Raw genomic sequence first — 72,089 nt, 5'->3', positions numbered from 1 at the left:
TGCCCAGTTCACTGGTCTAGAAGATTATTTCTGGAATTATGAGCTGTTTTGGTGAAATCATGCATCAACAGCGTCACAAAATCATTAAAAATTGATGACTGCTACGAGAGTTCTTAGAAAGACAGTCCATTTCCAGATGCTCTGCAGGAATACATGAGAGAGAGAGACAGAAAGAGATTGAAGGAGACCACATGTACACTTGTTATTATAATGTGATCAGTATCTGGATGCCTTCTCTGGGTAAGCAAAATGTCATGTTAATGCAAGGTGTAAATGTACACAGCACACATTGTGATGGGACTGTGATGAATCTGATGTGATGAGTCAGCCAGGTGGAAACGCAATCAATACAGTATGTTTGTATTAAAGTGAAAGTATACGCCCGCAGGGTAGAAGCGTTGCTGTGGATAGAAACATCACTGTGGGTAGAAAGTCATTGTCAGGGGTAGAAACGTCATTACTATTGGTAGAAACGCCACTGATGCGGGTAGAAATGTCATCACCACGGGTAGAAGCATCATCACTGCGGGTAGAAACATAATCGCCATGGGTAGAAAAGTTATCGCCATGGTTAGAAATGCAATCACCACTGTTAGAAACATTATCACCATGGAAATGGCATCACCACAGGTAGAAACGTCATTGCTGCAGGTAGAAACGTCATTACCGCAGGTAGAAACGTCATCACAGCAGGTAGAAACCTCATTGCTGCAGGTGGAAACGTCATCGCTGCAGGTAGAAACGTCATCACCGCAGGTAGAGACCTCATTGCTGCAGGTGGAAATGTCATTGCTGCAGGTAGAAACATCATCACCACAGGTAGAGACCTCATTTCTGCAGGTGGAAATGTCATTGCTGCAGGTAGACACATCATCCCCGCAGGTAGAAACGTCATCGCCGCAGGTGGAAATGTCATTGCTGCAGGTAGTAATGTCATCACCATGGGGTAGAAACGTTATCGCCATGGGGTAGAAAAGTAATCACAGGGGATGGAAACGTCATCGCTGCAGGTATTTAAACATCATTGCTACAGGTAGAAACCGCATCACTGCAGGTAGAAACCGCATCACTGCAGGTAGAAACCACATCACCGTGGGTCATCACAGCGGGTGGAAACATTGTCGCTGCAGGTAGAAACGTTGTTGCTGAAGGTAGAATTGTCATTGCTACAGATAGAAATGTCATTGTTGCAGGTAGAAACGTCATCACTGTGCTGTAGAAATGTTATCGTCATGAGGTAGAAATGTTATCGTCATGAGGTAGAAATGTAATCACTGTAGGTAGAAACGTCATCGTTGCAGGTAGGAACGGCATCACTGCGGGTAAAGACGTCATCACAATGGGTGGAAACATTGTAGCTACAGGTAGAAAAGTCATTGCTGCAGGTAGAAACGGCATCACCGTGGGTAGAAACGGCATCACAGCAGGTAGAAACGTCAAAAAGTGTCAACAGATCTGATCACAATGTGGACAGAATACAGACAATGAGAAGACTCATAAATACAGGTATAAATGCAAAGGCGTGATGGGATTGTTCATTATGTGGATAGCATATCCAGATACAGATTCATTGTAATACATGTTGTAAATGAGGTCAGAGAGACCAGAGACATCAGAGAGTGAGAGGGTAGGCTTGTGTTTTACTCCTGCTCCTAGTCAATTATGTCTTTCACCTACCTGGTATAGTATCTGCATAACAGCTATGAAAACAGTGACAGACTGTACATGGACAAATTTGACTTCATTTGATCACAAACATAAAATCCCAAACTGGTTTAATTACAATCTTATAAATGTACTTACAAATGATCTTCCTGATGATTGGCTCTCTCCGCCTCCCAGGGAAGCCCTGATTGGTCCAGAGTGGTGAGCAGGAAGTGTTGACCTCTGACCTCCAGCTGTGGAGGTGTGCCATGTGTTTCTCCTCCAGACCGGCACCATGGGATCGTCCACACTGGGAAAGGCGGCGCCTCTTGATGTTCTCTTAGATGAATGCATCCATGCCTTTGGTGAGTGGTCAGTCAGAAACACACAGTTGAAAATGGTCTTGGATTATGTCAAATAAAGGGTCTGTACTGGACCAGACTTTTCTTTAATCAATGGCAATTAGAAATTAGTCTGACCAAGGTTATAATGTCACACCCAACAAAGTATTATAAGTGCTAATAGTGATATTAAATAAACCATGCAGCATCATGAGTTAGCATGGTATGCTCTACGTAAAGTGGCATGGCTTCTAATATGTAAACAATGAATAGATAAATAACAATGAAGAATCACGTTATCAGGTACAGCAATGACGTTGAGTGATAGATCTTAAAACAGACAGCAAATTGTCTGATAACCTCTGATAGATAACTAGTCATAAACATTCAGACACTTGTATTTATAATTCATTTATAAATTCTATGACCTGAAAGGTTCCTTCAATGGGGACTTTGCATAGTAGGAAATATATATGAACTAATCCCACAAATATTTAACACAAAGATGCTAGTACAGCATGTTGACTCACTATGGTGTTATATCAATCAGTGATAGAGAATAGCAAAATGCATATTTATTTATATGAAAAGGTTGTAGGTTATAACTTAAACATATTGTTCAGATGTACAATTACATGTTGGTGATGTGTTGCTTCTCTCCATAGATGACAATGGGGAGCTGCATGTCACCCTGCTTCCTCGCAGCCTGCTGCTGATGCACCGCTGGTACGTGACGTCCACTGAACTGGCTGGGAAGCTACTGATGATATATCCTACCTGGCAGAAACCCTGCCGAGCCTACAGCTGATACACAACAACACTGTGGCTTATCAACATGTTGAATACTGCAGGCTGCGCAGTCTTCAAGAGTTTAAAGAAGTCCTACACATTTTGCTGCTTTTGGTTTAAAATGCCATATCTCCTAAGAATCAGAATTAAAGGTATTGAAGGTGCTATATGTGCAACATTTTAACATCAATAAATCATTACCACATTAATTGAGATATTAGTATAATTATCATATACATGAGCCAAGGCTATGAGCAGAAATATGTCACTAGAAACTGAAACTGAATTATTTATATTTGAATTTGAATTGCTCAACTTGAATAATTGCATTAAAAAACTGAATTTGAATCACATAATTTGAATTTGTATTGTTTATCTTGAATAATTGTATTGAAAAACTGAATCTGAATAGCATAATTTGAAACTGAATTTATTAATTGAAATTGAATTCATTTGCTCTGAATCTGTATTCAGTTCTCACAATTTAAATTCAGTTCTGGTAATTCAAATTCAGTCCTTGCAATTCAATTTCAGTTTACTGAGACATACATCCTGGTTGTTGAGGAAGAGCAGATTCACAGAACTCCTTTTCAGCCAATCAGCACCTACTGTATGTTTTTGACCATTTCATTCACTCCCATTGATCCATGGACTTGATACACGTTGAAGAATGTTTCTTTCAATCATGGATGAGGCTGGGACTGATGACGTTCAGCTCGGAGTATCATGTCCAGAGAACTGAAGGGATCTGGAATTTTCGGGCCAAAAACATGAAAAGGAGTTCTGTGAATCTGCACTCGATTGCTCTTCCTCATTATGTGATTATGTGATTCAAATTCAGTTTTTTAATGCAATTATTCAAGTTGAGCAATTCAAATTCAAATATAAATAATTCAATTTCAGTTTCTAGTGACACATATTTCTGCCCATACAAGGCTCGTGAATATAATACACAATCAACTGAATATAGTTTTAGGACGTTTAATGACATCAAAGATGATTACGATGTTAAAGTTGCAATATCCTGACGGAGTGTGATTACATCTGAACGGTATTGACTGTGGTTTGGGGAAGGTGCGAAGGATCTGCTGTAGCTCCCGGGCACAACGGACCCCCAAAATCTTCCTACAGACACAGATTTGCTTAAGCAGTGCACAGATCTTGCAGATCTGAATGAATGTAAAGATGCTAGGTTGGAATGGTTGGGATGATCAAGTTCAAGTTCAAGTTCGTTTATTTATATAGCCCTTTATCACAAGCATGTCTCAGAGGACTTTACAGAGAATGTGTGTAGCTAGATCTAACTAAACACAATCAATGGTGAACAAAATTATATAGGACAAGCATAGCGAAAAACACAAAGTAGGCAAGAGCAGATTTTAGCAAGACAAACAATCTACCTATTCTACATAGCCTAACCTACCCAGCACCCCCAGCCTTAGACCCTAATGCACACAAGGAAAAACTCCGAAGAGAAACCTTAGTAGGAAAACTTGGAAGAAAGACCAACAACCCATGAGTTAGATTAGGTGCTTGGGACTGCACAGCAGGACGCTGTCTTGGCAGCTCCAATACAAAAGGAGTGGGCAGATTCTGGATTTGATGAGAACCGAACGAAAGTGGTAGGAGAACCAGAAGCGGGTAGCAACGTAGCTAGTTTCTGAGATGTAGAGTAGATCAGATGGAGTGGCATGCTGTGATTATCTGAAAAAGATGAAGTTTGTCAAGGGCTCAAAGGAAACTTAAATTAGGTAAGTCAGAAATAGAATACGGGGTTTGGTTTGTGAGTCTGGTTGGTCTTGCTGCATTTAAGGTAGAAAACCAAATTCCGAGCATCACAGAAAACCACAAAGAGCGCTGATGCACCAGGAAATGAGATCAGCAGTGAGAAGGGATGGATTCTTGACGTTGAAGGCCTTTGACGAGTAGAGACATTGAAGATGGGTAGTTGAAGGATATGGATTGAGCCGGTCAGTAATTTGGAGAACTTGATTCCAGTGATGTACACTTTGACGGTTGGTGGTTCTAACAGACAGTGAAGATATGAAGCAGTGAATCAAATGCCCAAAATGGACAAACTGGAATGGGATTGTCCTCTGCATATGGAGGCAAGTCTCTGAATTTAAAGTAAGATGGCACATGAAGGGCATGATCTCAGCAGATGATATCAGTGGATGGTAGTGAGGAAGCAACAGGGTTTATGGGAAATGTGGTCTTAATTTGGAGAAACAGTAGCACCAACAATACCACTAAAGGCTACCAATCGTCTCAACCATGGTCTCATTTGTTTGCAGTGATTATTACTATTAATTGATATATTGCTGATATATTTGAGAATCATATACTGATGTTTAAAAATACTACACATAGCACTTTAAAAATGACTATTATTTCAACAATGACAACATGTATTGTGTATGTATATGTATTGTTGAAATTATACAGTGGACTTTTAATGGACCTCATGGTCAGCAGTTACCCTTCACCATACAGGGAATTCAACCATCTAAAGGTATTATTTGGCTAATGGTATTCTAATCGATCAGTATTAGTGAGCTGAAGGCATTCTGCATTTCCACCTCCGGTATGATTTATTTCTGCATGTTAATCTGACCTGAGGAGGATTGATCCCATCCTAGATTGATTTTCTTGGAGCTGGCAATAAGTGGACTGTTGTGTTGCGCATCAGACGTCAGACAGCCATTCAACAGGGTAGGGCAACATCCTTACACAATTCTTTACTTCCTGGAAATACATCATCAGTCATCTCCTGCAGATATTACACTGCTTTGCCGGCTTCATCATACCCGTGTGTGTGTGTGTGTGTGTGCGCGCGCATACTAATATGTGCATATGCGCAAAACCAGTGCAGACCAAGAACATTTGTTTCTTACACAATGACACCATAAAAGTTTATATTATGGTTTTCATGGCAGTCAAGTGCCAAATAACCCCCACGTTTTGATGAAAAATTTTGACGAGAGGGAAATTGATTAAGGGTTTGCAGTAACTGCTTATTCTGCCACAACAACCTTGTATCCTGGTGCTACACACTAATGACTGACAGTGACATAGACAGTGCTGTATGAGGGGTGGAAGTAACAAAAATTAAATGGTAAAAAATAAATGTGATGAAAATGCTTGTGAATTGAAACTTTTAGTGATAAAATGTCAAGTGATTTGATAAATTTCATTAAAACAGTGGTGATTTGATAAAAACAGCCCCATTTTCATCATTTATCCCACTTTCTATCATTCATTATTTATAATTTTTAAAAAAAAGGTGACCTAGCACATAGAAGGGTGGAAGTAATATAAAATTAACTGATAAAAGTTGAGGTGATGAAAATTAATGTGAATTGAAAAACATTGCTTAAACTACGTATGAACTTAAGGCAGTGATAAGTTGTTAATTGACTTGATAAATTCAAAGGTGATTTGATTAAATAGCTGGTGGTCAAATTTTCCTTTCTTTCATCACTCGCTCTACAAGTTTGCCATTAAGGTTGTTTATCATTTAGCATGAGCAATTTTTTATCATTTCATGTGAGTCATTTTTGTTACTGCTACCCCTTTATCATTTAATGTGAGTCATTTCTGATACTTCCGCCTCTTTATGATTTAATGCAAGTCATTTTTGCTACTTACTCTCATACCTAAATGGTTTGGCAGTAGGCGTGACTTTTGATTGGCATTTAGGTATGAGAGCAGCAAGTAGAAAAACGGCCATTTATTTATATGACAATGTAGTGAATTATTACTTTAATTTGCTGTCTACTTTTTGAAATCAGGTTGTCTACAAAAATGAGAGCATGATTTATATTACATATAGTTTGTCATACTCAGAATCTATTAAAATGTCCTTAACCCAACCCCTACGTACCGTGACTGCCAAGGTGACAACTGCCAGAGAACCAGGCTGAAGATTTGTTATTTAATGAGGTAAGGTGCTACATTCACATTCATCCATCCCAACACATCAAGGAGGTGTTTAATACATTTCTTATCATCAACAAATCCTATGAAAATAACAAAATCAACAATGCGTTTGCTCTAAGTCCATTACTTTATGACTTCCCATGTTCCCTTTTTTAGCCTTCAAACCGGAAGTCATTGGCTCCAATTAGTAGTAGTAAGCTAAAAACCTTGAAATACAGCTCACAAAGATATAGTTTACATTTTAAAAATCGCTAACTGTTACCATGAAAAGTCAGGCTATTGTAGTTATTACCAAATCAAATTCAAATGGGAACAAATTCTTCATTACACCGGGGACTATTTTCAGTGCTACGGAACTACTTTCCTGAGATGGAAAACGTGTTTGCGGTCGGCTTATTAAGTTGTTTGAGGAATAAGTCGGCCGGCCCGGTGCATCTTGATGATGAAATATGTTGTCCAGAGCAGCAGCATGGCTCTTTGACGTGTTTTTAATCGTTTTTTTAATACAATGGAGTTCTATGGCTGCATTGGGCACCGGCTACATGGACGAGACTTGTTAGCAAAACAAATTCATTGCTGATTTTGTTATTTTCATAGGATTTGTCGACGGTAAGAAATGCATTAAAAAACACCAGCCTTATCCTTTAAATCTGCAATAAGCGATATCAGACCTTATAATCAATCCTGAAACTAATGTGTGCTATTTGGAGATTTCACTGAGACATAATGATATAAACCAATATCCACACAGGCGGGCCAGCTGTGTTGCTGTTTTCACTTATTTTTTAAAGCTTGTTGGCAAATTCCGCACCGGAACGAAGCTCCTTCCGGTCCATTCAATCGCTTTTCTCCTCCCTCGCTGTTTAAAAGTGGCGCTCTCCCCCTCCCATTCCTGAAATAAATTCTTGGAATGGCGGAATCAAAGAAGCAAGCGAGTAAACTTATTTAACTAGTAAACTTGCTACCTACCTCTTCACTTGTCATTGTGGGACATGTAACCTTCAGCGGGAGACAATTCTGGCAAAGCAAGACTAGTAACCGACGACACTTCTCCGTAGGTATGTTTAGCTTAGCTATTAGCCTTTATGCATGGTCGCTAGGTTTGCCCTTTGGGGCCTCCATAGTCCAGCAGTGTTGCGGTTTCTGTCGCCCTCTAGTGGTCGGAAAATCACTTATTGCAGCTTTAAAGGGCAAAATGGTCTGATAGTGCTGGTGTGTTTAGTTCTCTTTCATCTGGCCACTGTGAGTGGCTAGCTGCTACAACAGAGGCCCAAGGTAGTATTCATGTGACAGTCAGTTTCTGTGTCCTCATAGGACATGGGACCCCCACCAAGCCTTCAGAGGGTGGATATTCTTTAGGGCAGTGGTTCTAAACGTGGGGTCCGGGGACCACCAGAGGTCCTTGAGGGGGTTCCAGGGGGTCCCCAGCAAATGGATGAATTGTTAAACTTCACCATTATTTCATTTATAAGAAGTTAACACAATTAGAGAATGTAGAAGAATGACTGTTATGATCATAGTTTCTCTGTTATCTCTCTACCTACAATACAGATAGTCTTGGAATTCTGGACAAAATCATATGTAACAATACAAATATTCTCAAATCTTATCAAATGGGGTCCGTGGTTCTAATGTGGACTAAATTAGGGGTCCTTGATATGAAAAAGGTTGAGAATCACTGCCTTAGGGTCGGCTGGGAGAAAAGTAATGGTAAGTAATGTTGAGTGATCCAGTTACTGTGCTTCATTATTTAACACAGAGACGATCCTGGGCTATATGGAGACTGTTACATCCCATATTCTAGTGATCTTGTTGTACACCAACAGTTTGTCCTCCAAATTCCTTGATAAAGCACATGTGTCCTTTATGTTTAGGACAACATTAGTGCGATGTTCATAAGAAGTCCTTGAAGCATGTTTCTTGGCTTCACATTTAGCAGTCTTTGACTAAAAAGCCATTTCACTTTTTTTTTTTTGTTCCATTAGAAGCAGTTGCATCCAGGAAATTAACCCTATAATGCAAATTTTATTAACTGCAATAACCATGTTCTCAGGCCAAAATTATGCCATAGTCACAGTAATAGCATGCTCCATTTGAACCAGCAACCTTCTTCAGCAAGCATTTAACAGATGGCGATGCACAGGGGGAGTCCAAGCCGAATCCCTTAGTTTTACATGATGTGCAGGTTCAACATCAACCCAAACTAGCAGTAAATCTTTCACAATATGATATTATGACACAGTAAAAATGTATATTTAAAACAACTTTGGAAACTGAGGTCAGAAAGATATTTAGGTCCTGATTTCACAAAATGATGCAGGCAGCAGCTATGGAGGATCGTCTCAATTTTCATTTCGGCACTATGTCTACACAGGTCTTCAACGTCACGGGCAGTCAGATCAACATCTATTCAATGTCAAAATATTTGCTGGGTGCCGTTGAAATGCCACAAATGTCAATATCTGTGTGTCTAGGTACTGGATAGTAACATTCCCCGCGGAGTTCAATCTGGACTTGGGTCTGATCCGGATGACTGAGGAGTTCAGAGACGTGGCTGCTCAGCTCGGCTGTGAGGAGCATTTCAAGCTCATCGACATCTCTACCATGTAAGAGACTAGAAAACGCACACAAACACAGCATATACTGGTATGCATTATAGACCAGCGAGCGCATGCAGATATATTTGCAGGTATGAAAGGTATGAAACGACCTTGTTAAGAAAGTAAATGTGCAAGAATACATGCACAATGTATTGTTCATGCACAGGATATGTTATATAGCACACGCAGATACATACCCTTACATATATACACAAACACACGCTTGTGTGTATATATATATATATGTGTGTGTGTGTATATACTGTATATCGCAATATTTGACGGGACAGTATTGCCATATCAAATTTTGGATATCGCCCAAGCCTAATCCTACGGAAGCGTAATGTATTCACTTGAGAAAAAAAAATGTGCCCTGTAATTCTGAATTAATGAGATAATTATCTCAGAATTCTGAGAAAAGTTTTCATGGAAAAAAAATTCTGCTCTGTTTTTCTGAATTAACAAGATAATTATTTCAGAATTCTGAGAAAAGTTTTCATGAAAAAAAAAAATTCTGCTCTGTTTTTCTGAATCAACGAGATAATTATCTCAGAATTCTGAGAAAAGTTTTCATGGGAAAAAAAATTCTGCTCTGTTTTTCTGATTTAACGAAGTAATTATCTCAGAATTCTGAGAAAAGTTTTCATGGAATAGTACGAACAACCGCAAAGTCCTGAGGTGCCGGCGCAAAGTCGACAAACTAATAACAATACCATCTATATTACTTAAAGACACAAGTATCTCCCAATGTTTCAAACCAAAAGCAAAATATAACTGGATTAAACTAAACAGGCGGGACATGTTTGCTTCCATGAAATCGAGCTCTCAAGTAGGAATGAGAGCTTCTCTTGGGATTTTGAGATATCTTATTAATTCAGAAAAACAGAGTAGAATGTTTTTTTTTCCATGAAAACTTTTCTCAGAATTCTGAGATAATTATCTCATTAATTCAGAAAAACAGGCGCTTCTGTATAATCCTAACTCTAAGAATAACCCAAAAAAATCCTACTCCTTAACTAACCCTTAATCTTTACCTTAACCTAGCCTAATCCTAATTATAAATTTAACCCTAAACCCATGTCCTAATCCTAAACTAACCCATTGAAGATGTGAGGACCGACCAAAATGACCTCACTTTGTGAAAACGTCATCACTCATCAAACTCAAATATTCTCGCAAGGATAGAAGTACAAAAACACACAAATTTCCCCATTGAACAGTGACATGATGAACTGCTCTCCCTGTAGTCCATCGTATGACTGGATGCGCAAGTTGACCCAGAGGAAGAAACAGGCTAAGAAAGGCAAGGCTTCGCTGCTCTTTGACCACCTGGAGCCCATGGAGTTGGCTGAGCATCTCACCTTCCTGGAGTTCAAGTCCATCAGGAGGATATCAGTATGTACAGAAAATTCTCTGCAGTTGTGTCTTTCATTTACCAAACCATTAACTGTGAAGCTCTGTTTCTATCCAACTGTCTTTGAAATGTCCCAAAAATAAAATGAGAAATATAGGGAGTCCAAGCACAATTTGATAAGACAGACAGATAGACAAAACAAAGCAGAAGGTAGAAAGACACACAAAAACTGACATGTTGTGAAGATCAGACACATAGTCTAACACCGGCTTTTGTGTTGGCCCGTGACTTCTGTCAAGTTAATCTTTTCATTGCAATCACATTGCTGGACTTGTTCACCACTTCTATTATTTGCCCTTGATGACTAATGACTTTGGAAAGGATGAGTCTGGATTTGATCCCATAACCTTCCACATGAAAGGCTAATGCTTTACCTACTGAGCCAAAGGCCTGTTATAGGTTTAGTGAGGAGAAACTAACTAAAGGGAGACATAGTGTGATACTGCAACCTATGATTGACAGACTGACAGTGCTAATCACTTTATTAGAACATTGTAGTGCCCCATTAACAAATAAAACAATAGTAAGTCACATGGGCCAGAAAACTGCTGCTGCACTGATCTCTGTGGGTTGAGAGGTCTGGCCACACCCCAATCAATGATGCCAATGATTGTACAAACGGGTCATGACTTATGACCAATTGTGTGCAAACGGACTAACTTTCTCAAGTTTGATGGTTTACAGCGGCCATGCCGTTTATCCGATCTGGCCAGGTTTTGGACTGTTTGTGTATCCCAAGCTCCTTATGCTGTCTGACACCTTTGATGTTGATAGAACAACAACTGAAAAAGCCTTAGGGAAAAAACTGTTTTGCATAAAACGCAAAATGGCAGCAATTCAGTATGGCAGACATGGGTGGTCCCAGTGGCAAAGTTGTAGAGCACGTTCAGCTGCATATGTGTATTAAGTTTTGTGTCAGTTGGACCTAAGGTGTGGGAGTTATGGCCTTTTTAGTGTGACTTCTTGTTATAGCGCCACCATCTGGTCGACATGGGTGAATGGCCTTGCCTGAGTAGTGGGGGGCCATAGGAACCCACCTGCCAAATGTGGTTGCTCTGGGACTTACGGTTTCTGAGCTGCACATACTTTTAGCGGAGAAAAATAAGAATAAGAAGAATCCTTACAAATACAGTAGGGTTCCAGCACCTTCGGTGCTTGGACCCCTAATTAGCAACTCCATCAGCTGGGGAATCAATAGGCTTCCTAAATGTCAATAAAAACACATCCAGCAGAAAAATGGAAGTAGTATTTCAAGAATTGATTAGTACTGATTAGTATTGGGCAAGTTGTCGGTGTTCTTTAGTGTCAGCTAATGTTGGCCATATTTCATGCTGTCATCCAAAGATGAAAACAAATGGTCACACAACCACGCCAGAGACTTACAAATGTTGGAAACAACACGTATGATATTCTAACGTTCCAACTAATGGTCATTCAAACCACAATGGAGACTTACACAAAGGAGATATAACATGTATGACATTTCTGGAGGTGATGGTGGACATACATAAAGATATTTTACAGACAACATTTCAGAACATCCAAAGGCACTTTTGAACTGTTAGGAATTCACATTGAACCAGTCATCCCATCATGCCAAGCCTTAGTTATTATTTATTCGACAAATTCATTTCCATTGCTATTGATGACATGTTTTTTTTATCGACAAAAAAAATCAGCTTTGAGCAAGCATGAAAGTTTTTTTGCAATGTTTGCAAATTTTGACATCATAATTTGCCAAAGCATACTACAATGGAAATCCAACTAATGTCTAATCACTGACAAGGACCCGCTTATGTATTTTAGTCTAGACGACCAAATCCTAATAAGGCTTTCATTGATGAATTTGCTGAACTTCTATCCATTATCATGCCCATTTATGACAGAATTGTCATTTTAGGTGACTTCTAGGTGATATCCATGTATGCTGTCCATCCCTTAATCTTCATCATGATTTGATTAATCTTGTTGAATTCGCAGATCTGGTACAATCTGTAACTGGTCCCACTCGTGATAGTTTTGATTTGGTTCTAGATATATGTGTATCTGATCATGAAGTTATTGTTTTTAACTTCTGAATTTCGTCCCCCATTTCCAAACCTTCCACACATCCGTTATCGCATCATTGACTCAGCTTCTGTCAGTAAATTCTTAGTTCAAGGTCTCATTGCTGCTACCCATAGTAGTCCTGATGAGCCACCTCTACCTCCCACAGGGGAACTAGTCAATGATTATAATAGTTTAGGGTTTAATGAATTGATGCCCCTGGACAGAGGGATGACTGAGGCCATCTCTTCACACATTGTCAATGATTTCTATGGATCAATCTGGTGACCAGTTCAGTGCTTCTGTTTGGATAAAATTTCTCCATGATCTGTTCTCCTCAGTTCTCTAGTCTGTATGCCAGTTGTCACTTTTACTTGCCTGATATCAGACAGAATTGTCAACTCGTTACACTCTATTTCCATCTTCAGTCTGACATTGCCTCCACTCTAACCGATTTCCGTGGGGGAGGGGGATTCAATTTTCCCTAACCAATCACTAGAGACCAACGTATCCGCCTGAATCTAACATCATTTTAAGTCGACACTGGTGCGTAGCCATGACAACACCAGAGATGGTTCAGAAAGTATAGAGCATCTTTGACAACACGGAGCGAAATAACAACAAAGTACGACGACTTTTAATCTATTTAGAACAGCCTCAATAGCAGCGTCTATCTTGTCTATAGCGGTCACCATTGTTGTTATTACTCCTCCTTGGTTCTGGCGCACAGCTTGACAACGGTGTTAGTCCCATCCGTGGAGCTGATTGGCTAAACGTTAGTCCCCTCCCGGCGCTCATTGGACCGATCATTTTTCAACCGAGAAACCGCTGTTTCATGTCACGATGCCAGACCAGAATCAGTAAACTCGGTGGAGTGGGCGGATTCAAAGGTCTGGACCCAGGCAACATTTTTACGGTCTTGACAAAGAAAACACTCCTTGAGGAGAGGTTGGAGGAGAGGAGTATTGTTTGAGTCAGCTGTCAATTGTTGAGTGGAAAGCAGGGCTAGGATTGATTGAATTGACGCAAATTTAAAAGGTCTATACAAATGAATTTGCTCATGATAGATGATGCACCCTCAATTATTTCTTAATAGGTTTTCAGGACAATTCTTTTCAGTAGATTAATGCTGATGAAAATGCACTTCCTGAGTTGATGGAACTGAATGCAACGGTGGTGAAAACAGTCGTATAGAGGGGTCTTGGGAAGCCGTACACCTGCTGGAGAGCTTTGATGTGAAGCTGGCTGGCCTCTGGGTGAACTGCCTTGTTTCCACTGACCAGACGGTCGATGGTCAGGACGCAGATGTCAGCGAGGAGATCAAAGTATATTTTCAGGGTGTTTCTTGGACTGGGTGATAAGAATGTGAACAGATATGTGTCTGTGTGTGTGCATGCATGAGGTTTTGTCTTTGTACAAGTACAAACCTGCTGTTTCAATTGCAGTAACTTAACTGACATTTTTCCACACTTGGCCAAAGCGTGAGGTCAAAAGATAGTGTTCAAATTACCAGTTTATGTCTGCATGTCCCTGTTTATGTGCATATTTACCAGTGGGGTAGTTAATGTACACATTTCTCACAGAGTAAATCTGGTAAATCTGTACATTTCTGTAAATCACTACAGAGTATGATACACTAATTTAATGCCTCTCGAGAGAAAAAAATCAAATTTCCTTGCCAGCTACCAGCATTGTATTGTTGTCCCATGCACTTTTTCTTCCCTAGCTTGCTTCGGGGGTTGTGGGATTCACAGTTACTGATTTGATTTACTTCACAAATAGCACAAAATTACAGAAAAACATTGATCGGTGATCATTGAGGGTGACAGGGTTGTTGATCAATACCAATTGCTCAACAAGATTGAGATTTCTGGTTTTCAAAACTCACTTTCTTGCCTGTACTCTGTTGGAAGAAATCCCCCCCTCCCCCCACCTGGCATTTTCAACTGATCAACGATAGAGGACGGACGGTGCAACGAGCGAGTGACATCGCAACACATCTCAGCCACAAAGCTATCTGAAATGTCTTGCACCTTTGGCTCTCATTCCAGTATTTAGCATGCCGATATATTACTTCTTCACTAGACGTTTCTATTGGATCTCCGTCTCTTTTGGGAAAATGTGGTTTGTTTGTCTCAATTACATAGACTGTAAGTCAAGGGGATTACTTAAAGGATAAGTTAGGCAATTTTGGACCTATATATAATGTAATGTCTCTTACATTCCTGTAGTACTTCGACCCACAGAGAATATTTACTCCTAGTCAGCTGTCGGTTGAAACAGCGAGCTTCTGGTGCTAGCCTGTTGCTGCTAACAATGAGTCCAAATGGGGTTTGTCAAAATATCTCCAAAAAAGCCAGTCTGCCAAAGCGATATTATGAGGAACCGACATATTTAAATCCACTGCTCAGAAAGCAGCAGCACTGCCCATTTCCACTCAGTGGATAGTCTGACCAAAGATACCAAACTCTACCCTGCTCCATGTGCAACTGTTTACAATCTGACCTGACCGTCTGCAAAACTAGATCATGCAGCCAGTAATGCACTTTCACCCCACAGCAGAGAAAAATAGTTCTGTGAGTTACTGATTAGTGAAAGTGTGCGTAATGGCGGAATTGTGTCTTGTTTACTCTCACCTCCACTACAAATGGCTTTTTTGGAGATATTTTGACAAACCCCATTTGGACTCATTGATAGCAGCAAGAGGCCTAGCAACGGAGCTCACCATTTCAACCCGACAGCTGACTCAGGAGTCAATATTCTCTGTGGGTCCAAGTATTACAGGTATGTAAGAGACAAATTATATATAGGTCCAAAATCGCTGGACTTATCCTTTAATGCCCCTTTCATTCCCGGTGGATTGGACTGAAGAGTGTTAGCTAAATGGCTGACTTGACATTGCATTTTGTCCCCAGTTCACTGACTACCAGAGCTATGTGATCCACGGCTGCCTGGTGGACAACCCTACACTGGAGCGCTCCATTGCCCTGTTCAACGGAGTTTCCCAGTGGGTCCAGCTCATGGTGCTCAGCAAGCTGACGCCTCAGCACCGTGCAGAGGTCATCACCAAATATATCAACGTGGCCCAGGTAAGACAGGAGTATACCCACCTCTTTCTCTTGGTCATTTAGAGTGTACCCATCTTTCAACCTAATTACCATTAAGTCTGCACTAGGCAAGATTTTAATGTAAGAATACACCTGTTTTATCAGCCTAAATCACAAAGTGGGGCTGCAACAGAGAAGAGCGTCCCATCCCCACTAATTCAGAAGCCATAGATTCACCCTATTTGCTCTAAGTTCTGGTGTCAGGCATGGTTGCTGGCGGGGTATTTTCTCCCCACAGGAAGTAACGAAGTCCTGGGTTCGAATCTGGCTTGGGACCTTTGTCACATGTCCTTCCCAATTTCCTATATATCTCTACTGTCAACTATTGAATGAAGGCAAAAATGTCCAAATATAATCTCACAAAAAGGAGTGAAATCCAGAAGTGTCTCCTGAACTGTAGTGAGTCCTGTCCCCATGACAAATATGAGATTTGTTTATTTTGCTATTAACATATTCAAATTAGCTAATATTTCATAAAAATATGCAAATTTAGGTATCAGTTAGGAAAATTCACTTTGAGGACTTTGGGACTTGTAATTCTTTTTTGATTAATTATTTACAAAATATGATGTATATGCCAAACATCTCAGAAACAAGAAGCAGTGTTTTGCATAAGGGGATGTCATTTTTTTTTTGCTTATTTTCTGCTTGTTGTACTTGACACAGCTGGTATAAAAATTCATCAAAATCAACAATTTATAGTTGTTTTTGATGATTGTTTTTTTTTATATTTTATGAAACTACGGTAGTACGGGCAAAACATTATATTATCCTAAAGACATACTGATCAGGATTCCCCCCCCCCTGAAATAGCATAACAATCATGACTTACGGCCCATTGGTAGTGTGTGTGTGTGTGTGTCTGCAGACACCATGCCTTCTGCCTGGATTTTCTTATTTCTGAATGTTTGGGATGTTTCTGGGCGTCAACCTTTTGGCAGCAGGTGTGTGCGGCTGCAACCAAAACCACTGCTAAATCGTTTTATATCTAAAAGCCATGCTGGCTGTGGTAGCGGTCTCGAACTCTAAAACAGAGCAACTGGTCAGAACTAGTGTGTATCGTGAGCTGGAAGCTAGCTGCCATTAGCGCAGCTTCGTTGTAGTAGAAAGGCTGATAGCTTAACTAGCCAGCACCTACCTTTCCAACAGAAAACAGGCCAACTCTGTGTCGTCCTCTCCTTAAATATTCTCCAACGGGTGAAAGCAAATCTCAGATTCACTCTCATTTTGGAACAAGCCTTTTCTGCTTGGCGTTTTGCCTCACTGTACTTTTTTTTTAGGAGGGGTCAACTTCGAAAGTTGTGTTTACAAGCCACAAGTAGCAAAATCCTACTCAGTATGCCTTTAAAATTGACCACTCCGATTGCCATTTTCACCTGTGGTGCCTTGCCTTGTATCTTGAAGATGGGAATACATCTAGAAATGAGAGAAAGGAGTAGGTGAAGAAGAGCGGAACATCCACTAATGCAGTGGTTCTCAACGTGGGGTCCGGGGACCACCAGGGGTCCTTGAGGGGGTTCCAGGGGGTCCCCAGCAAATTGCAAAATTTTTAAAATGTATTATTACATTATCTCATTTACAAGAAGTTAACACAATTAGAGAATTTAGAAGAATGGCTGTTTTGATCATAGTTTCACTACCTACAATACAGATCTCATCAAATGGGGGTCCGTGGCCCGAATGTGGACTAAATTAGGGTCCTTGATATGAAAACGTTTGAGAATCACTGCACTAATGTACATGTACAGATGTGCTTGAAGTATTCCTCCAACAGTAAAGCTGTCTCATCACTATTCACGTTGTACTGGGTTTGTAATTATGTGTGTCTGTTCATGTGTTTGTATGTGCACGTGTATGCATAGGGGGATGGAAATACATTGTATCTTACCTAGCGCACATTAGACAATTGTATTAGGCATTTCTTTCTTATTAGAGGGCCAAAGAGCTTCTCCATTACTCGTCCATCAGTATTGAAAGGGATGAATCAGTGGCCTAATGACAAGCTCTCATGGTGAGTCTGTCTCCTTTGTTACTGCAGACTGTCTCCTCACTAATGTGAAACAGTCTCCTTTGAACACAGACACTCAATTCAAAGGACCTTTTTAGTGAGGCTGGAGGGTTGGAGGACGGGGGGTCAAGGATAAAAGCATTTACCCCACACTGCTATTGGTCGAAGGGGTGTGTTGCATCATGGAATGATGTTGAATGAGTTTGTAAGACTGTAAGACGGTAAAAATAGCATAATTTGTACTGCATTTATCGCTGGCCTCCTTCTACTATCACTGTCTTCTTGCTTTTCCCTCTCCCCTATTTAAATTCTCTCTGTCATTGCGTGAATGTGTCTAACCCTGATACACATCTCTAAGACTGTTCCATTATTATACTAGGAAATATCCACCTTAAAACACAAACGGCTCTTGGCGATATACTGGGTCTATTTTGCTGTTTGGTGGTGCATTTCTCTTATTCCCATGGATAAGAAAACGTCTTTTGGGGTCAGTCCTTCAGAATCAAAGAGCGAGGGCTTTTTGCCGCCATTTTACAGGCAAGCTAGCTAGCTATATTTATATGGCTATACACCCAACTTTGAAAGCAACAAGCTCACAGACTTTCTCTGGGGGTTGTTGAAGGGCATTCTTTTTCCTTGGATTTTCTCATGATGAAGTTTGAGTTTCTGCTGGTGGCGCTCTTTTCTTTGTCTGTTCAGCCATGGTGGCTATCGCTGCTCATCGCTAGTTACCCAGTTCTTCTTCTATCTATTTCAAACAAACCGGCAATGTAAAACAGAAACTCTTTCTGTGTGGCAGAGGATTTTTCCCAGTAAAGAGCTACTAGACACTGGGTGTTTAGAACAGAAAATGTAAAAGCCTCCATGAACTGGTTATAGGTTGAATCACTATTGTGTTATATCCATCAGGGTAACATTTTACAATAAGGGTCACTTAGTTAAGGGTTAGTTAATGCTTAATAAGGGTTAGGTAATGCTTAATAAGCATTAACTAACCCTTAATTAACAGTTAACTAATGTGTAATTTACTAATGGTGTTAGTTGTCAACTATTAAATCAATCGCCAACTATTTTGATAATCGATTAATCGGTTTGAGTAATTTTTTAAGAAAAATAAGTCAAAATTCTCTGATTCCAGCTTCTTAAATGTGAATATTTTCTGGTTTCTTTCCTCCTCTATGACAGTAAACTGAATATCTTTGGGTTGTGGACAAAACAAGACATTTGAGGACGTCATCTTGGGCTTTGGGAAACACTGATCCACATTTTTCACCATTTTCTGACATTTTATAGACCAAACAACTAATCGATTAATCAAGAAAATAATCAACAAATTAATCGACAATGAAAATAATCGTTAGTTGCAGCCCTAAAGATGACTATTAAAAAATGTATAAATTAATACCTTATATGAACACCATTAGTAAATGATTACCAGACACATTAGTTAACTGTTAATTAATTAATGTACCCTTATTGTAAAGTGTTACCTCAATCACTGCTAGACAGTAGCAAAGTGAATATTTATTTATATGAAAAGGTTGCAGGTTCTAACTTTAACATATATTTATTTATATGAAAATGAAGATTATTACTTTCTATTTATTATTACTTTACTGCTACTTCCGTTCTCTCTCATCAGAAACTTCTCCAGCTGCAGAACTTCAACACTCTGATGGCGGTGGTAGGGGGGCTGAGCCACAGCTCTATTTCTCGACTGAAGGAGACTCACTCCCATCTGGCCCCAGAGGTTACGAAGGTAACTCTACACCAGCATTTAGATAGAGTTTTATGTACAGTACACATGCATGAATACAGTATAAGAGTATGATCATAGTTTCTCGGTTATCTCGCTACCTACAATACAGATGGAATTCTGGACAAAATCATATCTAACAATAAAAATATTCAAATTTTTTTGGGACAAAATCTGATCAAATGGGGGTCCATGGCCCTAATGTGGACAACATTAGGGGTCCTTGATATGAAAAAGGTTGAGAATCGCTGCCTTAGCCTACCTTTAGTGAAGAAGAAAAGTTAGCATTCACCAGCTTTAAACAGCTAACAGACATCGGCTGAAACTGAGATTAACTCAACAATAAACACATCTATTAACTGTGCACAGATGTCAAAAGACCTACTAAAAAGACAGCAGCAAACAAAAGAGCACCACATATTGGTGGCATGAGTGACAACTTAATTCAATGCCAGTTTTCCACTGCTTTGGTCCTTGCTGCAAAAAAAATCAGTTCATAAGGAAGCTAGCGCAATTGAAAACAAGTGTAATTTTTGCAATGATGAACCAGAATCCTTAATGTATTTATTTTACCATTGTATACGTTCAATTACTTTTTGGACTTGAATAGAAGATTATATATTGTGTAAAACTAATCATAATATTAAAATTGAGTGTAAAAATGTCATTACACATTTTGAACAGGATAGATATAACATTGAATTAATTGTAAACTTATTGATTCTATATGGTAAATTTCACATCCATAAATGCAAAATAACAAAAGTTACCCCCAATTTCACTAGATTTTTATGTGAATTTAATGAATATATTAAGACTCTCAAACTTATAAACGCTAAAAAAAATAAAACTGTCAAACTGTATGGTGAACTGAGGAAGAATAACATGTTTTGGGGTTTTTTTATCATAATTTTATATTAGTTTATTTATAAGATTATTTATCCCAACTCTGTTTTTTTTTCTTGGTTAAATAATAATAATTATTATTACTTGTATTTGTTTATTTAAATGCATATTCTTGTTTCTTTGTACGTATACTACTATGCTGAGCACATGTCTGCACTGTATATTTGAATGTTTTTTCAGTAAAGATTGAAAAAAAAAAATATATATATGGAAGCTAGCCCAAGGGTACACATAAAAATGCTCACCATTCCGACCATCCAGGAACGTTGATTTGAATGTGAATGACCATTCTATCAATTCAAGTTCTGTGTATATCATGGTTCTCTTAATCCTTCTAATCGTGTTGATCCTCAAAGTATTGCCTTATGCTCCCCTTATATGCACACCACTCCCTGCCCCAGATCTGGAGCGAGATGACGGAGCTGGTTTCCTCCAACGGCAACTACTGCGGCTACCGCAAGGCCTTCAATGAGTGCCAGGGCTTCAAAATCCCCATCCTGGGCGTGCACCTCAAGGACCTGATAGCGGTGCATGTGGTCTTCCCTGACTGGGTCGACGATGGCAGTAAGGTGAACCTGGTGAAGATGCAGCAGCTCTACATGACCTTCAATGAGTTGGTATCACTGCAGAGTGCCGTGGCCCAGGTGGAGCCCAACATGGACCTCATCTATTTGCTAACGGTGAGGGATTACCACACCACTGGCAGCCTAAATGATCTTTTTTAGCAGGTCCCTTTTCTGTACAGTATGCACGTAGTTCTCTGTTGGAACCTGAGGGATTGCACTTATGGGAAGCTATGGAAGTCAGTGATGGAAAAAAAAGAAACCAGAAAGAAGAAAAAAGAAAGCCGAAATATATCTAAATCCAGAGCACTATGCTGAGAAAACTGACCTACTAAAGGATATCTGCAGGTTCCAGATTGCCTTATTTTATTGTATTACTTTCCAACTCTGCTTCGGCTAAATATCATTGAATGAAAAGAATCTGTTACCATATTTGCACCAAAAATGATTAAACCATAAACCTGTCATTACATGGTGAAAAAAAACCTAGAATCCACCTCGACCTTGAAATGACCACGTCTGGACAGTCTCTCAGGGAGGCCACCAAAATGATTCATTAAATTATTATTAGATTATTATTTATTATTAAATTTGCTGTGGAGGATCTTGATTTTTCATTGATACTGTAGCCTGGTCCTGTTGTGGCCCCATTCAGCCTTTTCTCTTGAACTTGTTTCAAACAGTGGTCAATTAAAATATGTCTCCTCTAGTTCCATGAATTCTGATCTGGCAGTTCAGACTGCGGTTGCATGGACACGGATCAGACATGTATCAGATTTAGGACCGCATATGAATGGAATGTGGTCCAAATCAGAAATGAAAAGATCAGATTACATGCATTTTTTTTCCTGTTCACACTGATTCAAAACATAAGATCTATGTCACATATGAGGGACAAAATCATTGGTGGGTGTGTTGTGAATGTGAATGTTAGGTTTATCAACAAATATGCGGTGAAGTAAATGCATGCTTCTACTGTGCCACTCTCACTTGCTCGTTGATTTTTGATCTAATTATAACCTGAAGTCTTCCCATTTTTCAGCTTTCTTTAGACCTTTATTACACAGAAGATGAGATTTATGAGCTATCTTTGCTAAGGGAACCACGTAACCCCAAATCACTGGTAAGTTTCAGTTGAAGAGATCTTGAAATGGTTGGCATTACGTATTTCTCGTTTCCGTTTCCACGTGAGTGTCTTGAAACTCCAGTGGGGGGGGAGTTTTTGTGCTGAATAGTGAAAATGTTCTACCAAAGTGAAATATCATGTCATGTTATCACACGCAACATGCGGAGCATTATCAACGTGCTCCAAACTTAAGTCAACTAGCTGTTCTTCAGCATGAATACACTCTCCGAATATTTCTGTTTAGCATATCTGTCATGTGTCGTAGTGTCGTTGTTGAGCAGTTGAAAATGAGTATTGAAAGCCAGAAATCTCAGCACCTGGCAAACCAATCACTGAATCAGTGGTTTTAACCAACAACCCTATCAATCCCCCGCAAAGACGATGGTCATTTTGTGTTTGGGACAGTAAAAATTAGGGGCTTATTGCCCCTTCACACTTGAAACCAATTGTACTGTTGTAAATCTGGAACAGTGGTGTGATGGACCATTTACTATTTCTAAATCCTCTATATGTGTTTAATTCTCCACAGCCTACCTCTCCAACAACTCCCAACAAGCCCCTGGCCCCGCTGGACTGGGCGTCAGGTGTCACCACCAAACCGGACCCTTCTGTGGTCAATAAACACATCAGGAAGGTGGTGGATGTGAGTAGGCCAGAGATGTGACCAAGTCAACTTTGCTCGAGTCCCAAGTCAGTCTCAAGTCTTGAGGCACAAGTCTTAAGTCAAGTCCCAAGTCTAAATGTAGATTACCAAGTCAAGTCAGAACAAATCAAGAGTCCAGTATCAATTTAATATCTTAAAGAAAACTAAATATCTAGGACTTTTCAATGCAATATGGTTTTAATAGAATAAAAACTTGGTAAGAGCATCATGAGTTTGATTTCTATTATCAGTTTCAACTTCAATAAATTCAATCATTCCATACAAATTCAGAAAACAGAATTTAAATCATTTACACAAACACAAGATCTCAAGTCAAGACTTTAGAAACCTTTTCAAGTCATCAAAGTACAAGTCAGAGTCAAGTCCCAAGTCACCAGAACCCAAGTCAAGTCTCAAGTCTCAAGTCTTCTCTTCATACATCAAGTCAAGGCTCAAGCAATTCAAATTGTGACTCATGTGACTCGAGTCCCCATCTCTGGAGTAGGCGTCTTTTCCAATCAATAGACACCATCCCTTTTGAACTGAACGCTTGAGGAAAATGTATTGTAGTGAAACAGACACAGATAGATCCTGCTGATGAATTGGCTATTCCATCCTTAATACATACTGTATATTTCACTGATTAAAACAATGGAAAGGGGTAAGGGGAAATGGGAAGCAGAGGCTGTTCATGTCACAACCAATTATTTAGCAAGTATGTACACATTTTCTGGTTTCCTTTCATGTCACATTTGTTATTTCCCTGCATTTGTCCCACTTAATACAAAGTAGCCATCAAAACAATCCATTATTAGACAGATGTAGAGGTTTGCGTGAAACATTATTTGAGTAATTTGTTTCTTTTCTAGTCTGTGTTCAGGAATTATGACCATGACCACGACGGCTATATCTCTCAAGAGGACTTTGAGAGCATTGCCGCCAACTTTCCCTTCCTGGACTCCTTCTGCGTCTTGGACAAAGACCAGTGAGTGTGCAACATTGCAAGTACTTGATGCAAGTCCTAATAATTAATTGCAAATAACAGTATTTTTCAACCCAAATCCAAACTTCAGCATTTAGGTGAAAAGATGTACATGACCCAGGCCTGACACAAACCTTTAAGTGCACAGAAATGCCAAACTAGGTACTAAGTAGTACTGCCACACAACCACACCACTAACTAAAATCTCCACTAAATCTCCTTTCTCTCATTCTCTCCCTTCTTTCCCTCTTGATTTCCTCTCATCCATCTCTCTTTTCTGTCTCTCTGTCTCACTCTCTTTCTCTCTCAGAGATGGACTGATCAGTAAGGATGAGATGATAGCGTATTTCCTGCGGGCGAACCCACTCCTCCAATGCAAGATGGGCCCAGGTTTCATCCACAACTTCCAGGAAATGACATACCTGAAGCCGACCTTCTGTGAACATTGCGCTGGATTTGTGAGTATCTCTGATCTCTCTTATTTTCTTCCTTGAATTGAAAGTTGACATGTCCAATTATGTGTTTCATGATGCCAGAGAACAATGTCAACAGCTATTAAAAGCTAACAATTAACAATTAAAACAGCTAGGCAACAGTAAACGTCTTGTCCCCCACAAATGATTCAGTCCTCCTCACAGCCATTCAGTAACAAATATGTCTCCTTGTTTTGACCCGTAATTGTAGCATGCTGAGATATAGCATGTGACACATGGAAAATTAAAGGAACAAACAAGCAAATGATGTAGCATCCCCTTGGGCTAATCAGGGTAGTTTTGAAAATGCCAAAATGCAATGCTCAGATACATCATTTCATCCAAGTCTGGTGGTGTCTATATTGAATATGACACATGGATGAACAAATTAACAATGTAGTACCGATGTTGGTAAATGGGAAGAAACCAATCCTTGCCCCCTCCCACTACAATGAATTTGTACATACCTATGTTGGAGACTATGTATGTAGGCAAGGTAGATGGGAAGTTCTGTTGACTATTATGGCCATTGTTATTTTATTTTATTTGTTATACATTTGTTAATTAAAACCACTATTTGATTTTTCGGGAGATTGGCCCATTGGTCAAATTACCTGTTAAATGATGAGAACACAAACACAAAAATGCTGACACTTTGACATACACTATGTTAAATGATAGTAGGCTCCATGCTAACACTTTAGCACACTCTATGTTAAATGATAGTAGGCTCCATGCTAACACTTTAGCATAGCCTACACTATATTGAGTGACATTAGCCACTAGCATTATATCAAAGAGAAAATGAGAAAGCAGCTTTGATGATATGCAGCCATGTTTGCAATTTTGTGTAGAAGATCGGAACATTTTCATGAAATTGCTATTATACAAAAATAGCCTACTATTTTAAACTACTAGGGACTACTTTTCCTGTTTACACAGGAAGTGAAGGTGGTGGGTGATAAGAAACACTGAAAATCACTGCATAGTGGATGAATACGTGGTTGCTTACCTTAAAGATTTCCAAAAATAAACATAGCCACATTGGCTACATTGAGGTTTGTTTGTTTTTTATTCATGAATGTATATGCCTTATAATAAAAAAAAAAACATTAACAACTTTTTATTGCTAAAAGGTCAGACTTATTACTTTGGATAATGCTTGTGGTCTACTATCACTTAACATAGTGTATGCTAAAGTATTAGAATGGAGCCTATACCATCACTTAACATAGTGTATGCTAAAGTATTAGAATGGAGCCTATACCATCACTTAACATAGTGTATGCTAAAGTATTAGAATGGAGCCTATACCATCACTCAACATAGTGTAAGCTAAAGTGTCAGCATGAAGCACCAAAGCAAATTACCAGGGACAATTTGGTGTCTGTGTTCTCATCACTTAATGGCAAAGTTTGCCAATGGGCCAATCTCCCAAAAACTCTGTGTGTTCCTTTAAAGGCAACGATGTTACATCAAAGAAAACAGACACTGCCAGTGAATGCATATACCTTATACATGTAAATTGTGCTGTGGCAGATCAGTCAAGGCTAGCTTTCTATTTTTATAGGAATAACAACAATGATAAGGAATCAAACACCTACAAACTACATTTACATTTTACACAATTATATTTTCTTTATGTACTTAAAGTGTTGTGAGGGATTCTATCCTGTTTATGACCCAGTGGGTAGCCCACATTTCTTGTGTGAACATGCTTCCTTATTTCATTTTCTAACATTATTATTTTTTTTTTTTCTGTACCCATCTCCCTCCCTCCCTTCCCCACATTTCTGGTCCTGCTCCCGCAGCTTTGGGGAATCATCAAGCAGGGCTACAAGTGCAAAGGTACACTTTCAGTTATTTTGTCAAAAGCACCCTGAGATTTGAAAAAGAACAAGTGCATACAACATGCAACAGCTGGACACATATAACAGCACTGTGTTATGTGTATCCAATATGTTTGTTGTGTGTGCATCATTAGTGCAGTTAGGTTCCAAGTGGTTAGTTCAGCTAGGATATCTAGTAGGTTATCTGTCTTCTAAACCCTGACTGTGTGTAGCCAGAGTACCTACGTATCTGTATGTGTTATACTCTACTGTTAGCTACAGAATCTGATATGCTAGTCATCAAGTAGGTGGCTTACCACAAACCATTTAGAACTACTCAATAGGACAAGTATTGGGACGGTGAGCTAAAGACCTTTTTTCCAGTTGACTCATCTACAGCATATAGTCCTCTCAAGTGTTGTTGTCATTTCCAGGTTTTTAGATTATTTTCATTTCCACATGACAAAGTTGTTACATATTTTTTTTTATACATGAGGGTGATTTGCCTTAAAGGAACAGTTCACCCAAAAATGAAAATTCTGTCATCATCTACTCACCCTCATGCCAAATGAAATACAGGTGAAATTTGTTAGTCCATATAACACACAGGGAGGTTGCCAGCACAACTTGGTAGCAGCCTTCTCCAAAACAACTGAAGTCAATGGGGACCTGTTCTTTAGAGTTCCAAAACAAAAACAGCAAAACAATCACACTGTGAATAGAAAGACCTATACACCATTATTTGTTGCAAATCAATCAGCTGTAGTTAACATTTGCACTAAATGATGGTGTAAATATACTGTAGGTCTTTTTGGAACTCTGAAGAACTGGTCCCCACTGACTTCAGTTATTTTGGAGAAGGCTGCTACCAAGTTGTGCTGGCAACCTCCCTGTGTGTTATATGGACTAACTTCACCTGTGTTTCAACTGGCATGAGGGTGAGTAGATGGTGACAGAATATTCATTTTTGGGCGAACTATTCCTTTAAACCTGAAACCAGAGAACTTGAAATGAATCCTTTACTAGCTAGCCACATGTGAAATGGAAAAAGTATCTTTCAATGCAACTGCAGTGAAAACTAGCAAGAGCAGTAGACACATCAGCACATGGAGATGTGCTCTCCGCTGGCAAAAAAAAAAAGACTTTAGCTCCCTGTCTTGATGCAGATACTTTTGCTTTTAATTTAGAATGTAAGCTGATGTTCCTTTACTTGTGTTGCAGACTGTGGGGTGAACTGCCATAAACAGTGCCGGGAGCTGCTGGTGCTGGCATGTAGGAAGCTGCTGCGCTCCACCTCTCTAGGCAGCGTTTCCCCTGCCCAGCTGACCCACAGCTCACTCCCCAGCAGTCCAGCACTGCCCACGTGTAAAGGTAATTATGAGCGGAAACACCATGTGAACAAACATTATTAACTTTGAAAGAGGTCTCAGGTCTATGTGTGAGCTTTCAAAGGAATGTGCAGCTAACAGAGTTCCAAAAAGGCCAAATAGTACCTGAATTGCTGATGCCTTAGTTGCAAAAACACAGAATTGAACCCACAACTGTGACAGTCTCAACAAAAACTGTACATTGAGCTTTACCAAGCTTCACCACTTTCACTAAAAAACACTTTCATTGAAGGCCATGCACACAGATACATATACTGGAGCTCAAAACCCGAAGCCCTGAGCAATGAGAAAAAGTAATCTGGTCTGATGAGTCTTTCAGCCTTTTTCCTCCATGCAGACGGCTTTCTGTTTGGAAGACAAAGGAAGCCTTCAACCTGCAGTGTTTGTTGTTGTAAACATGGTGGTGGATCTGTAATGGTATGGTGCCATCTACTGGTAGTCATTAGGTCCAGGACCAGGAGCACCCTTGGGTGTCAACAATGTTCCCTCATGATGTTCCCATATTCCAAGATGATAATACCCCCATACACACTGCTTAACACACTGGGAAATTAGTAAGGGACGATGGCTTTTATTTGGATTCACCTCATCAATGCACTTTTTTTCTGTACATTAAGTGTATATTGTTAGAGGTTCCGTTATTTTGTCCAGTCCCTGTAATTGATTATCATCGTAACCTCGAGCTGAAGTTTATTTTACGTATCAGATTTGGATTAGAAGTTTAATTGCTGTGTTTATTAGCACACTCAGGTGTGTACCATCTACTTATTCACATATTAATAATTACACCTTCCAGACGAGGACGAGGTATTTGAATTCCCAGCAGTGGCATCACCGGGTCCAGTTCTGGACAGCCAGTCCATCACCCTGATGACAGGCTCGGCTCAGCGGATCTCTGTGCGCTTGCAGAGGGCCACCACCAGCCAGGCCACCCAGACCGAGCCCCTGTGGCCTGAACACAGCTGGGGGGCCACGGATGGCGGCTCCCACACCTTCCCCAAAATGAGGTACCGGACCCACCGGAAGACCTCTAAGAATAAAGGTTTTGCCCGCTGGGAAAACCACGATGCTGGGCAGCACCAGGGGGTTTCATCCCGAGGCAGGACGGACTCCCAGGACAGGTCGGAGGTCCCAGGAGCGGTTGTACAGAACGGGATTACAACACACAGAGGGAAGGTAATGTAATGCAGTGATTCTCAACCTTTTTTATATCAAGGACCCTAATTTAGTCCACATTTGATGAGATTTTGTCTCTCGGACCCAAATCTGAGAATATTTTTATTGTTCAATATGATTTTGTCCAGAATCCCATGACTATCTGTATTATAAGTAGAGAGATAACAGAGAAACTATGATCAAAATAGTCATTCTTCTGCATTGTCTAATTGTGTTCACTTCTTGTAAATGAAATAATGGTGAAGCTTAACCCCTGGTGGTCCCCGGACCCCACGTTCAGAACCACTGATGTAATGGGTGTGTGGAGTTGTTTACTTTAAAAGGTGCTACATGTAATGTTTTAATATCAATGAATCATTACTACATTCATTTTGAGACATTCATATAATTACCATAAACAAAGTTTTTTTAGTTACAGCAGCTGTGCATGCAATCCTGTATCCCTGACAAAGACAGCTGCAGCTGAAACAAGTTGGTTTTAATATTAAAGCTTTGTTAATTTTCCTCAAAGAGTAGCTGCACCTTGGAGAAGCTGTGACGGATTTTTTGCCCCATATATGCCCTAATATTTTACAGGGGTCCCACTGGTCATGGCATTTCTGCAAAATCATGGAATTTTGAGAGGTGTATTGCACACTGGGAAAGTCAGGAAATTTGACGAATTCTCGGGACAAGTCCGGGAATATTAGGGAATTTTACAAATGGGTCACATTACAAGAATATAGCAGAATGTGCTTTCCAATGTGCTTTACATTCATCACATTAGATGGTGTTCAGGCCAACTGGAGAGAAAACCAGACTGAAAAACAACATTAACAAACCAGGAAGGAAGAACATGTGTAGGTCATGGAAGCACTCTGGCTTAGTTATGGAAAGCCATGGAATTCTGGACCAGGGCCAAAGTGGAAAACCTGATTTTAATTGCCTCTCCTCTCCATGTCAAATGGTTGTTAATTTGCTCACGGTGCTCTTTCCCTACAGGACAGCTGACTTGGCCATGGTGACGAGGGCCAGACCCGGGGATCCGCAAAGCCCCCGGCGGCTCGGACCAGGAAGCTCTCCTCGCTGGGGGAGGTGCTCGGCTGCCTGAGGTCCCCTTTCGGCGACCCGGAGTAGCATGGCCTGCCCTCTCTAGACTTATGCAAGGACAGAGCTCAGGTTAGCTACATGTAGACGCTGTAGCTGCACAGAAGGACACATGTGATCTCAGGGAGAGGCTCCAGAGATCAAGTGGAGGAAGATGAAAATAAGACCCACTGGGAATACATGGAGCGGCGCCTCCGTCCTCGCCACCTCTGCAGTGTCTTTAGCGGGGGGATCAGTGTAGATTACCAAGAGGTGACTTGAGTTTGTTTTTTGTTCCAGGATATATCAGCGTTTGTGAGACGAAGTAGGTGTTTAAAAGGTGCTAGCATCAAAAAAGTGTGAGTGAAGCTGCGAGCATGTCTGTGAGCAGTGTGTGAACTATGAACATTGGTTGATGCCTGCTCTACTGTTGATACTTAAGGAGAATCAGGTTGACGGGTATATATTGTCTGGGTCATAAGGTGGTTTAGATGGGATACATTTTGAGGACACACATTTTTTAATGACGATTAGGTGAAGGATTAAGCCGTGATCAGATAGATTTTTCTTCTGCTCAGACACAAAGCTTAGCTGTAATCGTTGCTAGTAAGAGCAAGCAAGGAGTGCTACGTCAAGTTCGACAACAATTTGCAAGGGAGTCATTCCTATGTTCCCAGGGTCCTATGTTCCCCAGATTTATATGGCACATAATGGGAACATGACAAAGGGTCCTATGTTCCCAGGGTCCTATGTTCCCCAGATTTATATGGCACATAATGGGAACATGACAAAGGGTCCTATGTTCCCAGGGTCCTATGTTCCCCAATTCTAGGGTTAGGGTTAGAGACCTTCCAAATCAAATAAAATGATAACCATTGGTTTTGTTGTGTTTATATAGCTGTTTTGAGGCCTTGTTCCAATAAAAAAACTGGATAATATTTATGAAATATTTTAACTTGAAACGGGTCAAATTTGACCCAAACATAATAGGAGGGTTAATGTGTGTTAGCAGAATATTGAACTGGGGAACATAGGACCCTGGGAACATAGGACCTTGGGAACTTAGGACCCTGGGAACATAGGACCTTGGGAACTTAGGACCCTGGGAACATAGATACGCTCCCTTTGCAAGCTATCTAATTCACGTTAGCTAGATAACCTGAAGTAGCAAAAGGGGGTAACATTGAAAAGAAAAATGGAGAAGAGAAAATTAGCGAGTGTTCTGCTTGCTGTTGAAGAAGGGGATGAGGAGTCCATTCTGAAATGGAGAATGTGGGTACCAGTGGCATCGCTAAGGGCTTTCTTTCGGAGGTTAATCCCCAACTGTTCCGAGATTGGCCCTGAAAAATTTCTTGATCAGGAAATGTATCCAAGTCAGGTTTTCAACACTTCTATCGCCACTCTTGCCATCCACGCACTGAGTGCTGTCGACAGAAATTTGCACCGCACAAGAGTGTAGGGTAAGTTCGATTTAGTGGTCACTGGTCAGAGCATGCCAATTATTTTATGCGAGCCAGCTTTAAAATAAATACGGCTTTAGGTGTGTTGATGTACATGCCAGGGCACAAGTTGAGCTTGCTGTCTACGCTTGGTCTGAGAAAAGCTGCAGGCACGTTCAAAGTTGGAATGAATGGAGAAGAAAAGATAGATGTGGGAGAATGTGTAGATGTTTGTATGAAGAGTTGCAAACAAAGGGATAATATGAAAGTGAATATGAGAGGAATCAAAGGCTAGTGAATTTGATAATTTGTGGGCAAATGGATTCAAAATGGCCTCTGTGGACTCAATAGAACAGCCGCTAACTACTGATAATTGCTTATGTGCCAGTTACAAGCTGTTGTCTCTGGAATACAACAGGTTCTTTCTATGTACAGTCATGTTACACTCATACTAGCATGTAGCTTCACTTCCTCATTTGTTTTGTTTTTGTTTTTTCCTTTCAAATTGCCTGTCTCATACACACACACACACACACACAGCTACACACATTTTTGTGATCAGAGAAGAGCTGTGAGACAAGTGATAGATACTTCTAGTCAGAGACATTCTTGTAAAGGGACTTGAAGAAACCAATGTTTGCTACAGATTTTTGTCAAAAAAAAAAAAATGGTACAAAATAACAAAGGTGTTACCATTTTGAATGTGCGCTGACTATTTTAGGGAATTCCAGCCCAAATATGTTTAACTTCTTTTCCACCAGACCCATTCATAGCCTGCTATTTTTAGTTGATCAAAGGGTTAAAGGTCATAAAAATCTTTAAAGGATACGTTCATCAATTTTCGACCTATATGGAATTTGTTTCTTACATACATGGAATATTTGGACCCACAGACAATATTGACTCCAGAGTCAGCTGTCAGCTGGTGAAACAGCGAGCTTAAATAGCGTAAATAAAAAAAATTGCAAAGATCATACATTCAAATTAGCTCTGATTTCATGACAATTCCTCCATTACGCACACTTTCACTAATCAGGAAATTACAGAACTATTTTTTTCTGCTGCAGCACAGACTGATGTGGGGTGAAAGTGCGCTGTGGTGGCATGATCTAGTGCAGATGGTACGTTGGTTGGTCACCATATCGTTTACACGGACTGTTTTTTTTTTGGAGATATTTTGACAAACCCCATTTGGACTCATTGTTAGCAGCAAGAGGCAACGGGAACTTGGGAGCCCCAGGAACAGCTGACTTGGGAGTCAATATTCCCTGAGGGTCCAAGTACTACAGGTATAGGTGTAGAGACAAATTATACAGTATATAGGTCCAAAATTGCCAAACTTATCATTTAACATTGATCAAGAACGGAATGAGGTCATTGTTAAGTCTCACAGTTCAGTCAATCAGTCAAAGCAGGGTATCTGCAAGTTTCAGAAGGCCATAATCAAGACTTTTTAAGACCTTTTTAATGCTACCTGGAGTTAATACCAATTTAAAAGCCAAAATACAGACTCAAAGCTGGCAAAACAAGATATTTCTAATTGAACATAGCTAATGGAAGTTGTGAAACTATAAATGGGCAGAATAAGAAAAAAGACAACAGGAAATTGATTGATAAGGGACATAATTTCCACTTATGTTAATTAAAAAATATACCTGCATTACATGCTGAAAAAAATAAAAACTCTTTTTACTGTATTTAAGAAATTTTATATAAATGTATATAATTCAAGACTTTTTCATACTTTTTAAGGACCTGCAGATACCCCACCCAAATAAGCTAGACCTTGAAGCTTGGATCAGACACTAAACAGCAGCAGCAGGTCTGAGTTCAGGTGTAAAACGCGTTTATATTCATCAAACACATACACATACACACAGACTTACTTGTGGGAAGCAGGCAATAGCAGGTGAGATCTCAGTGGGAACAAAAAGAGCTGGCTTCTGTTTAATACCTCAGTCAGAGGTTTTATGGTATCAGAGCATTCAGAGGGGAGGAATTATTCTAACATTTAAAAATAAGGATATGAATTGTACATAAATTAAAAGGATAGATTTAATGACAGCATGACTTAATTACATACATGTGTAGATTTCTCCAAAAAGCTGTTTCCTAAATCTCTTTGTTCTACAGTATACTGATAATATTTAATTTGGGTGTCTTGCCTATTGATCATTGTAAAGTGATACTCATTCTCACTCACTGTGGTGAGGTAGAAAAAGCATGTGTTATCACTGCAAATGATAATGAATACTCTCACATGAACAATTTAGCCTTTGGCCTGTTACATAGTCTAAGCAAGCAAGGTGCGCAACAACACAAAGGGTGTTTCTTATGTTTTTGCATAGCAAAATGTATAGTCCAAATTTTGTAACATGATATGAACGCAGGTTGCAATGTCATGTGTTTCAGGTAAAGGCACTAAATAAAAAGACTGCTACATGAACACCTGCAAACGAAGAGGTAACACTTTACAATAAGGGTCACTAAGTTAAGGGTTAACAGTTAACTAATATGTCTGGTAATCATTTACTTGGTGTTCATGTTAACTAAGGTATTAATTTATACATTATTTAATAGTCATCTTTATAAACTATTAAATAATGTATAAATTAATACCTTAGTTAACATGAACACCATTAGTAAATTACACATTAGTTAAATGTTAATAAGGGTTAGTTAATGCTTATTAAGCTTATTAAGCATTAACTAACCCTTAACTTAGTGACCCTTATTGTAAAGTGTTACCAACGAAGAAGTAGGCCTAGTTGTTTCCAGTGTAAACACACTAACAACCATCATAGTGGCCCACTTGCTCAGAGTGGATCATGGCAAATCAGAGAAGATACAATGGAGAAGGTTGTCAATTGCTTACATCCGAAAATATTAGAAATGCCTCTCTTCATCTAAGTTCCACATTGGCAAAACACATGTACCATTGTACCTTTCTCTTTCTCTTACTTTGCTCCCACTTGTGAACAAATGATTTACAACCTCAGACAGGCTCAAGTGAGCTGGTAGACGTCCTTGTATGTAAGCAGAGAGTTTGGTATGTGCGTTAGCATACGAGCACCTTGTGTTAACTATGTAACAGGCCTTGCGCCTCATTCACAATTCAATATTCTGTTATGGTACGCCGGAATCTATTCAGTCCTGTGGGAGACAATTGGAAAAATCCAGCTTTTGCGTTGACTCTGTTAACTTGTTGTATACTTAAGTTGTATTCTTGACTGGATTCGTAGCTATTTTTTCTTTTTTCTTTTAATACAGTAAAATATCTTACAGTAGAAAACAATATTCTACTCCAAATTGACCATTTTAAATTCAGAAAAAATGTCTGACGATTTGGTGACAATCATGTTATGTACGTGGTCATCTGTGTATGATTAACAAATAATATACCTCCCTTCCAAATGTATTTTTAATGATTTGCAAATCAACAAAATAAATTGGCATCCTACTCAAAGAGGAATTAGAGTCTAGAGGGCAGGGAAAATCTGACACAGCCAACTTTCCTCCATATTACGTGTGTAACTCATCCTGTATTCCAACCAACTGGGGGCAACATTGGGTTGGAGATTATATATGTAGAATATGACAGATTCAATTGTGAATGAGGCATTAAAGGGCCGTGTCCACCAAGCAACCGCTTCAGCACTTGAAGCCCTTGGGTTGAGCGCTTTGGTAGCATCAGGTGAGCTCTGGAGAGGGGAGTGCTCTGGGTGTTGTTGCTATGATAACCATTAGCCTAGCTAACGTTAGCTACAAAACGGCAGGATGGAGGCTCTTGGTCCCGCCCCTGCTTCATCCTCATTGGTTGGTAGAACTCTGAAGTGACATTGATGAGCGGTGCGCTTCAGAAAAGTTTAAATTGTTTCAACTTGAGAAGATGTTCAGCGTTCACGGCGCTCAGCGTTAAAAAGAGGTCAGGTACCTGTTTTGGGTCGTAAGTGCTGAAAGCTCAGCTTTTCCATAGGAAATAATGAAAGAACAGCGCCAGTGCTTTTTTCACAGGTCTTTGGTGGACACTGGGCCTTAGGTGATGATTTATGCGCATGTGTTTCAAAGCAATAAATGTGAATGGGATTTGGAAGTTGCAGTAGTCAATATTGTGATTTCTTTTTGTTCCAATTTATTGTGCAGCCCTACATTCTATAACAATGTAAGTGGGCATTATTGACATCAGTAGGGAATGGGACAAAATGTATGTAACACAGATAACATAGATAACATGGAGGGATATAGGATTGACAAGAATTGCCTCAAATATTGCCTGTGTATCAGCTTGTTGACCCATTTTATCCTCAAACACATGTATCAATGCCACTTGATGCCAATATTACTCTTATTACACTTATCAATGACTTGACTCTTATAAGGGATTGGATGACAGGCAATTTAACTACTTTTTGTATTTAGTTTCCAACAAATTGTAATTGCATTTATGTCAGTGTTGACTTTATCAGTAATACTATTATCATCATCATCATCATTATTATTATTATTATTATTATTATTATTATTATAATTATTATCATTAAAAGTTAACTGGTCTACTTGAGCAAAATGTGCTGTTAGGTAGCACTTATTTTTAGTTGATTATACATGATATTTGTTAATTTATGGAGAGCTTTTTGCAGCATTCCCTGCGGTTTGGTGTTTTTTATTTGTCATTTGCATGTGAATCATGTTGTCATTTTTCCAATGTATCGAATTTTGCTGTTGGGTCAAAGTAAAACAGCGTTTTGTCTGTGAAACACTAAGATCAGCCATCTTCCCTGTCATTTGTAGACATGAATACAACTGCTGGGGGGAAAATAAAGTCATTACATTTTCATGGTAACGCAAGACTATTCCACAAAGGGACAGACATTTCTAGTAAGACTAGTAAAACATGAAGAGTTTCATTTCAAAATAAAATAATTTGAAAAAATTCCATTTGAAAAATATTCTGTCAAATGATTGCAGGAATGAAAAACAAAACAAATCAAATATTTTTAGCTACCTTAAGACTTTAGATTATTAACATTTTGAAGGATATATGCATTTGAAATGAAATTCTTCATATAATTAGATCTAAACAGACATAACACACTTGATCCGATCTATTTATGTAATTATCTATGACAAAGATATATTGTGTTACGCCTTGTTTGAGAGTTATGATATTTGAAATAAAATGGTGTATTTTTCTAAAGAAAGAAGAAAATGTATTTAAAAAATATATTAAATAACATATTTATAAAGTTGTTCATAATCATTTCTCCTACAGTTTTACCAGCTCTAGAATTATGGTGTTGGATATGTTTTTCCAGTGTTAGATGTGTATCAACCACATACAGTGTCTTCTCGGTGGCAGTTTTCACTACTGATACATGTTGTGCACATTGTCTTTTGTATCAACTTGGTGTAAATAGATTTTGTAAATTGATTTGATTTAATTTAATCCTCCCTCGGCTTAATTTATATGATCTTCACAGGGTTCTCCATAAATCCATAATAGGTCCACCTGTCTATAAATACACTTATAGTGCTAAGAATCACTTTCATTATTCATTATGTGGAAAAAAATAAAAAATATTCCTGAGTACTGGACTCCTCTGTACATTCTGTATTAATTTGTTTAGTAAAAAATAATTAAATAACAATAAAAATGTAAATAATAGGGGACCCAGTATAGACCCTTGTGGAACCCCTTTACTAATAGCAAGGGAGGTTTTGATACCATCAGTAACAATAGCTTGTGTTCTGTCAGATAAGTATGCATAAAACCAGCCATGAGCAAGATCATCCAACCCAAGAGAATGCAATTTATCAAGTAAAATGCTGTTGACATGCCTGATGAGGAAGTGAGTCTCTTCTTGAGGTAACATGTTTTTTAGAAATTTACGTAACATTTATTATAATGCAGCAAAATTAACTAGTCCGGTACAGGATATCCCACAGAAAAGTTGACTAATTTTCAAAACGAAATGTGGAATTATAAAATGTAATTTAACTCAAATGGGTTTTGAAAAAATTATTCAGTCCTTTTCCTCAATATTGTTCTTGCCGTTCCAATTGTATAAAACCCACCTCTCAGGTGATACTACCACTGTACTTTTTAGAGTAGTTTTTTTTTTTGTTTTATTGTCCAATCAGATCATCAGAGGCAGAACATCTCCAGAGACTCCTGTAAACAATAAACATGGTGCATCACACAGAGGTTTACGACTTAGTAGTTCACCCAAAATGAAAATTCTGTCATTATCTACTCACCATCATGCGAGTTGAAACAGGTGAAGTGTGTTAGTCCATATAACACACAGGGAGGTTGTCAGCACACACTCCATACATCTCGTGAAGCATAATCCAAGTCTTCTGAAGCCAAAAGACCATACAGTGAGGGTCAGATAGTGCTGGAGACTGCAAGAAGATCATCAAAGCTAGCGCAAAAAACTCCAGATGTAAGTGTGGTTGTCACCGCACACTCAAGCTCATGAGCACATGCTCATCTAAATATCTCTTTCAGATCACAGAGCCATTTGAGCTTGTGGGGATGGACCTGGTCAATAACCAGTACATTTGCGTAATGGTTCTTTCTGATTATTTAACAAAATATGCCTACCTTCTAAAAAGGTATAAGTCAGTAGAGGAAGTCACCACTTGCATTCTTGATTTTGTATACAAATTTGGTGCACCCTTAAGACTGCTTACTGTCAGAGCTCAGGCTTGGACTCAACAGTAGACACTTAGACGGAGGTAGATTCCACAGAGCAACTTTAAAGACAGCAGGGAAACTCTTGATCACAGACAGGGAAAGGGTCACACAGGAAGAACGTGCCTTCCGATTAATTAAACATTGATTTGTTAGGCTAACTCTAGTCGGGATTTTCATAGTAAGCCTTGGTTTTTTCAATGTGACCATGGCATCCCTCTCTGTGAAGTTCTCAAGACTATTCTTGATGAAACTACCTGCTTAAGCTTTCGTTTGACATTTAGTCAACTGAACAGACAGGCAACTGCCTGTCTGTTTTACCTTGCATCTCAAACCAATGAATGGAAATCATGATCAAAACAAAACATTTAATTCATGCATTGACTTACCTGCTACCTAGGTCATCATCATCATGTCGAGTCCACTGGGGCAACTCGGGCTCTTGAGATGACACCTCTCCATACATCCCGGTCCAGCATGCCAGAGCGCAGTTCATCAGCGCTGGCATAGCCAGTGTCCTTCTTCAGCACGTCCATGTATGTTATGCTATATGAAAGTCATCTCTGTGTATCTGGTGCATAAATCTACCTTGTGTGCTTGCTAATGCTTTAGCATACAGTATGTTAAAGGACAACTCCAGCATGATTTGAGTTTTTGCGACGAGACAGACTGACAACCGTTTTCTACTTCTAAACAAATATACCGCTTCCGGGTCATTACATGTCCGATTTCTGCATTTTCCACTTGAAAAAAAAACTTTTAACCACTAGAACACAACAACTATAACAACTTAAATCGGGAGTCAATCAGATTTAAGTTTCGGTCGGTCGGTTGGTCGGTTGTAGGTCGGTCGGTCGGTCGGTCGCATGCAACACATGCAATGAGTCATATTTTGGGCTCAAACATATGGGAGAGTTGTACACTTTTATTTTAACACAATACATTCTTCAAAGACAAAATGTTTTATGGTTTAGTACAATAGCCTCTCACTGTAATGTCTGACAAGGTTGGAGAACACTTTGGGAGGGACCGCTCCTCCATGCAGAACATTTCAAGATCCTTGATATTCTTAGGTTTGTGCTTGTGGACTGCCCTCTTCAATTCAGACCGCAGATTTTCACTAGGGTTCTGGAGACAAGATGGCCATTGTAAAACATCGATTTTGTGTTCCCGCAACCATTTCTGTGATGATTTTGATGTATGTTGGGGGTCGTTGTCTGGTTGAAAGGTCCTTCCACGGCCAAGTCTCAACCTCCTGGCAGAGGCAACCAGGTTTTGGGCTAAAATATCCTGATACTTAATAGAATTCATTATACCATCGATCTTAACAAGATCTGGACCACTAGCAGTAAAACAGACCCAAAGCATCAAAGATCCTTCACCATATTTCACCGTGGGCATCCGGTGCTTTTCCTTGTATGCAGTCGTCTTTTGTCACCAACATGCCGATGATGTGCATGGCCAAAAAGTTCCATTTTGGTCTCATCTGACCATAACACACAATTTCAATTGTAGTTCCAGTGATGCTTGGCAAAGTTCAGGCGCTTGACACTTGATAACCTCAGCATTCCACTCAACTGTGCAGTTGTGAAACTGTGATCCTTGGGTTCCTCTTTGCCTCCCTCACCATCTTCCTCCCTGTTCATGGGGACAATATGCACATGTGTCCTCTTCCTGGTGAATTTGCAACTGTTCCAGATTTCTAAAACTTTTTGATTATTGCCCTGACTGTGCTTATTTGCTTATTTACTGTGGTATTTTACTATCTGTCTCCTCTGAGTTGAAAGCTCTTTGATTTTCCACAGCGATGGATAACAAATGGATTTTACATGTGTGCAACCTCATATTTTGACCCCAGTGAAACAGGAAATGATGAAAGCAATACAGTTTCTGGATTCTGAGATCAATAAAAAAATATATAATTGTATTTATTTTATACAATATATTTTGCTCATTTTCATGAAGGGTGACAATAATTCTGGAGTTGACTGTATATGTATGTATCATGCAATTCCTGTATGATAATTTCTGAATTTTATAATGCATCTATTCACAGTAAATGAAAAAAAAATTGACTGACATGGACTGATTGCAATGCAACACTGAATTTATTTTTTGCAGTGGGATTTCAGTCCCTCTCTGTTTCCTTGGCTGTTTTCCTCTGTGTTTGGAACAGCCGACGGAAGAAGCGCCAGACTCTGTTCTTCTTCTTCTTGGTCTTTTTGATCTCTGAAAAATAAAAGAGGGCAATCAATGTCTGCGTTCATCTTGATGGAAGTAGACTTGAGCTACAGTGTGAGCGGACTTGATGAAGAACTCCTACCTGATGTGGTGTCAGAAGATTGTTGCACCTCCTCCTTCTCCTCAGTGCCAACCAGGCTGTTGGTCAAGCCTTCCTGGACTGGAGTAATGGCAGGAGCTTCAGTAGGGATGGTCAGAGGAACCAGAGGAGCTTCAGTACGGAGGCTCAGAGGAACCACAGGAGCTTCAGTAGCGAGGCTCAGAGGAACCACAGGAGCTTCAATAGGGAGGCTCAGAGGAACCAGAGGAGATTCAGTAGCGAGGGTCAGAGGAACCACAGGAGCTTCAGGTGGGAGGCTCAGAGGAACCAGAGGAGCTTCAGTAGGGAGGCTCACAGGAACCACAGGAGCTTCAGTAGGGAGGCGCAGAGGAACCACAGGAGCTTCAGTAGGGAGGCGCAGAGAAGCCACAGGAGCTTCAGTAGGGAGGCTCAGAGGAACCAGAGGAGCTTCAGTTGGGAAGCTCAGAGGAACCACAGGGGCTTCAGTAGGGAGGCTCACAGGAACCACAGGAGCTTCAGTAGGGAGGCTCAGAGGAACCAGAGGAGCTTCAGTAGGGAGGCTCAGAGGAACCAGAGGAGCTTCAGTAGGGAGGCTCACAGGATCCACATGAGCTTCAGTAGGGAGGCTCAGAGGAACCAGAGGAGCTTCAGTAGGGAGGCTCACAGGATCCACAGGAGCTTCAGTAGGGAGGCTCAGAGGAACCAGAGGAGCTTCAGTAGCGAGGGTCAGAGGAACCAGAGGAGCTTCAGTAGGGAGGCTCACAAGATCCACAAGAGCTTCAGTAGGGAGGCTCAGAGGAACCAGAGGAGCTTCAGTAGTGAAGCTCAGAGGATTCACAGGAGCTTCAGTAGGGAGGCTCACAGGAACTACAGTAGCTTCAGTAGGGAGGCTCAGAGGAACCAGAGGAGCTTCAGTAGGGAGGCTCACAGGAACCAGAGGAGCATCAGTAGGGAGGCACAGAGGAACCAGAGAAGTTTCATTAGGGAGGCTCACAGGAACAACAGGAGTTTCAGTAGGGAGGCTCACAGGAACCACGGGAGCTTCAGTAGGGAGGCTCACAGGAATCACAGGAGCTTCAGTAGGGAGGCTCAGAGGAACCAGAGGAGCTTCAGTAGGGAGGCTCACAGGATCCACAGGAGCTTCAGTACGGAGGATCAGAGGAACCAGAGGAGCTTCAGTAGCGAGGCTCAGAGGAATCACAGGAGCCTCAGTAGGGAGGCTCAGAGGAACCACAGGAGCTTCATTTGGGAGGCTCAAAGGAACCAGAGGAGCTTCAGTTGGGAGGCTCACAGGAACAACAGGAGCTTCAGTAGGGAGGCTCACAGGAACAACAGGAGCTTCAGTAGGGAGGCTCACAGGAACCACAGGAGCTTCAGTAGGGAGGCTCACAGGAACCACAGGAGCTTCAGTAGGGAGGCTCACAGGATCCACAGGAGCTTCAGTAGGGAGGCACAGAGGAACCAGAGGAGCTTCAGTAGCGAGGCTCAGAGGAACCACAGGAGATTCAGTAGGCAGGCTCACAGGAACCAGAGGAGCTTCAGTAGCGAGGCTCAGAGGAACCAGAGGAGCTTCATTAAGGAGGCGCAGAGGAACCACAGGAGCTTCAGTTGGGAGGCTCACAGGAACCACAGGAGCTTCAGTAGGGAAGCTCAGAGGAACCAGAGGAGCTTCAGTAGGGAGGCTCACAGGATCCACAGGAGCTTCAGTAGGGAGGCACAGAGGAACCAGAGGAGCTTCAGTTGGGAGGCTCACAGGAACCACAGGAGCTTCAGTAGGGAAGCTCAGAGGAACCAGAGGAGCTTCAGTAGGGAGGCTCAGAGGAACCAGAGCAGCTGAACCAACAGCAGAGTCCATTTCTGGGCTTAGTGTTGTGTCCTCTTCCAGACCGGGCTCTTCGCTCAAATCTCCATCAAGGGGGGTGGAGTTCACGGCTCCATCCACTACAGCTGACTGGGTGGAATCATCTAGTTCCACCTAAAGAGGGAGAGAAGTCGTTTGAATTTTAGAAAAAAAAAATGTTTTTCTTTTTTATTATACAGTATCTTAAACAGCTACTCGATCATACACCTGCGCAGGTCTTCTTACCTCTTTGGTGGTCAGCATTTCAGACATTTCCATGTGTTTCTGTGGCTCGAACATCACACAGATTTCCCTCACTGTGACGTCAACAATCCTGGTCAGCAGCTCTGGCCCAAAGCGCTTCAGGTTCTCCAGCAGGACGGCTGGCGTGTACTTCTCTCTGACCTTTTTCTGGATAGAAAGGACCTTCTCATCCCGGATGGAGCGGGAGAAGGCGGCCTGACGGTCCGTGGAGGTCAGAGAGGCGGAGAGCTTATCCTCAACGGCCTTCGTGAGTCCGATGGCCAGGTCGCTGAGCTGCAGCGGGGGTACAGACAAGAGGATCGCTGGATTAATCCAGAAGCCCTGCAGCACTTTGGGCACAACCAGCATCACCACTTCCTGGGGGCCGAGGAGGCTGGAGCTGGGCTGCTGCTTCTCCATCAGGCTCCTGATGGCTTTGTCAGCCAGACGGATGATCTGAGGGTCTCTGTAGATGAGAGTCGCTCAAAATGAGTTGAAATACACATTTTCTGAAAAGAGACAATTTCCCCACGGGAATCATTCAAGTTTCATCTTATCTCATAAATGTGACTTACTGAAAACAAGGGCTGTTGGCTTCAGATGAGTTGAGCACGATTCGGGCTAAAAACTCAATAACCATCATTTTCATGCTGATGTTCACCTCCCACATCTGAAACAAGAAATGGGATGCACCATTAAGATTTGACATTTGACATTTACACGATCAATCAAGTGTTATGTGATCATTTACTCCAAACTGAGTCTTTTCATGATCTTGGTCTTACCAACGTGAGGAGAGGCTGGACACTTTTATCAAAACTCTCGAGATCAAACCTCCACAATCTTCAAATGGAAAGAAAACAGAAGGTTCATCTTAACTGTTGCTCTATTTTATTCTCATTAGTAACAGACTAGCTTAAAGGAATAATTCACCCAAAAATGAAAATTTTGTTATTATCTACTCACCCCCATGCCAGTAGAAAATCAGGTAAAGTTTGTTAGTCCATACAACAGATGGACAGACAGACAGAGTTAAAAAAAATAACGGAAAATAACCATAAAATGGCTCCATGCAGCTCTTACAGCATAATCCAAGTCTCTTGAAGCCAAAAGATCCCAAAGTGACTTGAAAAGACCGACATTTACACCATTATTAAAGCTGAAATCGCCACTCTAGCTGTTGATTTAAAAAAACTTCACATTTGCACGGCCTCGATAGGTAAGACTAGCTCGAATTAGCAGAAACAAGACTTCCAGTTTGGCCGTTTAGCCTTCTAAATAAAAGCGCAAGATTTTAAAATAGAAATCCTGTTTTAAAGCAATTACTTTGTATTTAATTGTCAAATTCAATAAGTGAGCACCCATATTAGTGTTTGATGTCATATTAATAATGAAAAATGCCATGAAATGTGGCATTTTTAACTATAAACACTGCATGCACTGTGCAGAATACATACAGAACATAACATACAGAACACAGACTAAAGTGGACGTCAACATTAAACTGATTTTCTACTGGCATGGGGGTGAGTAGATAATGACTGAGTTTTCATTTTTGGGTGAACTATTCCTTTAACATTAGCAGAGTTGATGATAGATTGAGTGGTGGACTGTCTGTATGTCTCAGTAAGTCTCACAGCTCCCTGAGAGATTTCTTGCCCTGCTCCACCAGCCAGTCAGTCATGTCCTCAGCTGTCAGCTCAGATGGGACCTGCTTCTGTTGCTGAAGCCTCAAAAACTGCACCATCATTTTTTTCTACAAGACAATAGAAAACATCACATGTTCTCATGTATAATCATAGGAGACACATTACCAGAATTTGTCAGGTGTTTTATTTTGTGCGGGCCTGAAACAAAAGTGGTTCTTACTTGTACTTCATAGTACTTCCACTCCCAGCAGAGCTGTACAGTGTCTCTGTACACCGGTACATTGAACAATGCCTTTGAAGGAAATGCAGTAATATCACTCAAAAGCCTCTTATGCTACATTTAATTACAGCTCAAAATCTTTACAATTTAACAATAAACAATGCTCACATACCTTGATGGGTCTATAGATGACCCTTTCTCCTTCAATCCAGTCCATGGATGTTTTGTTACTGGATGACAAATCAACAGTGCAGAAATAACGACACAATAAAACCAACTACCAAACGCACAACTACAGAAGAGATGTAAAAGCACTCAAACACAGTTGATACTGGTGGTTGATAGAGGGTGTTCAGGGAGAAAGTTTCTGTGACAGACGGAATGGATTTATTGTTGAGTCACTGGGAGTAGAATTCTGCTCTTAATGACAGACAGATCCTGTTTTGGTTCAACTGTTCAGGCAGAGATGACCAGGGAAAATAAATGTCTGGGCAAATATGATGATCAAGATCGATCAATAAGTTACCTTTACATTTTTTAATTTAATCACACAGGTATGTCTTTTTGCAAGGCAACACTTGAATAGATGTTAATCCTGTGTTTTGCCTGGTTAGTTGGTTGGTATTGGGAGTGTATAGCCTACAGTGCCCTAACAAACTGCCAGTTCATAACTTATAAAAACAAAATCTCATTCTTCATCACTTTATCTTTATGGCTAACTCTGCTAACTTCAGTATGTAAACAAATCAAGTTATGCTTGAAGTCTCACAGGAAGAGAGATCGTCCATTGAAATTATATTAATAGAATTTTAGGCCTATTTTACCAATCCCCTAAACAAGCCTGGCAGGTTTACATGTGTGCCATTAAAATTAACCAGTGCTAGAACTGACACAGGTTCTCATTTCCTCACTTTTAGGATAATGCTAGTCACCTATAATTACTTAACATACTGTATGCTAAAGCATTAGCATGTGCACCAGACAGAGCTATCTACCGGAGGCACAGAGATGACTTTGGTCATAATAGGCTGCTCTCGTCATTTGCATGTTGTAAGGGCACCAACTCACCTGAGAACTGCTGGCCAGGGATTATGGCTGAAACTAGTGCCTCTAGATATACATAGACACTCAAATCATGCATGTGTTCCTGGTAGATTGGCACTTTAGCATACACTGGTGGTGGAGTGATAGTAGGCGCCTATTAACACTACTAAGGCCAAGCCACCATCAATTAACTCCTGTTACGAGTTTTAGAAGTGAAATCTCTCAGCTTTCTAAATGCGTTGGTAGACTTTCAAAATCATGTAAGGAAATAGTGGTTATGCTTTACTTCCTTCAGCTGACAGGTAGTTTTACGTCTAATGCCATTGGCCCGATCGTTTTTTCTGATTGAGAAATCGCTGTTGAATAGAGCAACACCAGACAAATCTGAAGAGTGGGCGGGTCAGGAGTCTGGAACCAGGCTAGGACTGGATCCCAATATATCTAATCCACACTCATCTGAGTCACACATACTTAAAGCCACACATACTTAAAGGACTAAAAGTGAGATTTAGATTATATTATTCTTGTGAATATATTTTATGATAATATGCGCGTTTTGCAATGTATTTCATTTTGGTAAATTACTGCATTTCCTATGCTAAGTTTGAAAGGAGGAATTTATTTGCAACATGAATATTCGTGTAAAGAATACATAACAGGGATTTCTGTGCACTCCTACCACTGGCAATTGGTTTTCAAAGTATGCTGTCTAATGTCACTTCAATGACACTTCAATTATAGATATTGTACACCTGTACGGCAGGTGGCACACTCCTACAAATTTTAAGTGTAACTATCTGCCACTTGAGTAGGAGTTGAGTATGTAACTTGGAATTTCATGAACATTCGCATTTTAACACTCAATGATTTCCTTTTAAATAAAACCATTTTCCTGCTTTATTTCAGCCCAACTTTAAGAGCCACATAATCACCACCAAGAAATGGCTGCCCATCAATAGCTGTGGGTTTTAACGTTAACTGCCTTGTGACAAAGACAGTAAACTGTAAGTACGCTGAATCTATCTGCAGAGCTGTAAGCAACAGAGAGAGCACTGCATTGTCAAGTGGAGCCAAAAAAACAATCTATGCACTGTACTGTAAGGTGCTTTGGACAGAAGCGTCCACTAAAAGGCATATTAACAAATACTGTACAAGCCAAGCCTATTTCTACTCACGTTGTTGATCCAGGAGATGTAGGTGCTGACGGGGTGAAGATGGAGGGCTTCTTGGGGTAGTTGCAGCCCATGCTGGAGCCGAAGCTCACCGCACCGTGGACGTCCCGGGAGCTGTTAGGGTTCTGGCAGTTCAGGGGGTCACCAGAGTCTCCCTGAGGGGCAACAGAGCCAGACGTGATGTTCAGGCAAAAGATGGCGAAAACATTTAGAAATTGTACATATATATTAATCATTATGGCACTGTGTAAAACTATTCTAAACTGTAAGGCTGGTATATTTTCACAGGAACTCCATATATTACATGAGACTGTAGAATAAAATTTAGGGGTTGTGGGAAATTAATGTGACTCACGTTGCAGCTAGCCAGCTGTCCATTTCCTCCAGCATAGATCATGTTCTTGGTGACCAGGCTGCCCCACCAGTCAGGCTTGGTCCAGTTGGAGTGGCTGACCACAGGCAGGAGGTCAGCGATGGGAGCTCCAGCAGTGGAAAAGAACCGGGCATTTAAATTTAGCGCTGTAGTCAAGACCGCCTTAATGGACTCCAAGTCAATTCCAAGACCAGGTCCAGTGAAGACCAGGTCCAAAGGGCGTTGAGACCAAGTCAAGGCCAAGACCAAAATAACAATAAACAGTGTACATGTCTTTCCAAATGTAAAAATAAAGCTTAAGGAGTTTCTTAAGGATCAACAGAGATGATAGCTCTAGACTATACCCTTCAACATCCAACTAATGAATGTATTTTTTAACGTCATTCGGCCCATGGGTCAAGACCAGCCTCAGAGCCAGGAAAAATAATCGATTGCATAGAATTACCCAATCAGCAAATAGATCCCGCCCCATTCACTTCGATTGACACACGGCTGAGACATTATGAAAAGTGACATTATGAAATGAAGAGTCATTATGAAATAAAAAGAGGAGCAATGAAAAAAGAAAAAGGGAAATAAAAGAGCCACTTTGAAACTAAATATAGTCATGTTATTATGAAAACAATAATTATGAAATATTATTTAATTCTTTGAAATGAAGGAATAAAATCAATCAATTATTAATTTATTTACTGATGACATTATATATTTATGTAATTATTTATTTTACAGACGCATATTTATTTATTTAATTATGACTAATTTGGTCCTCCATACAATCTGACCTGTTCTATAAAAAAACAAAAAAAAACTGTTCTATAAGATTTTTCAGCATATTTGATTGGCCTTCAAGAAATTCACAGGCCACTGGCAGAAAAGTCTTGCTGCTGAACATCAACCTCTAGCGGTGATTCAACGCAGAATTTAGTATTTGACCATAATCGGAGAATACATTATTACATTTTTATTGTTTTCTTTTAAAAAAACAAAAACAAAAAAAAACCTCAACCGAATATAGCTGTTACTAAGCCCCTCACCTGACTCCTGGCAACAGTGCAGTTTGGTGAATTTGGGTAGGCATTATTGCGGCCAGCCCAAGCACCACCACGGTAAAAAAATAAAAAAAAATATATGAGGACCCCAGTATGCCAGCCGTGCAGGAGCTGAGCTGGCTGAAGTGCAAACCTTTACTGAAAACTATTTCATATCACAGCGTTTGACAAGTTAAATAACGGTTATTGGAATGGAGAATGACATTCTCGTCTCCCTTGAAGATCTAGGGTAAGTCGAAACGCATAATATTGCCTGTCTGTCAATAGACCGATTGTGTGAAAAACTGAAATTCAGATAGCCAACCTTGCTTATCTTTACTGTTTTAGCTAACGCAATGAATTAGCTTGCTTTAGCTAAACCACTTGGTAAGCTAACTAGCTGTTGCAGCCCTATTAGAGAGAATGAGTTTATGTGGTCACTTATTTGCTTACTAGTGTGAACAAAGATAACGTTACGTTAGATGAATAGCATTTGCATGTGCCACGATGGACATGGCCAAGATTTATCAGCCAGTCAGCAATACCAAACGTCATGATTCATGTCAGGACAACCCAGATAGTTCCGTTCTCTCTTGCATGGAGAGAACGTCATGTCAAACTCCATTGAAAAATGTGATAACTTAAAGTTTCCTTGTTTATCTGCAAACGTGCATACCTTGTAGAATATAACTTAAGACGTATTACGAATCTTGGAGCCAGTCTTCACTTCGGCGTACACCCGATACACGAAGCACCTCCAGTTTAGATAAAAATCTCGATTTTTAGAATTGGTTCGCCGGTTCTTCCCCCAGTCCTCCTCCCCCAAAATACACCTGGAGTGCGGTAGAGCCCAGTGTTGACTAATTCTCAAACTTGAGATTTTATTACGTGCTGCTTGTTGGATTACTCGTACGCCGAATCTTCCAGTTACTTTCAACGAGTCGTAAAAGGTCTTAAGTAATGTTCTACGCGGTGTGTACATTGGCCGATAATCAAGGCAACATCATATTGCCAGATTTTTGAATGTAGGTCGGCGTGTCGTCGTCGCCAGACGAGGAAAACGAAACTTATCAGGGCTAGATTCTTGAATGTTGTTTGTATGAATGAATATGACACACTGTAATCAACAGGCCTTAAATGGCAAGCCTGGCTCTGCCTTAACAAGGCAGATGGAGTAACTTAGAATTAAATCATAAACTGCTTATTTAAACAGCTTGGTAGTTCATTCTTATTGCTTATTCATCCCCGCCATGCTGTACTGATAAAGGAAGCAAAGGAATCTTTGGTCAGGCCGGATAAGCCAGACTGGTCTATAGGGTCTATAGGGTACCAAGTTTTTAATGTATGTTTCATTGTAGGTACCAAGGCCCTCTTTTGGAGGATGGGGCTCTGGATTCTGCTGTGAGTGGAGGAGCAGCTTCACCCGAATTCACTAAGCTTTGTGCCTGGATTGTCTCAGAGCTTAGACTCTACTGCAAGCTGGAGGAGAATGTCCATGCCACCAACTGTAAGAAACTTGCATTTCCCTATTTTCAATTTCCAATTTTGTCATTGCAAATTCTGTGCCCCCATACATGTGGAGTCTTGTGTATTGACCATAGTCCTGTGAGTGCCGTTTTCTAAGCTTGTTATCTGAAGATTGAAGACCGTAGAGGTTGTGTACTTTCATCTGAGGTATAATAGAGCTAAGAGAGAGCTTATAAAAGAGTTAAAGTTAGCAGCTGAGGCTAGTAAGGCTTCTGTTGTGTCCATCCACCCATCCCAGGTCCAAGTGAGGCGGAGGGCTTCCAGCTAGAGATGAGTGGTCTGCTGTCGGAGCTGGCCTGTCCGTACTCCGTCCTCACCAGCGGAGACGTCACCCAGAGGCTCCTCAACAAGACCAACTGCCTGCTGCTGCTCAGTACGACAACACCGCTTTGCACAGTCTCTCTTGAAAGGAATGCACCAAGTGTTTGGTAGATAGTCCCATTGGTCCGCATAAAGTGATGAGAACATAGACACCAAAATCATCCGCTTCGGCTCCAGTGCTCTATGCTAACACTTTAGCATACACTATGTTGAGTGATGGTAGACTCTGTGCTAGTATCATTAACTAAATATAGCTGATGTAGCCAGGTTTATTTTTGAAACCATTTCACATGAACAACCACGTATCCATCCGCTGCGCAGGGATTTTTAGCTGTACAGTCCTCCATCACCCACTGCCTTCACTTCCTATGGAAACAGGGAAAGTAGTCCCTACTAAAATTAAAATTACTTGGCATTTATTTAACTTTAGTGCTGTTCTAAGTAACTATATGTAACAATGCTTAAAGTGTGCTAAGTAGGGTTGGGCGATATGGTTGAAATCAATATCACGATAGTCATATGGATTTTTTTCAATATTGCTATATATATCGATATGGCTCACGTATGTAAAATACATGTTAAATACTCAAATTAAAGCTCATCCCATTGAACCAAATGGTAATGTTAGGAGTGATATCAAACAAAACTAAAATTTTCAAATAATATTCATTAAAATGTTTCATACCTCATTTTGTCAAAGATTTTAAATATAATGTGCTTGTTAATATCAATTTAGAAATCAGAATTGTGTGTCACGATATCCCAAAATCACCATAGATCTTAAAGTATTACCAGCTATTGCTGGTCTTATTGTTTTCACCATGTAATCACCAGTTTCTTTGTGCTGCATGTCCACTCTTAGATTAATTGGGAACAGTGTTAGTAGTACAGTGTGTTCTGTCTTCTAAACACAGTTGTCCCTTTTCTATTCTTTCCTGGTGTCCTTTTTCTTATAGTGTCCATTTAGAGTTTCACAACTTTGATTAGCTGTGATCATCAGAAAGGTGGTTTTGCCAGCTTAATGGGGGATCGGAATTTAACAAAATCCATTTTTTATCTCAGCCTTTCTGGTGTCTGAGCTGGAGTCGTCCAGGATGATCCTGGTTAACAAGCCTCAGAAGAAGGCCCAGGAGTCAGGGGGCAGCCCGGTCTTCCTGGAGCTGAAGGGCATCTGCGTGTCCCTGGGCATGTCCAAGCCCCCTGCCAGCATCACCATGTTCCAGTTCTTTAGTGGAATTGAGAAGAAGGTGAGTTAGTCTTGTCATACAGAGACAAAACAGTATCTAGTAGGGTTAGATAATTTTATTAAATGCCAGATAGCAACCAGTCGGTGTCGTCCACCTCTGATATGATGCCGGTTTCTCCCTGACCACAGCTACATAAAAAGGGTCTGGAAAACCTGCAGTGAATTTTGATTTTCTTTGCACATTTTAATTTATTCATTTCATTTTTCACTGTTTTCTGAAAAAAAGAAATCGTTGAAATTTAAGCATGTTGAATATTAGCACAAAATATTGTCTGTTGGCAGCTTCAATCTAAAAATGCTGGTATTGGCCTTGGCCATAATCACTTGAAACCTAGTATCTAGGCTTTGGTGTTTTCAAAATGTTTCATTGTAGGAGGGAAACGGCTGTAGACATGTCCTGTCATTGTCAATGTGGTCCTGTCTAATACTTGTACTACACAAAGCTGCACATTGTTCTCTTTTCTTAGCTGAAAGAAGCCATGACCAGAGTCCCAGCAACCCATGTAGGAGAACCTCTAATGAAGAAGGCCCTTGGACCTGTGCACTGGGTAAATACTCTTAAAGGCAGGGGTTCTCAAATGTTCAGCTTGGTCAGTTGAAAACTTTTGTGTCTTGCTTTGTAATCCAGGGTAGGTAAGAACATATCACTGGGAAAAGGACAGCAACCTGTTTAAGAGACCATGCTTTAAGGATATGATGGAGTGATGCATATGGAAAAAGTTTCCATGAAGTATATATTTAAAAGAAAGGAATATTGCAGAAATTAAATGACCGTTTTTTTTTGCCCTTGTTTTCTTGTTTTGCTAGGAGAAAATTGAAGCTATCAACCAAGCACTTGTAAATGAGTATGAAGTGAGAAGGAAAATGCTGCTGAAACGTCTAGATGTGACAGTTCAGTCCTTTGGTTGGTCCGACAGAGCCAAGGTGCGTGGTTGCCTAATTCTTACTATTAACAGTACAATCGATTGACTGCTGGCATCCGTTTTTGTAAAACATGAATAAAATACTTGGTATATTGACTTCCAAAGGCTGATGGATGCAATTTGATTTTCCGTTTCACAGACACATGCTGAAAAGATGGCCAAAATTTACCCCCCTTTGCGTGCCACCCTCAGCATGACGAGCAAAGTCTCGGTCGCTCACCTTTTCGCCGCACGAGAAGACCTCTCCAAAATCCTGCGCACCAGCAGCGGCAGGATACGGGAGAAAACTGCTTGTGCTATTAACAAGGTAAGTCCCACGACTGGGGTTTTTTTTCCTGTTGCAAATGTGTTAGGAACGTGCACAAGTCCATCTTCTCATGGTAGACTCTTCAGTGCACGTGTCTAGTGTGTTTGGCCATTTGGTGTGTGCCGAAATTTACAAAGGCGAAAAAATTATGGCAGAAAGCATCATTTCCATCCCTTTATGCTCTCTCTGGAGCTGATCAGTTTCATGTCTTTTTTTTTTTTTTTTTTAAATTGTGTTCAGAATAGATTCATATTTAATTTTCCTATTTTCATGAAAAGGGTTGCCTGGTGGTTAGAGAGACCGTCCTTATACACGCATGACACTTTTCCTGTTCCATGTTCTGATCTTGATGTTCATGTGGTACCTCCGTCCTGGAGCTTTGCTACATGGGACAGCTGGTAACAAAGGCACATTCTGTAATATATTTGATAAGGTGCATAGTTTTTTTTCATAGCGATCATCTGCAAGCAGGGTGCTACCTTCCACTGAACCAGATTGGTCTTTACTTTCTTGAAGTTTGCCCACACTACTGTAGGCTTAGTTATGGCTTTGATACATAACTGCTAGTGGAAGCAGCTAGTGGAGGATGAGTACAAAACAATGCCAAAGAGAGGTGGAGAAGTCCTCTAGTGGCTGGTTTACGCCATAGCTCTTACTCAGTCATTTGAGCTCCACATAGTTCACTCTGTTAAAATTCAGTGGGTGGGGAGTATGGGCCGGAAAGTTTTGAAAGCCAGAAATCTCAGCAGCAACCCTATGGTCATTCTGTGCTATGGGGGTGTAAAAATCTTAGTTATTGCACAGTTAATGACATATTTAAATATTTAAAAAATATTTAAATATGGCCACACATGGCCAAAGGTATGTGGACACCTGCTTGTAGAATATCTCATTCCAAAATCAAGGCTTTCCACTAGATGTTGGAACATTGCTGGCCGGTCAAGTTCTTCCACACTGATCTTGACAAACCATTTCTTTATGGACCTCGCTTTGTGCACGGGGGCGTTGTCATGCTGAAACAGGAAAGGGCCATCCCCAAACTGTTGCCACAAAGTTGGAAGCACACGATCACGTCAGAGTGTCATTGTATGCTATAGATTTCCCTTGCCTGAACCATGAGAAACCAAGATTAGGGCTGGGCGATAATTCAATATTATCGTTTATCGTCTTTCAGTGGAATCATATCGTGATGATATGAAGATATTTTGATATCGTGACACGCATTTCTGCTGTCTGAATTGATGATGACAAACAAATTTTACTTAAAAACTGAAATTTTTTTTTGTTTGACACCACACCTAACATTACCATTCGGTTCAATGAGATGAACATTCATTTGATTATTTAACATGATTTTGCATACATGAACCATATCGTGATATATATTGATATCGAGAAAAATCCTTATGATTATCATGATATTGATTTCAACCATATTGCCCAGCCCTAGGACCAGTATTCCTCCTCCACCAAACTTTACAGTTGATGCTATGCATTCAGGCAGGTAGCGTTCTCCTGGCATCCGCCAAACCCAGATTTGTCCATCTGACTGCCAGATGTTGAAGCATGATTCATCACTCCAGAGTTTCCACTGCTCCAGCGTCCAATGGCAGCAAGCTTTACCATTCCAGCGGACGCTTGGCATTGCGCATTGTGATCTTAGGCTTGTGTGCGGCTGCTTGGCCGTGGAAACCCATTTCATGACGCTCCCGCCAAACGGTTCTTGTGCTGATGTTCCTTCCAGAGGCAGTTTGGAACTCGGTAGTGTGTGTTGCAACTGAGCACTACACACTTAAGCACTCGGCGGTCCCGTTCTGTTAGCCCGCGTGGCTGACCGCTTCACACCTGAGGCGTTGCTGCTCCTAGACGTTTCCGCTTCACAATAACAGCACTTACAGTTGACCGGGGCAACTCTAGCAGGGCAGAAATTTGATGAACTGACTTGTTAGAAAGGTGGCATCCTATGACGGTGCCACGCTGAAGTATGGACCATTCTACTGCCAATGTTGTGGACACTGCATGGCTGTGTGCTATCTGTCAGTAAAGGCTGAAATAGCCGAATCCACTATTTAGAAGGGGTGTCTGCATACTTTTGGCCATATAGTGTATGTGAACAGCCAAATTACAAAACGCTACATTGATCCCTACTCTTATGACCCTTCCTTAATGTGTTTAGTGAAACTGAGACAGAGAAACTTTATCTCAAATGAATAAAATTGCCGAAAAAAATGAGGGCCAAATTTGGCCTGTGGGCTCCATTTTGGGCTGGCCTACTTTAATATTTCTCTTTTTCTCAGGTTCTGATGGGCCGGGTGCCAGACAGAGGAGGCCGACCCTGTGAGATTGAGCCTCCTCCTCCAGAGATGCCCTCCTGGCAGAAGCGTCAGGATGCTCCCCAAGGAGGAGGACACTATGGCGGGCGTGGAGGTGGAGGTGGAGGCGGCAGAGGGGGCTACGATCAATACTCCCAAGGCGGTCGCGGAGGCTACGAGAGAGGAGGAGGAGGAGGAGGAGGAGGAGGAGGAGGAGGTGGTTATGGAGATAGGGGAGGTAGAGGAGGAGGTGGCAGAGGGGGGAAGGTGCAGGGAGGCTGGTCAGATGGAGGTGGAGGAGGGAGAGGTGGCTACAACCAGGGTCACTATCAAGATGGAGGAGCTCATCAGGGGGGAGGAGGGAGAGGAGGTTACGGAGGAGGGAACTACCAAGGAGGTTTCCAGGACCCCGGCTACCCTGGAGAAGGGCACCAAGGAGGAGGAGGAGGAGGAGGAGGTGGTTACCATGACAACTACCACCAAGACGGCGGTCGGCATCAGGAGAGAGGCGGTGGCCGCGGGGGTCGGGGGGGCAGGGGCAGAGGAGGTCGAGGAGGAGGAGGAGGAGGAGGAGGAGGAGGAGGAGGAGGACAAGGGGGAGGCTGGGGAGGGAGAGGGGGCCAGAGTTTTAACCAAGGAGGACAGTTTGAACAGTACTTCCAACATGGCGGGCAGCCTTACAACCAAGCAGGCTTTGGTCAAGGCAGACATTACACTAGTTGAAGACACAGCGTGGGGCATCGCAGCAGAGTTCACACAAAAGGGGCTACATTTCAGATGTGAATGATTTGGAAATGCCTTACGTAAACGTGAATATAGAGCATAGTTAAAAATCCCCCAAAGGTTTGAAAGTGGAACTGTTCACATGCGTGGTATACACACTCACTATAGCCTTTTTTGTGAATTATGGCTATACTGCAGAAGACGGTTCTAATGTGGTGTTTTTGCTCTTACATACTTGAGTGTTATTATGCATGTTTTGCTCTGCTTCCTCAACATATGAACATTACAACAGTAGTCCGCCACAGACAGTTTGATGATTAGTTGGACTCTGCTGTGGTGACCTCATTTTGACACTAAATTAGCCTTATCTTGGAGATTATTTGAAAGAGGAAAGAGAGAGAGGGAGAGTCCCGAGACTTCAGTGCACACGCACTTACTGTATATCTGACGTTAGAAGTACACATCATTTCATGTGGGATTCTTGAAGTCCATCTTATAGTTTTATTGAATTTGACGAATACTTGAAAAGAAAAGGTTCAAGCTTCCAGTCTTGATTTTGTTTGAGTTTGTTTGACTGGGATCTCCTTTGTTACTTATTTAAAAGAGGCCACCTATTACTGCTCATGGAAAAATGTGTACATGCAAATATGGATGTTGGTAAGACTGCTTGGATGTGTGAATGAGATGAGCAATAAACTTTGAAATGAGAACACTGACATTTTCTTATTCATTGGTGTAATCTATTTTGAAAGTGGATGGATTGTTTAATTGTGATACTGTGATTTAGACAAATTTGGTTTTATTTGTACAGATGGCTCATTCAAACTTAGATAATACAAAAGATAAAGCAATTTGCACAGGTTAAAAACTTCACAAATATACAAGCAAATGTTTAGTATCTAGTCAAATCAGCAATTCCATAATTAAGACCAGGGGCTATTTTCAGCTTCAGGAAGCTTGGTTTCATGTTTCATATTTGAATTAATTAATGTGTAAAATATAATATGTATAGATTAATATCGTAGAGTATATAATTATTATAGTGTACAATATGTTATTGAATGATTACATATAAAACCGACCAAGTAAAAAGTAATTAGCACTGCCGTTTTAAGAGCTTTTATTTTGAAATATTGGGACTCTGCATTTACTAAAATCTTTCTATTCTATTCTATCTGTAGTCTATTCCTGAAATATTTGAAAAAATTAATATACGAACATATATATAAATTAATATTGTAGAGTATTTCGTTAATATGGACTAAGATATGTCAATGAATGAGTAACTTAACATAAAACGTAACAAGTGATGAGCAATGCCAAGGGAAAACGTTTGAAGAGCTTTTATTTTGAAGAAATTCTCCGGATGGTTTTCTGAGTCAAAGGTGTACTTCCGGTATCTACTTTGTGCTGCAGACGTGATCAACGCGGTTATTTGGGAAAGAGATTTTCACTCTTAACTCAACGTTGCTTGAGTTAACATGCTCTCTTGAAGACGAAAATGTATCGCAGTTTTCCAAACCCAGGTGAACTTCCACCAGGCCGGGCTCCATTCGGCCCTCCACGCCACGGACCTCCCGGCGGTCCCCCTCTCAGAGGGCCCTTTGGTCCGCAGCCCGGTGTCCCCCCTTCTGGACATTTGCCTCCTGGACCTTGTGGACCATTTTCTGCTTTAGGGCCGCGCAACCATTTCCTCCACAACAGGCCAGCGAGGGGTCATTTCACCAATGTACGTACCTAATAGCTAACCAGCGAGCTGGCTAAAATTACATTTTGACCAGGGTTAGCTAGCTAGCATAATGCTAGCATAACAGAGCTAACAGTATCCATAGACCATAGTGAACCACAGGCAGCTAGACAAAATCAGACCTCCATCCAGTAAGAAGCAGGTTGCTGCAATTTCAAATATTCTAGCAATTCAGTTCACTTCAAAATCAAAGCATGATAAAATTATTCACAGGAACATGTGGTTGGAACTTACATTGAAAATAGATAACAGGAGCAGTCCAAATAGATTAGTGTTTTGGTGGCTCCACATTTAAAAAATACTTCAGAAATACTGTAAACCTGGTAAAGAATGAAACAAAGTAATACCTATAATAATACCAAAGTAATGGTCAATTTATGTGATTTCAGCTCTATAGTTGATCAGCTGCCTTATCTCGTCTATTGAGAGTAACATTATTAACTGAACCGTTATCACACATAGCCAGTTATAGCATATTGCATATATACAGAGAAGGACTGGTTATACAATCATGGGCTTAATCATAAAATGCCAGAGTATATTATATCTTACCGTGCCTTAATTTTGCTGTTTCATTTTAGCATCCCAATCATGACAATCAGTAAATACCAGAACAGAACACGTCATTCTTCCAGGTTTCATCAAAATCAGACCAACCAGAGAGTTTGTCTACAGAAAACTTGATGGGTTCAAACGAGTTTGACTGCATGGGAACTTCCGAGTCGTTGCTTTTAACTGCCAAGTAATTTTGATAGTTATTCACATAGGAAATAAAAACAGTGTAAGTTCTCTCTTCATGTGACATCATTGAAATTCATTTGCATATGAGAAGGTCAAGAGGCAAAATTCCAACTTTGGCAGCCAGAAGTTCTCAGCTGATGCGTATTGGGACGTACCAAAACTTAATCTATCATCCGGGTTGCTAACATTGAGTGGGTAGATAGGCAAGGATAGAATAACTATTGATGAGAATAGAATAACTGTTGATGTGTTTTATATCTGATTGCGACCATTATAGTGTGAAAAACGATGTCAAGGAGAGGAAGAGATGGATTTGTTAGGTGTATGATGGGAAATGAAGTTCAACTTGATCTCTGTGATGTTCAAGACATTGAAACTCTTCAACCACAAACTCGTGTTTGAAGAGTTTTAATACGTGTGCCCATTTTATGAACTTGTGGGCGCGTGTTAATTTATTTGTTCACATAACGTATGAAATTGTGTGCATAACATAATAAAAATATGGACATGAATTATCCAGCTTTTTAGCTATGAAAAATCACAGCTAAAAAGATTTATAGTTAAGGAAAAGTTTCACAATAAACAAGTTTTACTTAGTTTTATTAATTAGATACTCCTTTGATATGTGCAGAATAATTCTTACCACACAGTGATGAAGTTTGATAGTGCACAGTTATATCACTTTATTTATTATATCACTTCATCAAGTCAGTCTAAACTCAGTCAGTTCATCTTTAGGCTAGAAGCAGTCAGCACATCTACCTGCTGGTTTCAAAGCACTGACACCCTCACACTCTCAGTGTGAGGGTGTCAGTATCAGCAGGTTCAACACCATATAATAATGTTATATGACATGTAATAACATATAACATATGTCATATACAACAATCTCCTTTAAAGCTTTATAGCTGCTATTGTTACTGTGATCGCTGCATGGCAAAAGGAGAGTATCAATCTCTCAGACAAACTTGCTGATACAGTCCAGTGGCCTAAAAAGCAATAGCAAACACAGATTTTATAGCACTAATTGACCATGCCAAGCCGGCAGAAAAGCATTCTGACTAACTTGTCCTGATTTTTCACAAGTCCACAGAGCATCAGCTTGAGTGCTGCTACAAAAAATCAAAATGGCAAAAGCTTGTGTTTTCCTAGCCCAGCCTCAAGATTTCACTGTCGTTAATATGCATTTACTTGCACCTTGAGTGCAAATGCAGTCAATGAATAACCTTGAAGGAAATCTTCACTTCACAAAACACTTATGTAAAAAAATTGACTCTCTAAAGCTGACTTTCATTGTCAAGTAGTCAGTACATCTCAGAAATGGACCACTCCATATCCAAGTCCACTATTTGCCCTGCTATACAAGCAACTTAGCACAAGTTCTCCATGACTGTCTGCTGCTTCTACACTGCAGACCAAATTTCAAGTGGTACCAAACAGTGGACCAAACAAACAAATCGCAACATACAAGGCTATAATGTTGTTTCACAGTCATGCATATCTGTGTTGTTTGATAATGTTGGCTAGTCAACATTCGCTAGTTTGAAAACATATAAGCAATTTTTTTTTTCAGATTTCTCATTTAACTGGGCTAAGAAGGAGTGGTCTTGTCTGTGTGTAGGCAAAATGTTGTAACCACAAATTAGGAGTTGTGTGTGTGCATAGTGGGGCTGTTCTTGCCAAAGATGTAATATGTAAACGTCAAGGTTTCCGTGTTTGCAGCTACTACCTGACATCACAATTGTGTAAACTGAATGTTCATTTAAACACCACAACACACATTTGCACATTGTGGTACGCATTTGTAACTTGTGGTGCATGCTTACGACTTGTCTCTTTCATTTCCAAATTTGAAATAATTTAAGCCCCATAGAAGTGCCCCTCTAATGCACATAGCAACCTTACCACATGCCAGTAAACATTTCCAGAAATATGATATTACAGTTCTGTTTTGTGTAAAGCACTGTAACATGAATTCTTAATACTCTCAGCCCCACTGTAGCAGCTTCTCCATAGACCGTAGTACAGTGATTTCAGTGGGCAGCCAACAGATCGTCCCTCCTGCAGACACACAGAGGCAGATCCCGCAGTGGAATCCCATTCCTGTGGAACGTCATCCAACAGACAGCAGGTGTGTATGTGTTTGTGTGAATGTGTTTTGCTGAATCTTTTTTTCTTTTCTTTTTTTCAAATTACTGCTGCCGAGTCTTGCTGCAGCAAACCTTCAGCATGTTTTTTTGACATGGATTGCTTGGTACACAGCATTTATGGATGGGTGCTCTTGAAACGAAGACCTGTTGATATTCAGCTAACTTGCTAAACATATATTTCACACTATGTAATTAAATGTTCTGTGTGGTTATTTATGACTGGCGCACTCAGATGAATTCATGTTGTTTTTGCTTTGCTGGTAGCTGTCAGTATTTTGAAACGTTTATGTCAATTTAACAGTGAAAGGGCTGGTGAAGAATTCCTGAGATGTATTGCAGCCAACAAGCCTCTCCCAGATTATCTCAAAGGGAATATGGCGTACAACCTGGCTGATGCATTTAAGTCAGCAAATGCCCTGAAGGCAGCAGTCAAATCAGACCCTGAGTTCCAGAAGCACGTGACCAGGAGCAAAAGTCGTAGCCGTAGCCGAAGTCGCGCCAGGAGCCGCGCTAAGAGTCGAGCCAAGAGCCGCGCGCGAAGTACAAGCCGAGGACGCAGCCGAAGCCGAGCGAGGAGTAAAACTCGCGGTTCGAGCCGCAGTCGTGGAAAGAGTCGGGCGAGAAGCAAAAGCAGGGCGAGAAGCAAAAGCAGGGCGAGAAGCAAAAGCAGGGCGCGAAGCAAAAGCAGGGCACGCAGTAGGAGCCGGAGCAAGAAGAGGAGTCGGGCGCGGAGCAAGAGCCGGGCCAGGAGTCGAAGTCGCAGTCGTGAAAAGAGCCGGGCCAAGGACCGCCAGAGAAAGAGGAGCCCTAGCCAGAGCTGCAGTGGCAGCAGTGTTAGCAGCAGTAATAAATCCACGGGAAGTAGTCTGTTACAAGGACTGAAGCTGGTAATGAACAGCAAAGAACTGGAAGACCGGTTGCCCACCCTCAAGGATGCTATCCTTACTATTCAGGTAATGCTTCAAATTATTATTCATCCCACAGAATTTCTTGTAGTGGGTGGCAGGGGTAATTTCAGTTCTGTGATCTAGGTTTGATCCTACATAAAGTTTCAGTACTTGTTCTGGTTTGAAAATGGTTCTTGTTTAGATACTCATAGACTGGTTGACCAGTAGACTGATTGTGTAATTATTCTGCATTGACAGCAATAAGCCTCAATAATTAATTGCTTTTTTCTTGCACAGTGGGGATCATATTTCAGCAGAGGAGGGTCATTGCTGCTAAATGACTGTAGTGGGAGGCACTATTAAAACAAATGATTAATTTGACTATTCAATTATTTATTCAACTATTACTCAGCTATTAATTCACATACCTTATACAAGCAGTAGATGAAAAATATTTTGCATGGTATTTAGTGTGTATATTTCTTAAGGAAGTCAGGGGGAAAAAAGACTTGCAGAGAGTTCAGTAGACAAGTAACCGCTGACAGTCATTTAGACATTCATTATACTTATACAGTGATACTTGGCTTTACCATATTAAGCCCCAAAACATTAAATAAGTAGCCAACAAAAGATAAGCAAGTGCAGGAGGTAGTAGCTGCTGTTAGATTTATCTTTAGAGTAATTCTGATGATCTCTTCTGCTGTATAGGCCTCAAATCAAGCCGAGAAAGTGGACTGTGTCCCCGGTGAGCAGGAACATAACAGTCAGGAAAATGCAACACCAATGGAAAGCGACAGCATGCTCCTTCCCCACGACAGAGTGGGCAGTGACTTCTCCTGGCTCCAGGCACGAAATCAAGAAGACTCTGTGGTCGTCCAGAAGGCCGATGACCTTGACGATGAAGAGTCGTTCCTCTATGGCAATGAATACATCGGAGGAAAGCATAAATCCACGGCCACACCTTTTGCACCATTCTCCCACACTGCAGAACACTCCACATCCCAGCATAGCCAAATGGAGAGTTCCCCTGCTGATAGTCAACATTTTCAGAACAAGCCCATGTTTGGTAGCCTTGGAGATCTACTGGATCTGAAGCAGTCCCTTCAAATGACTTCCCCGAGCTTAACCACTCCCACTCTGGAGCATCAGTTTAAGCAGGAGCTTGCCTCCTGTACCCCCGACATCAACGAGTGTGAGAAGATCAAGAACATGCTGAAAAACATTGGCCTGAATCTGGGCACAGCAGACATCAGCAAGATGATGGTGAAGATGCAGGAGCAGAAGGAGGGTAAGCAGCTGCCTCCTGCACAGCTTCCAGGTTCAGAGACAGCAGCATCAGTCTTGGCATTGCCAGCATTGGGCAACACAAACGTACGGCAGGCACTGGAGTCTCTGCAGTCGTTGATCAAAGGTGAGAATCCTGTCTTGAATTAAAAAAGAACTTATAAAAAACGTATATTTCTTAACCACGTGTTCACACTGCAAGCGACTTGTTTGATGGGTCTCTCTATTCTGACTGTGGAAGGTGCCAGAGAATAGAGTTTATACCTCCGCCAATGCCAGAATTTGTCAAGATAAGCCTTTTCCATATGTCGGATAGTTGACCAAATTAAACTTTAGTTAATTAATTAAACTTGAACTTTTAAATGTGCCACATTTTCTAACGAGCAGCAGTTCTAGACCAGCGGTTTCAGATGGTGCGTGCACAAGGACCTAGGCAGCAGTTCACCAATAACTTTTCCACAAAGTTTCATGGTGTTGCATGAATCCATTAGGAAGTTAATGCCTTTTTATGAGAAGCCACGCCCCCCTATGGCCAATCGGTGTGAAAAGTGAATCAGTTCTTCCTTGCTCCATGACCAAACTTTCCACATAGTTTCATGCAAATCTGTGTTACTTGCTGGCTTTTCTCGGCCGACAAGCTTGTTGACTATCCATACATCAGCTGTCGCTTAGCTCCATAGGAAATGAATGGACTAACGACGACTGTTGCTCGCAGTGTGCACGCATGGTTAGGTTAATGTTAAAACTTAAAATGCAATTTCTTTTGCATACTGTGTTTTGTACTGGTATGCATTCAGTGGTCTAATTGTATTCAAAATTAGAAAAGATTGATGTTGCAATCTGATTTTTGGATCTGTTCTGCATTTCTCTCCCAATTGTCAAGGATAAGATTATATGACTGACAGCTGACCCTAGATGTGCTCGCCATTCGGTTTGAAGACTGATGCCACCTGACTTGATGTCGATGTTTTCCCTGTCTGTATTGTTAGATACTTTTAATGTAGAATGCAGTATTATGCTATTATGTTTTCTTCCTTAAGCAACAAAGGAGAAGCGGGCAAAAAGTGATCCACATGGCACTCAGATTTCCTCTGACAAACACAAGGTAATACTTCCCAAGCTGCATCATCTATTAGTCCTTAGCTGATTGACTAAGTTGATTAAATTTCAAAAATGGTGAAAACTCTTGTGTTCCCCAGGCAGGTGATGATGAGGAAAGTAGAAAAAGAGAGAAACAAGCCAGAATAAGTAAGATGGAGACCTTGATGAAAGAACTGGAGGAATTGCTGAAAGATGACGGTACAGTATTTTTGTCCATAACACTTTTGCTTCCTGTCTTACTCATTTTCTTCACTGAATACATCCTAGGTGCTTAAATATGACATGTATGTTTTGGGCATTCAGTTCATTTCTTTTACATTTGCAGGATCAGATTTTCTGACGCCAGTGATTGGGTTTTACTGCCAGAAATGTGAGGAGTTCATTGGAGATTTGACTACTGCTGAAACCCATGCAGCCACCCATCGCCGCAATGACTCTAGCAGTGTAAGTACCCATGTACCTCCCTGTAGAACACAATACTGCTTTCACAGTTGAATTAGCCTCGAGTCATAAAGCTGCACTAAGCAAAATTTTCTGATCACTTAGAGGGTGAGTGAAACCGCAACACATTTGCACTACGGAGGCCTACAAAGGACAAACTTTGCAAGCACCTTGTATAAAGGCTAATGGCTAAGCTAAACATACCTATGGAGAAGTGTCCCTGGTTATCGGTCTGGCTTGGCCAGGCCTTTCTCCTGCTGAATGTAATGTGTGCCACAAGCAATGACAGGTGAAGAGAGGTAGGTAGCAAGTTTACTCGTTTACTCACTGGCTTCATCGATTCTGCATTACGAGATCATTTTCAGGAATGGGAGGGGGTGAGGGCTGCTTTTAAACAGTGAGGGAGGAGCCAGGCTAGTTTTAAAATGAATGGGCCGGGAGGAGCTTCTTTCCGGAGCGGAATTTGACAACAAGCTTTAGAAAAGAGGTGAAAACAGCAACATAGCTCTCCTGCATGTGTGGATATTGGTTTACATCATTATGTCCCAATGAAATCTCCACATAGCACACAGTTTCAGGATTGGTAATAAGGTCTGACATTGCTTATTGCAGATTTAATCTATAATCTTTCACTTAAATATACAAGATAAATTTGTCTATAGCAGGACTATTCAACCATGTGCCATGGAGGGCCAAGAGTGTGCAGGTTTTCAAACCAAAAACTACAAGTGATGTCACTGGCTAGTTCCTCCTCTCTGGTTGAAGGTGTGCTAATCAGTGACATCACCTGGTGTAATCTTTGGTTGGAATGAAAACCTGCAGACTCTCGGCCCACCATGGCACATGGTTGAATAACCCTGGGCCTCGTTTCCCAATAACAATCACTCTGAGGTAAAGAGTGTTTTTAAGTGTGATCATACGAAGGTTCATCCATTGCCTATGTGCGTTTCTCAAAGCAGCACACCTTAGTTAAGTGTATCTTAAAGCCACTGTGATGCTGGCAATATGAAAGGTGCTGAAGTGATTGTTGACTTGGTTTCATAATAATGGATTGATCAAACTGTAAGTTATGTGATATTGTGGAAATACATCAAATAGGCTACTAAACAAAAATGAAACATACACAACAGAAACAATTATATATGCTTAGAATCACCACAGATACAACATAATGTAAATCGGCTGTAGAAAGCTTTCAGCCAATCTTCAGCCTTGAGCAAAAATTAATAACTAGCCTCAGATTTAGGAGTGACTATTCTTATTATAGTCTATGCTCTCTGATCAAGACAGCTGTCACTTTCAACGACACACTGTCTGGTTTCACTGCACGTCAACAAGTTACTGAAAATCTTTTTCCTGTCCCTTCTCCAAAAGCTCACCCCTCCAGCTGCATCAATTGCCAAAGCCACCCATTTTGTAATTTTGTGTTTTCTCTCCTTTTTCACAGTTCCCTCAGCACCCGACGACTTTTTTGTTTTTTTTTATCTTAAATATTATTATAACTCAGTGTTCCCCTCTCCCGGAGTACACCACTCTATTTCACCACACCCATCCATTTTATACAGAGATCACTAGTGGGAAAAATATAGGCCCAATCCTACTATAAAATGAGGAAAACTCTGTCCTTCTGTCTGTCTGCATCCATTTTGCTCCTCAATGGGTTGGCCAGTCAATCTGAAACTGCACATGGGCAGTTGCAGTGAGTCCTGCAGGTGACATGGTGGAGTGTTGTTTTCCTTCTCAAGACTCACTTAGTGTTCTAGGGCCGGTCAGAGGCAGTCGTTATCTATGATCACTTTCAAGAGCGTCTTGAGTTAATCTTAAAGGTCACATATTGTGTAAAACAGGATTTCCCTTGCCTCTTTGATTATAAAGGAGTTGGATGGTCTATCTAAACATGGTGAAAGTATCAAAACGCACGGTCGCCAACTAAATCCACACAATCCATATTAGAAAAGCGAGCCTCTAAACGAGCCGTTTGGACTTCTGTAACTTTGTGCCGTCACAAAGGTTCGCTCATTATCATTTTTGTTTTTCATCATTTTGAGTTTCCCCTGCCAGCGATGTCTACAGCTGCCAGCTCTGTGGCGTCTCGCGTTTCACTTTTTGAAACGGTTAGCCAGTCACAACAGAGGGGTCATTAATATTAACAAGCAAACAGTAAACATGTCCCCCACCAGTGATGTAGTTCCACCCTTGGGTCAGTCAGTGATTGCTGAGTGTACTTAAAATATGAGTGAAATTGTATAAGCGTTTTCTCCATTGACTCCCACTTCAACACATCAACCCAGTCTGATATCTCCAAGTGTGTAGCGTGTGTAGACTATTATGTTACCTATGATAAGTTTAACTGTATTGCTTTACCATCGAGTCCCCATTCATTGTCAATGCTGCCCCCTAGCAGCACAAAGTCAACGTTACACTGTGACTAACAAACTAACAAACGAACTAACGGATGGAGACCGATCCATAGACCCCCCTTTGGTGGGGGACAATGAGCCTTAAAGGCACAGCAACAGAAACAGCTTGTTCTTTGTAAGGCTTAGAAAGATGCTGGAAAATGAACGTGTAAAAAATGGATTAAGAGTTTTTTGGTACATGACACCACACAAACAGCTTTGAATGGACCTCAAGACATAAAATATAAAACACTGGAAAGTGTAGAATATGGGACCTTTAAGATGCCTTTCGGAAACGCCTCACAAACTAAAGAGGCTTTGTAAGATGTATACTACGATTGTCTTAGCCTTAAGATGCTTTTGGGAAATGAGGCCCTGGTCTATAATAATGCGGGAAAAAAATGTTCAGGACAGCAACTTGATCTGGATGATTGAAGGTGTTAAGTTGCCATCCTGACTGCGTTGAAGTCAGCAAATGCCTTTTCTCCCCATTGCTATTAGCTGCAGTTCCCTAAACCAAGCACGCCTTCAGTGGTCCTTGCTGAACATTTTTACTTTAATGGTTGAAGCACCAGTACATCACCGCCAGCATACATTAGTCTCAGAGGTGGGGACACGAGTCACATGACTTGCACTCAAGTCAGACTCCAGTCACAATTTTAATAGCTTGAGACCGGACTTGACTTGTACTTTGGATTGAAAGTGATGAGAGATTTGTTCCACCAGACGACTGAATTGTGTTTTCTGAGAATTTGTATGGAATGATTGAATTTATTGAAGTTGAAACCGACTATAGAAATCAAACTCATGATGCTCTTACCAAGTTTTTATCCTATTAAAACCATATTGCATTGAAAAGTCCTAGATATTTAGTTTTCTTTAAGATGTTAAATTGATACTGGACTTTTGATTTGTTCTGACTTGACTTGCTGTTCTACATTTAGACTTGAGACTTGATATTAATGACATGGACTTGACTTGGTAATCTAGGTAAGACTTGAGATTGACTTGAGACTCGAGCAGTTGACTTGGTCACACCTCTGATTAGTCTATGTAAATCAAATGTGTGTGTCAGCATCATTTTGAATCTGGCAAGATATTTTACTGTTTGTATATTTAAAAACAAATGTTCTCTGTTGCATTTTAAGGATTAATTCTAATATTGCATTGGTTAACCTTTTATGTGGTCATTCCCTTTTTTCCTCAACAGTATTCAAGTGTCAGGTGTTTTCTCTGTTAATGTCTTCATGCTGCAAAAATGATGGTTTTCATGTGTTTTTAGCAGAAACACGTGCCAATGGACAAGAGTGCCGGAGAAAGCAAAGGACACTCCCGCTATCACAGCAGCAGCAGCAGCAGATACTCTCACCCTACAGACAGGAGAGACCAGAGGGACTCCAATTACTACAGAGATACAGGAGACCACAGGAACCACCGAGATCACCATAGAGACCAGAGGGACGAGAGAGATCACAGACACAAACATGACGACGACCCCAGAAGCCACAGGAGCGAGCGAGAAAAGATCTCCTTGAAGGAGGAGATGATGAAGGAGAGGATGCTGATAACGGTGTCCCGTAAACTGACACCTCCTCCAAATGTCCGGGTCAAGGAGGAGGCGGACAAGGACCAGGCCTTAGGAAAGCATGGTAGAATCAAACAGGAGGACACAAACAGAAAAGGAAAATCTTCCAAGGGTGACGGAGACAAAGATAGCAAAGAAAAAGATGAAAGCAGTGATAGCAGTGACGATGATAAAGGAATAACGGATAAAGCAAAGTCACCTAAAAAGAAGAAGAAAAAGAAGAAAGAGAAAAAGAAGAAGAAAGGAAAAGGGGATAAGTCCTAACTTGTATTATACGGTGTCAGTTTCCCTTGCTATACTGAACCACGTTAATGTATGGCAGCTTGTTAATGCAAAAGTTTTTGAACTTTTTAAAGTTGCAAATTTTAAGATTGGAGTCCAGGATCTTTACACAAGAACCATGTTTTACTTTCTTTCACTTGTCTTTTCCCAGTTCTTTTTTTGTTAGCCTTTATATGAATGACAGTAGATTCAGAAGTGAAATGTAGGCCTCAAAATAACTCAAAAAAGGCGATACACCTGTGTGCTTATGCACATTATGCCAAGCTACTACCTAAATTGTTTTACATCAGAACTTAAAAATATCTTAAAATCTGTTAATGACAAATCTCAAGTATGCTCTCGTACCCTGACTTTTAATTGAAGGTGTAGAGAGAAAATACTCAAATTATTTTTTGAGAACCCACACATCTTTAGCCATAACGGTTATCATTACGTGTATGTTTTACAAGGACCAACAACAAAGTAGTGTTACAAATATGTGATGTATTTTTGCAGTTGAGTTCTCATTTCCTTCTTACCTGTCTGCATTTTCATCTCAAATACAAGATGACAAGACACACAAGATTGTCTTCTGTGGTGACTCGTTAGGGGTGAGAAAAGTAGAGAAATATTTTGTCTAGCAGAAGTACTTTTGTAAGTGTTTACAAGCAAACTAATCACCCGTTAAAAAGATTTAGTTTTATTCCAAATTAAATTATCACAGGGTCACTAGCGGGAAAGGCCAAATGGCCAAATTGCAAAATTTAGTTTGCAGTTGCAGAGAAACTTTGATAGCTACTGTGATAGTTCCAGGTCCAGTTGAAAGCAATACTGACTGTTGTTTTGTCAGATAGCCAGCAATTTAACCTCTCCCAACACAGTATTTCAGCAGCCATAGATTCTCTGATAGTGTCACACCAGTATGACTTCATAAGAACATCTGCATGATCTTACAGTGTAAGATGACGTAAAGATATTTTTTGGCTGCACTTTAATAGACGAAGATGAAGGACTGGGTATTGGAAGTGAGATTTAGCACAGTTAATCTTTACATTCATCTAATGTACAGTATGCATAAGTGTGAAATGATGCATAAGGAATGTGTCATGGATAATTTGTGCAGGCACCTTACAAGATAGTTACATGATACTGGATAGACACACAGGATGCAGAACAAAATGTAGCAAAGTTAAACAAGATGTACTGTAGACTTAACAAACACACTGCAAGTATACATTCAAATCCAAAAACTGTTTCCAGGGTAGCAGCTTTAGCTTAATTGGTAACATTAGTCCTGTGTGCCATAAATTGAACAGAATAGGACCAACTTGAAAATGTAATAAGGAATTGGTAGTGTAAAACAAAGGGACATGGATCTGCCAGTGCAGTAAATTCACCACATAGGTTGATAAATGGCAAAAGATGCATGAAACGTGTATTATACATTGTACACTCGCTGGCCAAAATAATTGGAACACCAGTTTTCCATAAAATATAAAAGACCTGTCACCTTTTCTTAAGCAAAACCTGCCACCACTGTTCTTAATCTGATTATCTACACTGTTTTGAGACTTTCAATTCATGTGCAACTTTAAGATTATGGCTTGGTTTTTTGATGAGCATGACAATCATAATTGACTAGTGACAAATTTATGAATCAAATGCAATACTTTGCTAATAATAACTGAGTATACTCTCCAGCTAATCTAGGACAAAGAGTCATGTCATGTGCAAGTGTTGGAATATGGCCCAATTATTATCATCGTTTTTGTTGTTTAGTTGCTCACTCCACTTAACCACTCCACTCAGGGGAATCCATACTGACAGAGGTACAACTCCACTCTTAGAGGACCAAAGACTTTCTGTATTAGCTGAAGATTGTTCTGAAGATACTCAATTATACATGATAGCAACATTTGATTCTCAAAAAATAATTATTTGATAATAATATGATTAACAGTTAATTGATTGTCATGCTCTTTAAAAAACTGAGCCATAATCTAAAAGTTCCGTAGATAATCAGATTAAGAACAGGGGGTGCAGGTTTTGCTCAACAAACATGTGACAGCGCTTTAATGTTTTATGGTAAACTGGTGTTCCAATTATTTTGGCCAGTGAGTTTATATTATGCTTTCACACGCTTGTGGGATATTCTGGGACTTCCAAGTCAGCTGCTGAATAGCATTGCATTCACATGCTATTTTGTAGGAAAACCAAACCCGGACTACAAATGATAAGCAAACGTGGACATCTTGAAAATGATGATGTGGATTTGGCTAATGAGCTACTTTAATGAACTTGTCTGTATATAAGTAAGTATATTGCTTTTTCCTCCACGTTGAGAAGGTTAAGGGTTGTGCGTAAAAACGCGGAAATTTTCTCTAACTTTCCAACTTCATCATCTGACTTTGAATGGTGTGTATGTGAAGTAGGGAATTTTTTACAGTTTTTCAGACCACACATTTTCATGAAACTTCGTGGAAGGGTGTAGCATGGGCCAAGGAAGAACCCATTAAATTTTGGAGCGGATCCGGATCCGACTCACGAACAAGCAATAATAGCACGAACCTTGGCGGCGGTCTGCGCTCTCTGAGTGCCCTTCTAGTTAGCGTGTTAGTCTATGTTCGACTCATTCCTTGTTAGCCAGACCAGTAGGACTACATTTTCGTCGTTGCTCATTGGCCAACTGGACTACATTCTAGTCGTCCCTTATTGGCCAGCTGGACTACATTATAGTCGTCCCTTATTGGCCAACTGGATTACATACTAGTCGTCCCCTTTTGGCCAGCTGGACTACGTTGTAGTCGTCCCCTATTGACCAGTAGGACTACATCGTAGTCGTCCTCTATTGACCAGTAGGACTACATTCTAGTCCTTGCTCATTGGCCAACTGGACTACATTCTAGTTGTCCCTTATTGGCCAACTGGACTATATTCTAGTCATCCTTTATTGGCCAACTGGACTACATTCTAGTCGCCCCCTATTGACCAGTACGATTGCATTCTGGTTGTCATTTATTGGCCAGCTGGACTAATCCTCCCTTATTGACCAGTTGGACTAAATTCAACAGTAAATAACATTAACATGTCCCCAATGCTTCTAATCTATTTATGCCTCCTCTTTGCTAACAGAAATTTCGTTTTTTCACAGCAACTTTGCTTTTTGGCAAAACAATTTGCAGAAACGCAAGTTCTTAGTCATGTATTCTCACAAACATAATGCCATCACGTAAAGGTTAAAATAGTTATTAGGTTACGTCCCCCCTACTGTATTCACTAAAGTTATGATTAGTTAGTGAAATGTTAATCTTATTATTCAACAACAAACAGCAGTGTTGAAAACAATCAACAAAATGATGATATTATCTATAGGGAAAAACAGATGGCTTTATTTTTGTGAGGGCTATTAATATTGTTTTTGTCATCAGACGGTGTACTATATAATGTCAACTAGCAAAGATGATAATCCCTGGCAATCAATGACTACCCTGACAAAAATCAGGAGCAAGTTGTTGTGGTCCCATTGACTTGCATGGAGTTGGGCTGTTTCGAGTATTTTTGGAGCCGTAAGAGGAATCGCCGCCTGCCGCCACTTCCTTATTGGCTTCAAAATGTACCTGTGGTTTTAGCCGCTTGGGAGCAAGGAAAGGTTTCAACTACTGAATGCAACATAAATAAGGTATTGTAGCCCTAGTGACTGCTCAATTTATCTTCACCAGATGGTATGTGAAATAGGCTGCAAAATGCTGACGATCATCATCAATTTCCCCACAAAGGTGATCGCCGGAGAGGAGCTGGAGCAGAGTTCCTTCTGTGTCACACCCCAGATAAAAATATTTGTGATTGTTCTGCAATGAAGGTCTGTCTATAAAAAGAGAAAATAACATAAGACAGAGTACGGTGACTGGGTGACAGACCTGGTCACCAGATGGAGTAATTGAACCTAACCTATTTTCCTTACAGGGCTGTCTCCCAGGTGGCTGTGTCTACCATATGTGCCATTTTAAGCAGATCAGGCAGCCGAATGAGCGGCTATATTACAAAGCCATCCTTTGACTCTTAACTCTCTACTGTGGAGGATATCCAGATGTCACCGGTCACCTGGAGAGAAGTAAAAGGGAAAGAAAGTGATTAAGGTAAATAAGTTGTAATTGACATGGTTGACAAGCTATTTTTTCACAGTGCCAATGTCAAAAAAGCCTTACCACTGTCAAATTTCATGACATTTTCTGCACTTGTAGGTAGATTACAGGTTACACTCGTTCTAGTGGCCAGCGTCAATTTCCCACCCAACATCAAGTGTGACTCTGCACACAAGAGATCAGAGAG

The 72,089-nt window shown here is 40.5% G+C and overlaps 3 protein-coding genes across 5 annotated transcripts; all 3 read left to right on the top strand.

Annotated features, from left to right (window-relative positions):
- Positions 1-1,927: 1,927 nt before the first annotated feature.
- rasgrp3 (RAS guanyl releasing protein 3 (calcium and DAG-regulated)) lies at positions 1,928-28,739 on the top strand. The gene is made up of 15 exons (XM_071544796.1): positions 1,928-2,009; positions 2,651-2,753; positions 6,654-6,716; positions 9,188-9,319; positions 10,561-10,708; positions 15,689-15,862; positions 19,531-19,647; positions 20,952-21,230; positions 22,156-22,236; positions 22,769-22,882; positions 23,752-23,867; positions 24,175-24,322; positions 26,149-26,185; positions 27,388-27,537; positions 28,351-28,739. Exons 1-15 carry the CDS (start codon positions 1,940-1,942, stop codon positions 28,737-28,739), a joined length of 2,121 nt encoding a protein of 706 aa, XP_071400897.1. The 5' UTR covers positions 1,928-1,939.
- Positions 28,740-47,931: 19,192 nt separating this feature from the next.
- On the top strand, positions 47,932-55,871 carry fam98a (family with sequence similarity 98 member A). Its single transcript, XM_071544795.1, has 8 exons — positions 47,932-48,055; positions 49,164-49,312; positions 49,571-49,705; positions 50,716-50,900; positions 51,367-51,447; positions 51,707-51,823; positions 51,962-52,129; positions 54,427-55,871. The coding sequence occupies exons 1-8, from the start codon at positions 48,018-48,020 to the stop codon at positions 55,162-55,164; spliced, it is 1,611 nt and encodes a 536-aa protein (XP_071400896.1). The 5' UTR covers positions 47,932-48,017; the 3' UTR covers positions 55,165-55,871.
- Positions 55,872-56,585: 714 nt separating this feature from the next.
- LOC139665703 (NK-tumor recognition protein) lies at positions 56,586-68,332 on the top strand. Of its 3 annotated transcripts, none has more exons than XM_071544793.1 (8): positions 56,586-56,893; positions 59,644-59,783; positions 60,104-60,755; positions 61,398-61,977; positions 63,014-63,078; positions 63,173-63,272; positions 63,400-63,518; positions 67,197-68,332. In XM_071544793.1, the coding sequence occupies exons 1-8, from the start codon at positions 56,666-56,668 to the stop codon at positions 67,761-67,763; spliced, it is 2,451 nt and encodes an 816-aa protein (XP_071400894.1). In that variant the 5' UTR covers positions 56,586-56,665; the 3' UTR covers positions 67,764-68,332. The 3 variants fall into 3 exon arrangements, with proteins under 3 accessions (XP_071400894.1, XP_071400893.1, XP_071400895.1); XM_071544792.1 differs by having other exon boundaries at positions 61,398-62,100; XM_071544794.1 differs by lacking the exon at positions 67,197-68,332 and adding an exon at positions 63,621-63,796 and having other exon boundaries at positions 61,398-62,100.
- Positions 68,333-72,089: the final 3,757 nt, after the last annotated feature.

The sequence above is a fragment of the Centroberyx affinis genome, unplaced genomic scaffold (genome assembly GCF_046629955.1).
Source record: "Centroberyx affinis isolate AG114_WGS23_722 - 3 ecotype Tasmania unplaced genomic scaffold, CSIRO-AGI_Caff_v1 ptg004675l_1, whole genome shotgun sequence".
NCBI lineage: Eukaryota > Metazoa > Chordata > Actinopteri > Beryciformes > Berycidae > Centroberyx > Centroberyx affinis.
The sequence above is the reverse complement of the archived record's forward strand: the minus strand, read 5'-3'. Positions and strand labels throughout refer to the sequence as shown.

What these genes read in the sequence shown, in the direction of transcription:
- rasgrp3 (XM_071544796.1), top strand. Translation starts at nt 1,940, where the DNA reads ATGGGATCGTCCACACTGGGAAAGGCGGCGCCTCTTGATGTTCTCTTA. An exon ending in CTCATCGACATCTCTACCAT is followed by an intron (nt 9,320 to 10,560) that starts GTAAGAGACTAG and finishes CTCTCCCTGTAG; the next exon opens with TCCATCGTATGACTGGATGC. An exon ending in TGCGTCTTGGACAAAGACCA is followed by an intron (nt 23,868 to 24,174) that starts GTGAGTGTGCAA and finishes TTTCTCTCTCAG; the next exon opens with AGATGGACTGATCAGTAAGG.
- fam98a (XM_071544795.1), top strand. Translation starts at nt 48,018, where the DNA reads ATGGAGAATGACATTCTCGTCTCCCTTGAAGATCTAGG. An exon ending in GTCTCCCTTGAAGATCTAGG is followed by an intron (nt 48,056 to 49,163) that starts GTAAGTCGAAAC and finishes GTTTCATTGTAG; the next exon opens with GTACCAAGGCCCTCTTTTGG. An exon ending in CAACTGCCTGCTGCTGCTCA is followed by an intron (nt 49,706 to 50,715) that starts GTACGACAACAC and finishes TTTTTATCTCAG; the next exon opens with CCTTTCTGGTGTCTGAGCTG.
- LOC139665703 (XM_071544792.1), top strand. Translation starts at nt 56,666, where the DNA reads ATGTATCGCAGTTTTCCAAACCCAGGTGAACTTCCACCAGGCCGGGCT. An exon ending in CGTCATCCAACAGACAGCAG is followed by an intron (nt 59,784 to 60,103) that starts GTGTGTATGTGT and finishes TCAATTTAACAG; the next exon opens with TGAAAGGGCTGGTGAAGAAT. An exon ending in TTTCCTCTGACAAACACAAG is followed by an intron (nt 63,079 to 63,172) that starts GTAATACTTCCC and finishes TGTGTTCCCCAG; the next exon opens with GCAGGTGATGATGAGGAAAG.